This window comes from Acomys minous, assembly GCF_964271855.1.
Source record: "Acomys minous genome assembly, chromosome: 1".
Taxonomy (NCBI): Eukaryota; Metazoa; Chordata; class Mammalia; order Rodentia; family Muridae; genus Acomys; species Acomys minous.
In genome coordinates this window covers 180,187,861-180,259,949 of record NC_140483.1, presented here as the reverse complement: position 1 = coordinate 180,259,949, position 72,089 = coordinate 180,187,861, and the positions used below count along the sequence as shown (strand labels likewise).

Sequence of the window (72,089 nt, the reverse complement as noted above, 5' to 3'; positions counted from 1 at the left end):
CATTTGAAAGAGGAGAGTTTGTCTCATCTTTTCCTCCCCAAATCCCTTCTTTAGCGTCGGTGCTATCACTTGTCTGGTAGCGAGCACCAGCTGATGGCAGAGAAATGAGCAAGCAACAAATGAATATTAATGGAGACTTGGGGAACGGTTGATCATGCTTGGCTTGACAGCTTTGTGGACATGTGGGCTCCACTCCTACATATAGGAATTGCTTCCTGATAAATTGGTCATGTTTCTTGTGATGGATTACTCTAGGTTCTTCTGTTTTGTAAGTTGGGGAATCACAGATTTGTAGTGATCAATTGCGGTCTGTCTTTTTGAAAGTTCCCACGTAAGGTTTTTTGTTTTTTTTTTGTTTTTTTGTTTTTGTCTCTTACCTACTGATATCTTAGTATGAAACTGACTAGTTTTTAAGGCATTGAGTGGAATTTGGCAGGCATGGAAGCTTATGTTGAACACCCCCTCAGAGTACATGACCTCTCTGTGTTGTCCTGTTAGGTGACAGTTGTCAGCTTGAAATCAGCTCCACCCACATATACAGCCTTACAAAGGAAGGGCTGGGAAGGCCATTTTCTAGGAGCTCTCTCCCTACTGGTTCCAGGTTTGAGTCTGCCAATGAAAGCCACTCACAGGATAGGAGGAGGCCTTTCAGCTTCAGAGGCTGTTCAGGCATATGTATGGACAGATGGTAGACGCGAAGCTTGTAGCAGCTTGTGGCAAGCTCCTGCTTTGTGCTCCCGGCAGTAGGCATGCTCAGTGGGCTCTTTTCAGTCTTTGATTGGGTGGTGGCACTAGAGGTGGTTGGGGAAGGGGCTTGAATTTTTAAGCTGCTTTTTGGGAACCATCTTTTGTTTTGCTGGAGGCAGAGCTCAACAGCCTTCCTTATGGTTGTTTTAACATGCACTTCCCACTGTCAAACTCTTTGTACCTTAGTGATGGGGAGTCTAGGAACTGACATGTGAGGTTGGTTCTCTCAGCAACTTTTGACTGCTACCAATACCCACAGTTTTGTAGGCTATCATCAGTTGGGTCAGCTCTGACCTGCATCCAGCCTTCTAATCCTCTTTCACAGCACCATCCTTGTGCTATCACGGAAAGCTCAGGACTTGAGGCAACACTATTCTGCTCTAATTTGACATCTCCAGGCTTACCCAACCCTCCTTGAACCCTTGTGTTCACTTCCAGCATTATCAGTATTTGAGAAATAATTGTGCTTGCCTTTTATTTTTTCCTTCTAACTATCACATTTAATGTAAAACCTGGCTGGGATCACTGTAACAGTTCCTTCAAGACTCCAAGTTACACATGCTAGGCATGCTGAAATCAAACTTTTTCCTAGGAATGTTTCCTTGCCCAATATCTGTGTTAATTATTGTACTTAAAAGTGATTAGGGAAGGGCGCTGAAAGCAGCGATGTAACAGACAACTTCTACTTCCTCCAAGTTCGCTCAACATGCACTTGATTGTATAAAAATATTTTCATCTTAGCTGTTTCACAGAGAAAAAACAGCATGGAAGTTCAAAGAAAATAGAACCTGAAATAGACAAGGAAGGAGTGGGAAGAAGTAATGGAGCTTGAAAGTTAATGAAGACATCCCCAGAACTCCAGGTGGCCTGTCTCCACCATGGCTGGCCACTGCTGGACGGACCCCTGGCTCTCCTGGAGCAGGTTCAACATGGGAACTCCTGTTGGCATTTTCTCTCTGACTCTGTGCACTGTGGTAATAATCTCAACCACTCCTCATCAATGAACTCTTCTTGACAGGTTGGAACACACTTTAGGAAGTGCCCTCAGGGCTGGTGTTTTCCTTTGTGCCACTTCTTTGAACCTCCCAGTTTGTTACACATTGATGGGTTTTTTTTTTTACTCCTATGTACTCACTACTTGGATTCTTCTTGTGGCATCCCAGTATCTGCCCAGGTTTCCTTACATTTTGGCAGTTAAGAGGTTCATAATGCTGACACAGCGAGGATGCTTCTTAGGCTGCTTGTTTGCATTGGTTGATGCCTACTACAGACTAGACACTAAATATTGTTGATATTAGAGCAGATCATATGCACAGGCAAGCTTAATTCTCAGAATCATCTCATTTTCATTTCATTGTCTTCCCTTCCATCAATGAAATAGCTTATGTAGGATATTTATAACTTTAACACAGTCATATCTACCTGTGGCTTAAAACTATCATTGAGTGCTCAGCTGTGACTCCTCACAGCCTGGTGAGGTACACACTATGTGAGAAGGGGAGTACCCTGAATATTTTTATTTGTTGTAGAGGGTGAACCTATTGGGTCAACCTTGTCAGTGACCCAGAGATAGCCTGTGAACCCGTCAAAATTATGTAGGAAAAGAGAAGACCCTGGAAAGCTCGTGCTACACAAAGACGACGGTATTATAGATGCACAGGACATTTAACCATGAGCTAGATTTATAGGAAGTGGTCAAAGAACACTGACTTTGTTAGCGGCAATGTGATCTCAGCTCCAGTTTGGTCATGTTAGTATCTGTGACTATGGGTACTTTAACACAACCTGTTTAGAAATGGGTGTGATTATGAGATCGGTAGACAGAGGAACGGGTGGGAGGAGGCTAACTAATACTAAAGATATTTTTTTTAAAAACATGAAAACCTACTATGTTATAAATTCACCCCCCTTGCACAGGCACATGTGTGTTTAATTGCAGTCATGCTTCATAGAGGATAATGTCCTGCCCAGAAGCCATAGGTTAACAAAGAAAACGCCCAGTGTTCGGTGTAGGATACTTCCCCTTGAGTTGTTGGTCAGGGGTGTCCTGAAGACTCCCAAAGACCTTATTGCTGAAGACGTCACACACTATGGGCAAAGGTCATGGAGAACACAAGTTGATCGTGACTGTAAGCTCCCCCTTCCTGGGTAGCTTTCATTAAGCTCTGGGTGGCAAGATGACATCATCAAGAGTTGTACTCAGCTGTGAAGCCTCTGGGCTACAGTAATGACTGCTGGGGCAAGGTGTGCACATGATTATGTTGTTGGCACAAATGTGTTAGGGCTAACCAATACCTTTCTGATTGGATTTAAGCTCCAGCCCAATGGAAGAAATGCATGCCTGGTACTATAAATTTGGCCAAGATCCCAAGGTTGGAAAGCTCCTGGACCCACGGGGTGAACCTACTGCTCTTATTTTGCTAAATGGACAGCCTACCAAACTGTCCTCTAAGTCAATCTGTCTATCACCATGGGACTAGCACAGCCCTCACACTTCATCTGAGAAAGGGGACAGCAGATCATAGGGAAACTTTCCACTGGTCAAAGTGTAGAGTAAGTGTCAGTAGAGTACTTAGCTACGTTTGGGATAAATGTTTTACACTGTCACCCCATGTCTCTGTGACCATACAAGAAGAGTGGGTGGAAGATTGTAAGAGCCAGAGGTGGAGAATATTGATGTGAAACAGTAACTTCTGAACATGGCAGGACCATGGCACACTTGACTCAAGGCAGTTGTCCTCCACTGAACAAGATCAAGCTTTTCAACATTCCATCATATAGGGAGAGGTGCTCATGAGCCCCAGCCCTAGCTGACACCATAGTGATAGCTGTTGGCTGCTGGGGGAGGAAGGGAGTTTTTTCCAGGCTGTGACCATTGGTAGTAGTTGGCCACATTCCAGTGGATGTCCTCAACACCAGGAGTATGTGGTCAGCACAAATTGGATTCAGTAACACACACACACACACACACACACACACACACACACACACACACAACACACACACACATGTTATACCCTCTGTGTGTATAGGAAAAATTGGAGGGAAGAGGGGGCGCCGTGAATATGATTAAAATACCATTGTATGCATGTAAGGAATGCTGTAAGATTTAATGGAGGTGTTTTATAGGGTCACTTCGGGCATCAAATGATATTACTCACACATGCAAAGCAGGTATTACAAATGGTAACTAAAACCAAAGCCATTAAGCAGGCAAATTGCTCTTGGTTGTGGTAGTATGAAGGAAAGGCTGAGAAGTTGCTAGGTCCTGGATGATGGCATTCTGTTCTGTGGGTAGTTTTTTATTTTTATTTTTTTCTGTTTGTTTTAGGGATTTCTTGGTAGCCATTTTGGGGCGGGGGTTAATATTACTCACTAAGGGACCTGTAGCATTTCTGAAAGACATGCACTAGGAAGACGGACACGAAACCCAGTGATTTCTCTCATCACACTTAGGGAGAAATGTCCAAGAAAATGGCCTTCTTGACTTCAAAAAACCCTCACACTGGAGAACGTTCTACCTTTTGTCAGCACCTCAGTGCAACTAAATGATGCCTACTGTCTCCCTGGACACCCGCTGAAGCGAATGTATTTAATTTATTAAGTTGCTATAGGTTCTTCCTTTTCCTCCTGGGATGCTTCCCACCCCATCCCACAGGCTGTGTCTTATGGGCGACTTTAAAACAAGATGAAGTTTCTGATAGTGACAGGCATGCCCTTTTAATAGTGAAGGTTGCATCTTGGAGTCTTCTCATTACCTTTTGGGTAGCGGAACCCCTTTCCTGTGACTTTATGTTGGAGTATATGTTTATTACCTTCAAAGTCACAGTGACAAATACCAGCAACCAAAAATACCAGCAACCAAAAATACCAGCACAGATTGATTAGTACAGGCTGCTGGTGAGCCAGGAGGAGCAAAGTAGAAGGCTACAATTAAGACCTTGATTGATTAGCAATGTCTGTGATGTGTTTGGGAGGGTAAGGTGGCAGTCTGCCCTGTGCCAGTGTTTGTTAATTCTATTTTAAAGTGGCTTCTTTTATTCTTGTCTAAGTGATATTATTTTTCTTCTTGAAGGTGCATAAATAGTTTTAGAGACCCTTTCTCAGAAAAATTATTAAGCTGCTTTGATGTATTCAGACAAAAGGAGATGACCTATCTTGATAAATATGACCGAATTTGCCACCCAATTTCAGATACCAGTCTCTCTCAGCTGCTGCTGATGTTATCCAGATGACAGGAGCATCATTAGCAAGCACTGGGATGCCCACGTGGTTTAAAAACTAACAAACTTAACAACATCCTGAGCCAGAGGGAACCTGAACTGAGAGCTGCAAGGAATAGCTGCCTTGGCACAAGCTATGTGGAACCTTAAAAGGGAGCGGGTTTTGAGGGCAAGATTTGTGTTCAGCAGCTAATGCTTTAGAGACAAGAGTCTTATGTAGAATGCTGACTCAGTGTTTGTCCCTTACTGATGCAAATAAGAGCTGCATCTGTAACCCAGGCCTTGTGTATTTACTTCTTTACACGTTGCCATTTTATGGAAGTGTAAGGCTAACAAAAGTCTGACTTGTCTGCTCGCCCCACTACAGGACTGCCAAAGAGGAGAAGGGTTAGTTGCCACATGATCTCTTTCTATAGAGCAGAGGCTCTCAAGCCTTCCTAATGCTGGAACAGTTCATGTTAGGGTGACTCCCCCAAACAGGAAATTAGTTTCATTGCTACTTCAAACTGTAATTTTTGCTACTGTTATGAATAGAAACATAAATATACATCTGATATGCAGATTGGTTGTAGGAAACCCCGGTGAAAAGGAGTCACTACCCACAGGTTGAGAACCACTGCTGTAGGGGTTGGTTGATAACACGTTAGTCTATGTCCATAGTCCTAGTGATGACTGTGGAGTGATAGGTTAAGGAACTGAGTGCCGTGCCCTGGATGATAGCTCAGGATTAATTAGAGACAAAGGAAATTCGTTTCTCTTCCTCACTGAGTGGGCCCTTGAAGCTCCCAACTGGTTGACTCAGGATAGACAGAGAAACTGCAGTAAAGACTCTGTGTGTGTGTGTGTGTGTGTGTGTGTGTGTGTGTGTGTGTGTGTGTGTGTGTTTCGTAGACAAACACCTCCTGCCCTCAGAGAGCCCGGGAAGTCTGAGGGGTGATAAAGACAGAGACCCCTTTGCACGCACTGTGCAAACACACATAACCAGGGGTGTGAGAGAAAAGAAAGTCTACCCCGTCAGGGAGCATCTGACAGGCAGACTGAGTGACCAGTCTGACCATCTGCTCCCACCCGGCTCTCCGCAACAATGGGGGCCTCTGCAGCCCCCTCCCCCACCCTTAGCATGAATTTCAATGAGGTCTCGGAACTGGGAGCAGCAGGTCCCCTTGTGATCTCTCGCACCGAGAGAGCCAAGCCGGGGCCCTGAACAGGAGGCCCGAGGGGAGAGGTTAAAATCTCAGCTGCCTGGAGAGATGATTACTGAGCGGCTCCCAAATTAAGCTGCTTCACGGCTGGTACTGGGCATGTGTTGGGATAATTGTGCTTGAATACTTAATGCTTGATTGACTTGGCTGTTTTGTGTTTGACCATATTTTGAAATGCGATCTCACTGTTGGGGTAGGCAATTAGCATAGAGCCCACGGGGTTGGAAAGAGTGAAAGTGAGCGGCTTCTATGGTGATTTCTGCTTCTTTCCTGGATTCAGCACAGAGAGCCAAATGTTCTGCTGGGGCTCATTTGCCTATATTTGGATCATCTGGAATTTTGATCTTAAAGAGGAAACCTCTCAGTCTTGAACTTGAGTGGGGCTGCCAGCTTTTATCTTAGTGCCTTTGGTTGCCACTGAATTTTGCTTCCAATCCAATGTGACCTTTCTTCTGGTTCGGCCTCAGAAGCATAGACCAGGAGAGGAGTTGGGTCACAGGAAAGGAGGGTAACGCTGAGCATCAGAAAAGCTGGAGCAGAGTGCGATGACACAGCAGGACCAGCAATTTCACAGCGCCAGTCAGCCGAGTGAGTGGCTTTGGGGGCCTGTCTTGCCTAGTTCTCTGGGCGTATGTCTTGATCATCTTTGCATGCTCAGCATCTTTTAGTGCTTCCCTGTGAGAAGCACCACTCACATTTGTGGCAGGTGTCCCTAGCACAATTTCTAGGGAAGAAGAGAAGAGGAACTAACAAATTAAAAAGCAAAAAACCAGACCCGCTTAATTTCATTTTAAAATTCCTTCCGTGAATGTAACTTTGTAATAAGGCATTCTAATCAAGAATTACCAAAGTTTTGGCCAATGATGTCACTCAGGGATTAAAGGCCTCAGAGCGCGGGGGCCTGAATTCAGTCACATTATGAAAGGAGATAACTGAGTCTCCCAAGCTGTCCTCTGATTTTCACACATGTGGCATGTCAAATACACACACACACACACACACACACACACACACATACACATGGGGGGGGGGGAGAATTACCAAAGTCCCACAGTAAATCCCACAGATTTGAAATCATTTCAGGGATATTTGAAGCTATAGGACTGTAGGAAGTACAGCAAAGAAGGCTTCTATCCGTTTAATCTCATTGAAAGCAGCACCAGCAGTCAGTAGCAACTTACTAAAAATGAAAAACAAAAAAACAAAACCAAAAAACCCCAAAACAAACCTTAGGGTATGGAATTATTAGGTGACCTAGTATTTATCACTAATTCCATAAGTGAAAGTGTTCATTCTACATCTGAAGATGTCACAACCAATTTGTTGAGCTTTATAAGAAAAATGAGAAGCCTGGTTGTCTATTCACCATTCTATTGCTGTGAAGAGACCCCCACGACCAAAGCAACTCTTACAAAAGAAAGTATTTCACTGGGGCTGGCTTATACTTCCAGGGTTAGTTCATTGTGACCATGGTAGGGAACATGGTAGCATGTGGATGGACAGGTTGCTGGAGAGGAAACTACCAGCATAGTTGGTGACAGAACTATTGAAACAATCCCAGGAGAAGTATAGAGAATTAAGAAATGAAGACAAATATGGCAGATACCTAAGTCTAAAGGTTCATTACAGGGACATGGCAAATATTTGGATCTTGGAGCTTTTGGTACTTGTGGTTAATTTACCAGTAGGGCCTAATAATGTTTATTATCAGGCCTATAATTATTATTACGGTGGTATTTTCTAGCCTGCTAGCAATCAGTCAAAACACAGACACCTGTTATATTTTAAAATAGCCTTAGTTAAGCTGGGGCTGGCAGATGCTAATCCCCTAAACTACATCCCATATTGGGGCAGGCGTCCCATACTCTGCCTCACTCCCATCCATGCTCTCTCTGCCTCTAATGATTTCTATTGAGCTACCTCCCATCCCTAACCCCAGATGCTTGCTAATGTTCTTCATCTGGGCCAAATCTCCATCCACGCCTGCCATGTGCTCTTCCTTTCTCTAACCCATGGCAGCTTTCTTCCTTCCTGCTCTTCTCCTCCTGTCTCTCCTTCCCAAGATTCTCCCTCCCCCAAATCTGGGGAACCTTAGCCATGCCTACGCTATTTGCCCTGCCCAGGTGAGATGGCCCTTTATTGGTCAAACTGGAAGTTCCTCAGGCAAGGTTACATAGCAACCTTGGAGTGTAGAGACGGCAAGGAGTAATTAGCATCAAAACACATCAGACCAACCTCCAACAGGTACTAAACTGGACTGACACAAGTGTCTTGTGAATTTTTCAATAGTGTGCCATTCAACATGACTAGTTAATTCATGTCCAACTTATTTGTAAATCAGTTATGAAACTCTCCTAATCAAGTCACAGCTCCCATGCTGTTATGCCGTTGGCGTTTGGTTCTACATTTATTTCTTGTTATTTGCTTTTTTAAAGGACTTCATCCCATCCTGGGCAGTTCAATCGGATCTTCCTAAAATACTGCATTTCTTGTTCCCTTGTGACCTTCTATAGCATTCACCCCACAGAACTTTTGTAACAACTACATGAAGTGGAATCTGTCGCATGTTGGATATTGTAGTGTAGCTGCAAGGAAAAGAATTGTAATTATTTAATCAGAGCATCTTGTTTGTGAAGACTATATTCTTTTTCCTGTATCTTTTCTGTTTTATATGTGTGACTCTGTTTTTGGGTATGGTAGACTCCTGTGAAGATACTGCACATGAATTTATCATAGTAAATACTTTTGTAAGGTCACATGTTGAAATATAAGAATTCTCAGTTGCTGCCCTAAATTTGAAATTATAATAATATAAATTTGCATACATTCCTAGCACCTGGGGCTTTTGGGTTAAGTATCAACAAGGCTAAGTATTTTAGTGTCTCAAATAAGGCAGAATAAAGTACCAAAATAAGCAAGTGTATATGTATTTTGCCACTTACAATCATTACCCTTTTTGAACCTTGAGACCTTTCTTCATATTTTAATAGGATACTAATACCTCCCACCTAATATTGATGAGATAATTAAATAAGATAATATATGTAAAGTCTTATTACTGTGCTTGGCCTGTATAGAAAGGACCAAATAAATAGTGGACATTATACTGCATTATTATTATTATTTTTATTATTATTATTACTGCTATGATCATTGCCTTTGGTTCTAGATTTTGGAAAGCACACTTCTTTTGCACCGCATGGGGAGGTGACAGTCTCAGCAAAACTCTGCATGAGGGCATTTGACATCTTAAAGGGTAAAGAAGCCAAACTCTGGTGCCCCATATTTGGCCATGTCTCCTTGATGGTGAGGCCCGATGGCACTCGAGGAAGGATAGCAGAATACCAAGAAGAAACTTGATACCGTAGCATCATATTCAAGGGGAGGAGGTCCCCAGCAGTCACAGTCATAGGGAAGGGGAATGGGGTCAAAGCGAGAGGGAGGGAGGAATGGGAGGATGCATGGGATGGGATAGCAATTGAGAAGTAATATGAATGATTTTATTTTTCAATTGAAAAAAAAAAAGGGTAAAGAAGCCAGAGGTCATGGATTTGTTCTTGAAATGAATCCAGGGCTATATTTGTTCTTGAAAGGCTCCATGAAGCTGATTGGACAAGACAAATTTGTTCTTAGTTGGTGAAGATGAATTTCTTCTGTAGGACACTAGAATTCTTTTTAAGTTCTTTCCAAGTAATCACTAGCATCGTCATTCTAAAGTTACCACTTATTGGCTCCCTTACCTGTGCAAGGCTTTTACTTTCATATGTTTAATTGCCACGAGCAATATGATTCAGAAGCTAGATCCTGTCCTAAGTCACCACTCCATGAAGTCAGTAGCCTCATGTGGTAGCAGAGCCAACGGTTCCACTCAGGTCTACTGATTGTTAAACCTGAACTTTTGCCGTTATTCTTTGGTAGAATTTACTATCTTAACATTGTTCAAGATATAACCTTATCAAAGATCTCTAAATCCTGCTGCAAAGAAATATTTTTGAGGGTATTTTTTTCTTAACTTGAGTTGTATTTTTCTTCCTCTCCTACAGAGTACAAAATTATCAGAATCCACACATATACACACTTGTGAAACTGTAGTGCGAGTCACCACTCTAAGTGATGTTAGATATAGTTTGGCTGCAAGAAAATTAAACTCTATTTCAAGAAACAGACCTTAAGACCAGCATTTTTTTTTATAAGAGCAGATGCCAAAAGAGTAAAGCAAATTGGAAAAAAATGTCTACCAGCCACAGATAGTAAATATGTATAATATTTAGTTCAATTATGTGATGAGATAAACTTCTGTGTCACACAATTAATAACAAAATAAGATTAGACCCCAGCATTTAGATGTTATTGCTTTGTGGTTTCCTACAAACTCTTACAGCTTTCAGGTATTGAGATAATAGGACAGATAATGGCTTTTAAACAAAGATAAATGCATGTGGAGGAGAGTGTTACCATACCACGGAGACAGTGCAAATTGTCTAATCTTTGAACACTTTTGGAGGTCATACACATTCTTGGATCTTGATGCCATGTGCACAAAGATAATACATAACTTTAGGGCTCCTTTTGGTCCTGAGCTTGTGCACTGATTGATGAAAGGACAACCCATCCTGAGTAACCATCTCTGTAGGGACAACATGAAGTGAAAGAAGACTTTGCTTACAGGAGTTTCTTTGTCATTCTCTCTGTGTCTGTGTCTGTCTATCTGTCTGTCTGTCTGTCTGTCTCTGTCTCTGTCTCTCTCTGTTTCTGTCTCTGTCTCTGTCTCTCTCTCTCTCTCTCTCTCTCTCTCTCTCTCTGGCATTTTAAATAAAGAGATCAGAGGTTGACATCAGGTATTTTCCTTTGTCAATTTCTACCTATTTTTTTTAAATTAGTTTTTCTTTGTGTGTGTATGGGGTTTTTTCCTGCATGGAACTCTGTATACCATGTTTATGCCTTGTGCTCAAGGAGGTCAGAAGAGGGCTTCAGATTCCTTGAAACTAGAATTACAGATGGCTTTGAGCTGCTATGTAGGCACTGGAAATTGAACCTGCATCCTCTGGAAGAGAAGTCGCTGCTCTCAGAGCCATTACTTTAGCTCCTGTACCTTATTTCTAATACAAGGTCTCTCATGGAACCTGGCACTCCACAGTTCAGCTAGACCATCTGGATAGTGAATCCACATGTAAACTCCAATCTCCTCCCAGTGTTGGAATTACAGGTGACTGCCACTTCTTATCCATATGTTAAGGGTGAAACTCAGGTCTTATGCTTGCGTGGTAAGAATTTTACCAGCATAGTCATTTCCCTAGTCCACTAATCCTTCTTCTAGTTTCATGGAAGGCTCTAAAATCATACTTACATCTTTTACTACTGTGCAGTTTCCTCTGTCATGGGACTGAATTTGTTCAAAACTCTACTACTTTCTATGAATGTTATCTGCTGACAGTAATCTCTTGTATACATGGAACTTGCTATGTTTTACGCACACACATGCTATTCTATTTCACTTTCTTGCTATTCTGTCAAGTGCAGCACATAACTAAATGGGGTATCTACACTTCTCAAAGAACTCATCAGAGCTGAAGAGGTTAAAAGTTGCACAGGACTAGAGATGAGCAGTACCTCCAATACAGCTCAAGCTCCTTCTGTGTTACCTCGGCCTTCATCATTCACATTTACCTCCCTTGGCATCTTTTAGTTAAAGAGAAAAGACATGAAACATGTTTAATGCACAAAAACTGTAATTTAAGGATTTATGGGAGATGTTAGGCAAAGGTACTCTTTGGGGACCATTTGATTCATACTATATAAACCTAAAATTCCACGAGGAAAGATCATAAAAGACATTTCTGGCCCTAAGGTCTTAACCCTCAACAATCATCTGTCAATTGTTTTCATCAGAAAGAGAAAGCACACTTTAATTGCTGACAAGGGTAAGCAAAAGATAGCATCGAGATAAAATTACTTGTTTTTTTCATTTAGCATGTCCCAAATATTATTATTACAGTTTTAAGAGTTTAGAAAGAGATACTAAGCAAAAGAGTACATGTGAAATCTATGGAAAACAGAGGAGTTCAAAGAAATGGTGGTATTAGCCTTATTTGCATTCTGTGTGTTGCAGTGGCTCCAGGTTTTCTAGATGATTTCACTGCATAATATATTCTCTGGTTCTTTGGAAAATAAGGGTTATCAATATGTGCTTACAGGTAAGCAAATTATCCTCCTTATTGTTAAGGAACAAGTGACTTCTGTGTCTTAAGAATGAAAAGATGGACTGTTTAAGCTGCCAGTTCTTTTTTTTTTTTAAACTTAAACAATTATGTTGTAGTTTGTTTATAAAATGAGAGCAAAATAACAATTAACAGTATTACAAAAGCTGAAAAGGACATTAATAGGACAGAGCAGGGCACGGTGGCCTGAAAAAGCCAAACAATAACTAAACACCCAAACAGAAAACCAGGACTAAACACGTGGCCTCTATTTCTTCCAGATCAAAGACTTGGGGTTGAATCATATAGAGATGAAGAAACAAGTTTTGCAACCTAAAATATTTACTTATTAAAACTATATTAAAATTTTACTAAGGTATACAAAAGACATAAGGAGACAAACATGTACATTTTTTAGAACTGTATGTTAGTCCGGCCAGATCCTGCGGAAGGAATTCCCCACTCCTCCGTGAGGACACAGAGCAATCTTGTTTAGACATACACCATCTTATCCTCTTCACCTCTTGCTGGCTTCCTTCTACGCATGCGCATGTCTAGCTGTCTGCTTCTTAGACCAGACGTTCACCTTCCTCATCCACCAGCCATTGGAGGAGGGGTGGGGCCACGAAGATGACTGATTTGACCCTTTCTCCATGGAAGGCTTCCTGGTGGCCCTCTTCCATCATTGTATATGGAATCAGAGGAGCTGCCATACACTCTTCTTTTTACACACCTTTCTGAAGCGGAGTTTTGAAGAAAAAAAAAACCCTACAAATTCTGCTATTCCCCAGAAGAAATCTGTTATAAAAGACAGTCTCCATGGGGACTGATTCCGGCTGTCCAACACTTGTCCGTTTGAGATATAAGCCGTCTTTCCTCCGGTTGCCCGCTTCCAAGCGACTGAGAACAGCAGCCCCCTGGGGTTTCCGTAACTCCAGTTGGCAATTCTTCATCTAAATAGCATAAGGGATAGTTTTGTTGGAGGTCATTTTTATTTATTTCATATAAAGAGAACATAATTTTAAAAAAAGAGAACATAATTACTCAGATAATTCCAGTATATGAATACTCTTGGTGGAGAGGACGATGGACATGTTATTATTTTCCTGAGTTTTGGTATATTATATCCGGGACATTTAAGATACTGTGCTGTGAGATTCCGAAATGCCAATGATCTTCCTTTTGAGATAGGTAGCCTCCATGCTTATGTTTAGCTTGAATGCCAGATGGGTGAATTTGTCCTTGTTAGTAGACTCGATCAAGTTCGAAATGAACTTATGACTGCCCAGTTTCAAGTGGGTGGGTGGAATTTCATTCTTTCAACCTCCAGCCCACCACTGATGCCACGCTAGAAATGCTGAAGTGCCACCTCTCAGAGTTTCTCTGTATCCAGCATAGGTGAAAAGAAAGGAATAGAGATGTTATCCCTTCCTGAAGAGGGGGAGCCACTTGTACCTATAGAGAAAGGCAGAAGTACACCATCCATGTACATCCATGGAGACTATACACCACAGTAGCTTTAACTTTCTGCCATCAGTGTCTTTACACAATGTGAGATGGAGCAGTATAGCACTAGTAATTCATCATAAAACTGCAATGGAAATTATAAGTAATAATTCATATAAATCTAGGATGCTTGCTGGCATGTAGTAAGTAGATAGTACATCTTAGTAAATTCTATTGATGAGTTATTATACAACTGCTGCAATACACGAAGTCCAATATGCATGTACCTCAGTAGGGTGAAGCACATTTAGACCATTTCATTCTTAACATCTCTTTGGACTTTAACTAACGCATTCCCCTTAATTTGCTCCTTCTTAACTGATGGAAGTATGTGTATGTGTGTATTTGCTTTCAGGAATTCCATCAAATGAGAAGATTATTCTACAGTTTGATAGTACAGTATTTTTTTAAATCCCCTGTCCGTTCACATTCACTTGTGGCCATATTAGAACCTTAGTCTCTTCTTCCTTTTTGATATCACTTTCTAGTTTCTTCACATTGCCTTTTGAAAAACAAATCAACCCTTTAAGGGGACCCAATGAAGCTAATAGAATGTGATGTACTTAGTAGCTGTCTGTCCCTAGTTCAGAAGCACTAATGTGCATTTATTATCCCTTAAAATAATTTTACTCACAGGCAGGGCTATCTACTCATATTTAGTCATAGAATAACCAATGGGGGCCACAGAAAATTTCAGTCAATTAATCTCTATATCTAACCAATTCTATCAAGAATATTCTTTTGTTGTCAGTTTCTTTTTTTGTCTTTTGGTTTTTTTTGTTGTTGTTGTTCTGTTTTTTTGTTTTGTTTTGTTTTTTTGTTTTTTGCTTTTTAAGACCAGCCTTTGCATAGTTCAAGCTATTCTGACATTCACTATGTAGCTGAGGCTGTCTTTGAGCTCTTGTGTATCCCGCCAGGATTACAAACATGTGCCACCACACCCAGTGAAGAATTTTCTTGTTTCTATACCAAAGATGGCAGTCAATACAAATGCATGTGTTATTAAAATTAAGCAAATTATTATTTTTAGCATCAGAATGTAAGCCAGATCAAGCTTTCATTAACTGGTATCTGGTGTCTATGCAACCACCTTGATTTTATACAAAAAGAAGTGTCAAGTTCACGCCATGTTGTTCTCCCAGAACAGCTTCCTGCTCTGCACTGTCCCTACCTGTAATTCTTCCAAGTGATTAAGACCACAAGTTGTTCCTTCTGCAGCTGACATTTCCTTCTATAATTATTCATCTCTTTAGTTCTTTTAACAGCCACATTTATTAATGATCACTTACCACGCAGCAATAAACTCCGTGTCATTTAGTCCTTCCGGAATTTTCTAATCTTGATTACAGTGTAACATATTGCCTGATTAATTGCTCATCATTGCTGTTTTCAGATTTCCCATGCACCATTTAAGGGTATTTCTTCTCCTTTTGGTTTTACTTTCCCCTAAAGATTTTACTTCCAACAATCTTATTAATTAAATGTTCCTAACTTCTCCCACTTCACTTTTGCTGTCCCTGACAGTACAGAGAAGTCATAGAGTAATCGGTTCCTTGAAAATGCTACTAATTTTTCTTTTCTATTTGAGATTATAATATAATTATATAATGTCTTCGTTCCATTTCCTCTCCCCAAGCCCTCTCATATACACCCTTCCTTGCTTTCTTTCAGATTCATGGCCCCATTTACTACTTTGTATGTGTGTGTGTGTGTCTGTGTGTGTGTGTGTGTGTGTGTGTGTGTGTGTGTGTGTGTGTGTGTGTGTAGTTTCTTGGAGTATACCTCAAACTTTTGTATGCTTTAGAAGTATCTATGCAGTTTACTGAAACAGATTTCCAACCCCACTTCAAGAGCTCCTGATCCTCTGTTATGACCAGAGAACATTCCATGCTGGAACATTCCCAGAAAAATGCTGCTCCTGTCCAGGGCTAACTAAGCATTGAGAGCCAGAGACAGTAACAGATTAGGAGACTGCTCAACAGCGTGGATCTAGGGTCAGCTGATGTGTGTTCGGATCACAGCCATGCAACCTTAGAAAATGTCTTAGTCATGCTCTATTGCTGGGAAAGAGACACCACGGGCAAGGCAACTTTTATATGGAAAACATTTAATCAGTGTTTGCTTACAGTTTTAGAGGCTTAGTCCATTATCATAATGTGAGGTGCATGGCAGCAGGCATGGCAGGCATAATGCCAGAGAAGTACTTGAGAGCTAATTCTGAGTTTGAGACAGAGACAGCAAGACTGGGTCTGGCATGGGCTTTTGAACCTCAAAGCCTACCGTAGTGACATAATTCTTCCAACAAGGCCACACGCACTCTAACAAGGCCACACCTCCATATCTTTGTAATAATTTCAAATAGTTACAAAATATATGAGCATATGGGCCCATTATCATTCGAAGGATAAACAGAAAATTACTCAATAAGTTAGCTGACTGAAAGGTACTGTAGACCATGCTTTCATCACTTAGAACATGGTAAGACTTATAAGGATTAAATGAGCACTCTATGTCATGTGTGCTTAGTACATGGTCCTCAATGATGCTAACTACCGGCATTTTTATAAGATGTGAAGAATTAGTATTCAAGCTTAATTGCCAACATTCAGAAAGCTTGTCTGTCCCAGAAAAATGGGTCACTTTGTCTAAAACTAGATTTTCTGTATTGCCGAGGTAACTGTTTTCCTTTTAAAGACTGTGGACAAAATGATGTAGGGTAGAAATTCTGAGATCTGGAATAAAGAAGATGTCCAAGTTCCAGGCTAGACTCTGCTTTTGCTAGCTGTGTGACTCATAGCAATTTTCTTCATCTCTCCGATCCAAGGTTCCCGTAAATATCTTCTGAAGAAATGGTATAAATGGTGAGGACGGTTATATGGAACAAATGAGTCAAAACACTTAAAAGTTTTTTAGTTGAATGTTCTAGACAACTATAGTTATTATATCAAGAATAAGTGTTATTTAATTTTATTTATTTATTATTGCCAGGAAGCATCTGGGATTGACAGCTATGGAAAAATCCTTTCCATTAGAATTATTTTTAGGTGGTAACTGACTGAATTGCTTGGATAGTTATCCATGCTCTTTTCTATTTGTAATACACCTGGATTTCTTTCTTACTGGCTAAAATACTGGTTTATACCAGACATTTCAAACCTGGAAGAATGTATGATCTCATGATTATATTTGAAAATAAATCTCATTTTCACACCAACCTACACACACCCACCTGCTCAGCCATATCCACACAAGTACTAGATAGATGATAGACAGACAGCTAGACAAATAGACAGACAGCTAGACAGATAAATAGACAGATAGAGGGGGTAATGCATAAAGCTAGATTATATTTCTGATGATAACTGGATAGCATTTTCATTGTGTGGATTGTTCAGATCCAACGACAATAGATTTTAAACAAAACAATGGCTTTGCTTACAGTTGATATTCCAGAACTCTTCAGAAGAAATAAAGTAGTTTTATTTGATGAAAATTTTAAAATATTCAGCTATGTTAGGCACCACCATCAGTGTTCTAGATAGTCTGCTCTAAAAGAAGGCAGAATAACATGGAAAAATCAGTACGTGTATCACCATGAAAGTTGAGTTAGAGGGCTGAGTTAAAGGAAGAAGGGATTACTTCCAGTGGGGGAGGGATCAGCACCCTGTTATTTTCAGGCCGTGTACTGAGCCATATTAAGCCCATGTATGAAAGTATCATAGAGAGCTTGGGAAGGATTTGGTAAACCCAATTTATTGGCCTTACAAAGGATTATATTTAAACCATTTTTAGACAGATGAGGGTGTGTCTGTCCTCCATTGGGGTTGGAAAAAACCTTCCCTTGAAGGAGATTCTGAAACTTTCCTTATTAACTCATTTCAGTGTTTAACTGTTTATGCTCACTGCCAAAACGGCTGCTTCAACTCATACACAAATATCAGGATTTACGTTTCCTGCATTTGGTGACTCCTCGCTTGCCACTCTCTGATAGAGACCCATTGCTATGTATTTGTGTGTCCCATATCACTGCTTTACCAGTCAAACACGTTATGTGTTCTGAGAGTTGCAGCACAGGCCTGTTGAAGTATGTGAGGAGGTGGGCTCTATATTACCACGTTGACTCCTCCCCGTTTATCACCAGGGGGGAAATCACTTCAAACTCAGAGCTTCACTTTTCTTATTCCATATTAAGGATATTAACATGGCTACCTTTTAGGATTATGGTGATTATCAGATAAAACGAGGCACGACTTAGGCTAAACTATATGTAATTACCAATGTATGGGCATTTACATCAGTATGAGCCCCAGTTATATTCATTTATGTTAATAAATGGCTTAGCAAATGCCTGTCAGGCAGTAGCTACCATTGTCAACAGAGGGACAAGGTCTATTATTACCATTGTAATTATTTAATTGTCATTATCATGGTCTGTAATATTAGATCATCACTGAAGGATATTCTTGTGAGCAAGGCATTAGAAAAGGATGAGACTGCTTTGCTAAGGTCTATGTATAATGCTGCAAGCCTGTGGAAATAAAGCTTCATCTAGCTTGGCAAGCTGAAGACTCCAGGAATGCTCCAAAGAGGTAGCAGCATCTGTGCTGGGTTTTATATAACGAGTTAGGCGAGCTATGGGTGGGTAGCTAAGTGTGCATTGCCTCAATAGAACATGTGTCTAGAACACAAAAGGTGGAAGAGATTGTGGGTTACGGGAGGCTCGGGAACCTGCAGTGATTCTGTGTGGCCAGAGCATAAAAGAGGATTGTGGGAAAGGAAGCATGTGCTTGAAATGGTGCAATACCATGCTTGTTTTTCCTACCTGAAAGGATCCTCATGAGGTTTTGTAGGGCATTACTGGCCTGAAGCAAGTGTAGAAGCAGTTGTGCTTAGATGGAGCCTATTCCAAGAGTCTAGCTGAGCAACTGTTGACTGAACACAGAGGAGCAGCAGTGATCTTGGAGCAGCGGATGTACATTATTTGTGTCCTGGTGGGTAGCCTAAGGCAGGAGGATAAAATGTCATTTGACCCCTGAATATCTGGGGTTCAGCTCTTGGGGTACAAAAATAGCAAAAGCAGAAAAGTGTAAGGAAGAGAATGGGTTAAGTGTGAGGCATGTTGCATTCAAGGTACATGTGGGATTTCCTTTTCCTTTGACTTCCTCTGAATCTCATGACTCTGATCTGACTGTAACAGAAGGTGCCAGGCTCTACCAAGCATCCCGGGGATGCACAAGATTCTTGCCTGGGTGTCTGACAGGATGGACTAGGCTGTATTTTGCTTTACTAATTTTATTAGGATCTTGCCTTCTCATGCACTGGTCACACGACCTCTGTGTGCCAAGGACTTGGTTTCAGTGGAATAAAGGGGGTACATTTTAGTACATTTTAGACCTATTTCAGGTGTTTTCTGTGAAAATCTTCTTTGATTTCATTGATAACTCGAAGCAGTGGGTGGTAGTATCCAACCCATTTCATAAACAAGGTGATCAAAGCTCAGAGAGTTTAACCAGCCTGTTCAAGGGCACATAAGGAGTGAATTGTAGAGCCAGGGTAAAAATGGAGCACGGAGCCTCCAGGCCTCTGCTTCTAAGCATCACGCTGGTGTAAAAGGTATAACCTTGACTGCAGACTTCGGCTATCAAGGTGCTGATTGTGGTGCTTTATTATTTTAAAAGCAAAAACAGTGCATTATGTCCCACACATATATTTATTCACATTTTACAGCATTCCAAACATTGGAGATTAAAAAAGACAATTTATGGTTTAATATTTTTTGTATCTAATCCACATTCTGCAGTGGCACACACTCTAGACCTTTGTTCTAGTTAATCCTATTAGATTTAACACAGTGTTTTATTTGGATTTCTGATTTCAGTATGCTCATTTAGAAGTCAGAGGTGAGTTATAATTACAGGCAGGATTTACTTGCTTGAAATTTTTAAATTTATAATTTATTTTATATTTCCATTGAAGTATAGGTTATTTTCCAGATTAATACATTTATTTGATTTTTGCCAAATCACCGGTATAAGTCATTAGCATCTAGCATTCTCTTACAATTGTCCCATTCAGTCCTGGGATGAGCTTTTCATGCCTCTGGTGTGATCTTCAGGGGTGTGCTTGGTTCTTTATGTAAATGAATCTTTTCTCTTAGTGACAGCCTGAATGATGAGACTATCAGGCTAAAATATTCTTCATGTACTTATGCATTTATGAATCACCTGGGTCTTATCTTTCCCTTTACTTAACTGCACTCACGGAAAGAAACTATGGTAGTTGGCAATAAGAACCCTTTAGAAGACAAAGCAGTTGATTATTACCATCATTAAAGTAGATGACTATGTTGGTACAGTGAAGAAAACACTACACAGCAATAGTTCATTGGCAGAATTGTGCTTTCAAGGGAAGATCTCTTCAAACCATCCTGGACTCTTCAAGTGCAGAAAGGCAACCAAGTGTGATGCAAAGGACTGGGGGATATGTTGAACTGCAAACAGAATTGTGAGTGGCCTTCAATGACACTCATCAAATGAAAGCCTCACAACGTTGCAATTCGCTTTTCAGTAATAGTACCTACTCTCCTTAGGAAAACAGGGTGCCCTTCTTAGGTTGTTGTGATGGTTTGTATACATAATGACTTCCAGCTGAAAGAGTTATTTTGAAATGTTGTAGAAACTTTAAAATGTGGAGCATTGCTGGAGGAAATGGATCATTGGAAGTGGGCCCAATAGTTTATAGTTGGACCCCGCTTCCTGTTTAGTCTCTGTTTCCTGCTCTGTTAAGAATGAGGAAGCAACCTCCTATTTCCACCGTCATGAGGATCTCTCTCTGGACTTTCCTCTGCCCTCAGGTTATGTTATTTCCCCTAAAAGTAGTTCAGAGGAGTCACACAGAGCATAGTATAGAAAATAGGTAGTGTTTATTATTAAATAAAGTGGAGTGAAAGAGGACAATGCCAAAACAGATCCAGATCTCATTTTAGGCAGTCTTTAGACTACCTCTAAAGTCTCTAGAACAAGCAGATTTTCTTAAAACGATTTTTTCCTGCCCAGCTAATTGCTTAGCCCAGTTTGGGTTGACTCAAAGAATAAGCAATAAGTCCTAGTTCTTTATCAGAATGCCTCCTCTTAGTAATTTTACAAAGCCAAGATTAGTTATATATTAATGACTACCTGGATTATTTACCATGTCAAATTACAACTTAGACCTCATTCTTCTGCTTGGTAGTCCAAGTTGTGATGTTTTAGTCCTTGGTTTTATAGACTGCTGAGTATGAGAGAGTGATCCATCCTCGGTGTCCTTCAGGTCTGCTAATATCCAATTAGTTATACAACAGGGTGTCCACAAACACAAGCTACAAGTTGCTCCTATTCCCATGCCTCCTTCTTCTTCAGGACAGAAAAGAGCTCTCCAATTACGAGCCACGATAAGTCCTTTTTTCTTAAGTTTCTGCTTTTGTGGCATTTTGTCATAGCAAGGAGAAAAGTAACTAGCACAGAAATTTGGTACTAGGCGTATGATCAGTTAAGCAATAAGACTGACTGTGTGGCTTCTAGGATTTTGAAATTGGTTTATGAGCATGTTGTGGAAGATTTTGAAGATGTAGACTACATAAGTCTTACGATTCTTTAACCAGAGTCTGGTGGTCACGTGGAAGATCAGAATGGTAAGAGGAAGGCAGATAGTAAAGATGATCTTTATGAGGCTTCAGAGAGAAAAGAAGACTCTGCTGAGGATTGGACTAGAGGCCTTCCGCATCGTAATCTGGGAAAGCAGCTAGCTACTTTCTGCTTGTATCCCCAATCTTGACTAAGGTACATTCATAGAGACTTCCTATGTATTTGCATACATCTGCTTCCATAGCATGGAGTGATTGTGTTAAGTTATGTTCATTAATAGGTAAATGATAAGGTCAGAGTTTCACTCTGGGTAGTATTTTACAAGATTATACACCTAACTATGGAATATAGGACTCTTGGATTATCTAATATATACATATATATTAGATATATCTAATGTATATCATACATATATCATATATATACCTTATGAAGACATCTCTGGTCTACTCAGGATAAACACCTTCTTGTATGTGTTTATAAAGTACCATGCTAATACTCCTATGCCACTACTCACTGGGCTGCAGGATGGTAGAATGAAGCTCCCTAGATATTCTATTATAGATGTCAAATAACTAAATAAAGCCACTGACATCAGAAATAGCATTGAATAAATTATTTCAGGCTGGTGGAATAGTCTGGATATTAGATTAGAAGCCAAGAATAGTCTTCATTTGTGAATCTGTGATTAGGCATCAGCAAGACTTAGAACCAGTCTTTGTTTCCTAGTCTGTATTTTAGGCAAGACCATAACATACTAATGTGTGTTATTTCTTTAGATGAAACTTAGCACATTTCTTATTTCCTTCTATTGTCAAGTATTATTATAAACAAAACCTTTTAAAATATATTATTACAGATGAACACAAATAAAAACTTGTGATTTAATGTTATTACAAAGTAACCATTTGCATGTCATATCATCTACATTAAAGAATAAAAGAGGGGACTGGAAAATGGCTAAGTAGTTAAGAGTGCTTGTTTTTCTAATGATCCAAGTTCAGTTCTTATTAGGTGGTTTACAAGCACGTATAACTCCAGCCTTGGAATATGACCATCTTTTCTGACCCCCAATGAACATCTGTACATATGTGGCATACCCTTACAGAGACACATAAACATATACATAAATAAATAAAATCATAAAGAGAAATAAAACATCACTGGTCTTTTGGTGCCTTGTCTCCTTGCCAAAATATAAAGTTTTAATAATTTCTAACGTTACGAACTACTTTTTAATAAACAGAATATTTTAGGTCATGCCAACTTGCGTAAGCCTTCTTTTTCATTCAACATTGTACTGGTGAGATACATCCCTGTATAACTGTACGTTCATCCATTTCTGTTGATATTATGCATTCCACTGGGAAGACAACTGTAATTTAATCCATCCATCCTACTACTTATAAACATTTTGGACTAATACAAAGATTACAATAACAAGATCACAATAAAATTGCCCAAAAGATCAATGACATTATTAAAATTATTTTATGTACTTATCTGAAAATTAGTTATTCTTCCCTCCTTTTTGATTACCGTGATTTCTCCTTTATTCTCGATATCCACATTTTAAATAGCTGGAAGTCTATTTTTAATAACATGTATTGTTTGTTCAGGTGTGAGCACCTGACCACTTTAGGCCAACTATAGTTCCTACATGGTATGTACAATTCCTAAATCCAGGAACAATCACATCAGAGCATTCCTCTAAGATTTTGTTTTTGATTTTTTACCTTGAGGTAAAAGCATAGAGGGCAATCATGAGTCTGTGGAACTTATTTGGTCCACAACCAAATTAGGAGTCATTCTGCAGTTGGAGAAAATGAAAATTATGGATTAGTTGAAACAGCATGGAGAGATCGAGCCATGCCTGTATCTCCAGCTTTACTCATATCTTAGGGTCCTGTCTCATCTTCTTCCTATTGTTAGCACATTGATTTATTTGATTCTTGCTTGGCTTATGTCAGGTTAAATTGATATTCTCTTACAACCAACAGAACTGTCTCTACTATAAACCTGTTATCCAAACCGAAGTATTTAAAATGAATTCATGTGGAGCTGCTGTCCATCACCAGAACTCACAGCAACACTATTTAAAACAAATTGCATTGGATAACATCTAAGATCAAGGCACATGTTTTGAGGAGTCTTGAATGTAATAAATTTTGTCTGTATAAAACAAGAAAAAATATTAGAATCTGGAGACAGGATTTTCTAAGCAGCACAAGACTCTGAATTTAGTCCCAGCATGCTCTTCAGGGTTCCTCTTCCTTTGACTCTAAATGAGATGGTTTTTTTTTTCTCTTAAATCTTGTCTGTCTGTCTGAACCCAGAACACAGTGTCAATAATGAAAAATGGAAATCCTGTATTTTTGAATTCAAATACATGTGCATATAACATAATGGAATTCAGAAAATATTAATTTTGTGACTGGTACCCAATTAAGCATTAACTACAACCCAACTGTGTGTTTTCTTTTGTACATAGTCACTTCACAAGTAACTCACAGCATCTTTTGTCAAAGTTTATTAATTCTTTTGATCCACATTCTTCATCATAAATGACTTTCTATCCATGTTTATTCATATTTTAAGAAGGTCTTCTATTTAGTCTAGTACATTTCCACCTCATGTTTATGTCTCTTGTCTGGTGGAACTTGAAGTAGTCTCTGTTCTTATTTTTCTTTGAAGTTACATTTGATATTAAATGCTGTTGCTAGATTTATTTATTCTCTCGGGTATTTTCAAACCTGCCATCTACATATATTTCTAAGTTATCTTTGTCCTTAAACCTGTGGGAGAATTGTTATCAATATCGTGAAGCCCCCACTTCTTATCTTTTTTTTTCATTTAGTGATATCTCTGGATAAAGTTAAGAATATTTTGATTACCTGCCATAAAACACTCTCTTTCCAAAGTAAGTCTTATGCCTGGTGTATTTCAAACCTTTCCTTTTTTCATGTCGTCCAACTCTGAGCAATGAGTATCTATGAAAGTTAGTACACGATATAGACATTGTCTCTTGCTAAAGATGATCTCTAGACAGTATTTTTAGAAATGGCACCCATATCTTTACCTTCAACCCATTCTCTTAATACTGGTTTTTGTTTTGAGTGCCTCCTGTAGGTTGTTCATTTTCTCTACACCATGAAACATTTGCCAAACAAAACCCCTCCTTTCCCACTATGGATACTTTCTCAGAATGCCTCAGTCCCTTTCCATCATTCTTGATATTCTCAAGCTTTTAAAAATTTTGTTTTTTAGTTTTATTTTTGATATTCCCTGTCTTTTATTGCATACAGTGATCTGTCACTGTGACCTGTGGTGATGTTTCTTTAAAAAGACTTTAGCATCTATGCCCATTTATTTGCCCTGTTCCTTTACACCAATCACAATTTGTATTAGTTGATGCTTTTACAGAGCTTGGAGAAAAATGTGGCATCTTCCTTTGTTCATATTTTCCTCTTGATGGACCTGTGTCTTCTCTCCAAAAGATATTTTTAGCTGTACTCTGTTTTCAGTACCAAGATAACCAACTGATCAACATGAGTTCCAGGAACCAACAAGTCTTCCTGTGGCTCAACTCTGCCAGCTTTTTTTTCATGTCCCACAGCTCTTTATAACTTCTCACTTAGATGAGTCTCCCAAGGGGATTGGATATTCTAAAATCAGACTTTTACAAAATTGAAATGCCTCAAATACATTGATCACCCATCATTCTTAGCTAGAAAAGTAGAGATGGTTCCTGTACATCATATTTTGGTGCTCAGAGAACTTGGTTCTTACAATTTCTCTATTATGACAAGCCATGATTCCAGTTTACTATTCTGCTGAACTCTGTTCTGCCTAGCCCAGGGCTTTGCATATGTAAGAATTAAAACATAATCTTTAGGAAACTGGAGAGATGACTCAGTGGCTAAAATGCTGGCCATGCAAGCCTGAAAACATCAGTTTGTATCTCCAACACTCTCATAAATGGTAAGTGAGAGTAAAGGTGAGAGATGCTGGAGTAGTTAGGTTTAAAAGGGGAACAAGGTATGGAGATGAGGGAAGAGAGAAAGTTGGTGAGGTCAGTTAATAAAATTAAGGATATTGGAAGATGGCATATAAAGAATACCATTCCATGAGCTAATCCAGAAAATATTTGCACAATGTTGGGTAGGCATGGAGGTCCACCTGTAATCTCAGCCTATGAGGCACAGACAGAATCTCCGGAAGGTGCTGACTACAAGGCAAGCCCAGTTGGTGAGCTTTGGGTTCAAGAAACATTCTGCCTCAGGACACCCAGTGTCAAACTCAAGCCTCTACACACATGCATATGCATCTGCACAATACATGTGTATACATATGTGCACTCTCATACATTGCATTCCTTCCTATGTGAAGACACATGCATGCACCCATATGTACACATGCATATACACAGGTATACATAACACACATGTGCAAATACCTTGCATGAAAAGATGTGTAATAGCATTATATTGGTTAGCTTTTGGTAAAAGAAGAGCCTGCTGTTTCTTTTATATTTCTGCTAAAGAATCTGAGGTAAGAGAGATTTGTCAGTTATGCAGAACAACACAGCTGTTAGGCAATATAACTAGGCTCAGAAACAGAGCTGTCTTCTGGAGCCCAGTGTGTGTATCATTGCATCAAACTGGGCTTTCTAACACAGGTCAGTAGATGAAGGGTTGTTAACAAATACTTAGAATCAAACACTGTAATTGTAAATTTTCTTCCTAAGACTGTTTAGTGAGTTTGTAAATATCAGCAACTCCCTTTTTGTATTTTCAAGTAATACCAGTCAATCAGTTATTTCTACATGAAATTTAATTACTTCTCTGTGACAGCAAAACAATTTACCTAAATTTAGATATTTCAGTTGCTGTTGCACTATAATATTAACTAGTGTGGAAATTGTAGGGCCCAAAGGGATGCTAGAGCCAGGCTAGAACAGTTTCTCTTTATGATTCCTTTTTAAGACCGAGAGATGGAAACGGCTTTTGTGTGTAAAATGAGTCATGTCTTCAGAAGCACTTACAACAGTGCTTCTCAAGCTATAGGCCACAACCTGTTTGGGGGTTGAACCACTCATTCATGGGGATTGCACAGCAGATATCCCGCATATTGGCTATTTACATTTGGACTCATAATAGTAGCAAAATTACAGTTATCAAGTAGCTATAAAAATAATTTTATGGTTGATAGGTCACCTCATGAGGAACTGTATCAAAGAGCTACAACATTAGGAAGGCTGAGAACCACTGACTTACAAGGAAGGGCACCAGGATGAGCTGAGGTGGCCTAGGAGTCGGTACTCCATTGCCTGTTGTTATCTCTACAATTAACCTTTGCTTTGCCTTTTACCTTGGTCCTCTAGCCCACATTCTCTCACTATTGATGGTTGTTGGCTGGGAAATCCAACTCAGTCTTCTACTCCAGGCATTCCTTAAAATTCCTGGCCCATAGATGTTCCCTTTGCTATTAGGGACTTGGCTTCTGTCCCTGGGATGGGACGTGGTCATCTCTACCCTAGTCTTCTCCTTCGCCACTGCCTTACTGGGGGTATTATAACTTATATTAGCTCCTTTTCTTGTTGTTGTGACCAAATATCACCAGGAGGCAACTTAAGAGAATAAGAGTTTGGTTTTGCTCACACTAACAGAGGACACAGTCCACTGTGACAGGGACAGCATGGCAGTAGAGCATGAGGTGACTAGTTATTGCTTCTGCATCCAGGAAGTAAAGAGTAACAGGAAGTGGAGATAAGCTCAGAAGGCCATCAAAACCCATCCCCAGTGACCTATTTCCTCCAGTGACCTTCAGCTTTAAAGCTTTTATAACCTGAAGTATGCTGCTGGCTGGGGACCACGTGTTCATACACATGAACTTATGAAAGACTTTACAGCCACAACATACAGGTGCCCTCTTTACCTTACCCAACTTTCTTATGTCTGGATCTCTCTAGTCTCGGCCTGCACATTACCTACAGAAAAGGATTTTGCTAACTAGTACATATGAAATGGCCCAACTCCCCAACCCTTCCTACAGTTGCTCTCAACCATATTATTCTGTCAAATCACTTTTGTAGCACATGTCTCTGTACACAGTGGTCTTGTCTGCTTCCATTTGTTTATATTTTGTGCTCCTTTCTCTGGCCTTCTTCATCCTGACCTGAATGCATACTAAGCTCCATGAGAACAGGGACCTTGCTCCTCCTGCTTTCCACAGCAGTATAACAAGCAGTGCGAAGTATTGAAAGCTAAAACTGCATACTTGTTCTATGATAATGCATCAATTTCTAGCCTGTTTAACAGAAGATTTGGATACTATTTTAGGTACTTTGACATACCTATAACAATTCTCCAAGAAACACTAGTCTTCCAAATTATTATTACAAAGCATACAATCCTACTTTAGCCAAATATCAACATCTAAAGGGCTATGCTTTATGAGAAGATGCTTAAGCCATAAAAACAAAAGTCAGACACTCTGGAAAGGACATAAAGTCCTATTACCATAACATATTCATGTCCCTTCTTAAAAGTGCCCCTGTTTTTCAGTCATGGGATGTAGGGTTATTATATTCAGGCTACTGTCAAGAGAATATCATGGAAATGCTGCAGGTGAGAGTCTTGTGAATGCTGTTTCAAAGTGCTTTTCTCTGAGCTGGTCTTTGGCTATTGTCTTTTTGGCTTCTCTGATACTCGCTGTGACATTGGCTGGCATTATCATGACCTTATCTTCTCTTAAGGCTTTTTGAAGTCCAACAGGTTTCCATTTCCTTGGACTCTGGGAGGCCAATGTAGCTCTTTTGTTGGGTTGCGAGGGCAGCAGGGAGAGAGTCTTATTCTGTTTAGTCTTTAGTGAGTCCTGGTCTGAGAGGTATTAAGAATAATTTTCACATTAGGGGAAAAACTCAGAGAGACCTCACAACTCACCAAAGTCTTATAAGAAGTGACAGAGCTGGGATTAGAACTTGAATCTATCAGATGTAAGAGCTTATGTCTGCTTTTATACAGCACTGTTCAGCAGCATACCTATTTAGGGAGATGAGGCATTCACAATTTCTAACCTTTTATTGATTAGCTTAAAGTGTTGGGAAGCAATTCTATCTACTGAAATAATGTTGCTTTTGATCTCTATTAAGCTGCCCCATGGGAACTGTATAGCATGTCAACCTTTTCTTTTTCCTGACAGTCATCTCCAAATATTTGCACGAAATTCTCAAAAACTGAGTTGGGGATGGATTCACAAAGAGGTGGTATGTAAAGATGAACCACAGCATTTTGATGGGTGACATGAGGGACTCATATTTTGGGTAATCAAGTGGGATAAACATGTAGTGATGTGCTGAACACTTATGTGTCCAAAATTGTGTCTTGTCACCTTGCATGCTTTATCCCAAGTAGGGAGGGGTGATATGTTTACTTAATAACGTGAAAACAGGCCCAAGAGATTTGAAGAGGTGCTTTTTAGCTAGGTATTAAGTTGTACAGCTTCAAAACCAAATTGATAAGAAGCCCAAAGGATAGATTTTCTGAACCAGCCTAGGCTAATATTTTGGTTAAATTCATATAGTCTGTCTATTCATCTGAATTCAGTACAAGCCTGGCTTGAAAAAGGCTTCATTGCATCTCAGTTACTATCTTGAACATGCACTGTTGAATACCTCTATTATTATTCTCCATTAACATTTTAAAAGGGCCACAGTGCTTTGGGGGGCCTTTTTACTTATGATAAAAGCCAGACCATGAAACCTTAAATTCTAGACTCAATTCTTCTCCTTTCTGAGGATCAGATGCAACAACCTCAGCCCAAAGTGACCTGAAACGAAGAAAAGAGTGTCCTGGTCCTTTACTCTTTTCTTTCTACCTGTTTTCTTTCTTTCTTTCTTTTTTTTTTTTACAGGCTTTTGAAGCAGGGAACAGGGGAATGATGAAGGTCAAGTGACTGTTAACTTCTAATCCTCTTGACTGTTACTACTTCTCCAGGCGACTCCAATCAGATGCTGATGCAAGCTCTTAGGCTAGGTCTATTCCTGTGCTAGACTTTGGAAGGGAAGGAGACTGGAGCTGCAAACCTGAAGGTAAAGTTTGAATGCCAGGAAAGGTGATATTGAAGGAAAAGGGCAAGATGGAAGAAAGCAATCTCCAGATAGATGCCCAGTGGGCATAATAGAAACTCTTATGTGGAAACTCATATGGCAATAGTTAGCTTTGGAGTTATGGAAATAATATGTTCCATCTATTGGCTCTAAAATGAACCCTTGTGAACTACTATAAAATCAAGGGTCTATCCCCCTAAGGTGGGAAAAAAAAAAGAAAATTCTCAATAGACTCAATTAAAAACTTCTGGTGAAGATGTAGTTGAAATGATGGCCAGCTTTGCAGGCCCCATGGGATTTGTTGGCCCACTTAGTGGCTCAGTTCTCCTTTGCTGTGGTTTTCTAGCTCTTTGGTCTCCCTAGGCTGTCAGATCTACGTCTCTTCCCTGTGGGATAGAATGTTACTGCAGGGTCTATTATTGGAGAAATGACGGCCCAGCTCCTAACACACAGGGGTTTCCTAGTTGGCTATAGAAGGTATTACATTTGCTTTCAGGCTCTACACTCTTACTCTACTACCAACTTTCACTCTGAGAACCTTTCTGTATAAGACAACTTACTCAGAGCATCCATAAGGACTAGCTATGGCCTATATTTCTTTTCTTTTTAGAACAAAAAAAAATCCTCCAAGAAAGTTATCTACTTATACAGCAGGTCATATTTCATTTGCACTGCAAATTTGACATTCTCCATGTCTGTATAATATCTGTTTGTCTGTTTATTGTCAGAGAAGTCGATTTGATCTAGTTATCAGAAAACCTGCTTGGACAAATGGCGAGAAAGGCTCCTAATTCTACCCCCTGAGTGATTTGATCTTGGGCACTGTGGGAGGTTGTTGAAGTGGGGGAGGGGGGTCATGCACAGAAGCCACCAGAAAGATCGAAGAACTTGGAACACCTTCGGAGAGTGAAGACGTATAAAGAGGGAGGGCAGGGCTACTGGCGAAGAAGAAATTGCTTTAGAAATGTTTTTGCACTGGTTTCCATGCGGGAAACTATAATACCAATCCTGTCCAAAAGACCAGGTCAATAGAATCACCTCCTGAACTCTGAATTTATAGTACCATCACTTTCTCTAACTTTGTTACAGCTGCAGGAAGGAGTCATGTTGATACAAAGCATGATTATAGCTCCTCCTGAAAAGAAGAGAAAGGATTCCACAAATGTTTCCTTCCCATTTATTGCCTCCGCCATTTCCCCCAGCTCATGCTCATTCGCAGCACATGAAGGAAATCAGAGGATGATTTAAATCTAAGCAACAGTTGATCAGAACCTAAGACACGAGAGGAAAGCATAGCTTTGGGCATTGATGGTGCACATCTGGGTGCTGGCCTAGGGGGCCTACACAGCTGCTAGAAAGGGTGTTTTTGGTATTTTGTGTGACTTCAGAGGACCCTATGGGATAATGTTTCAGGTCATTAGCACACAGAGGAGAGTGAAGAAAGAATGGAGAGTGGTAGAGATAGAGTTAGGAAGTTAGGAAAACCAGTGAGGTGAATTAGGAAAACCAGGGTCCACCCTTGATTTATCAGTTATGGACTTGCAATTCTTGGAAACATTTCTGTCGTTACCACTGCTGAAGATTTTAAAAGTAAAACGATCAGGAAGAAAATAAGCCAAAAATGTATTAACATGTAATATATAACATATGTATACATATGAATGAATTTATACCACATAAACAGTATTGTTAAATATATATATGAAATACTGCAAACATAATTCTTAACCAGCAGAGGGCTTGCTATAAAAGTTTTTTTTTTCAGATAAATAACAAGAGTTTAAATGACTCCTTGTAATATATAAAGCCGACTCTTCACCTTACATAAGATTTGATTCCACTTGACATGTAACGAAGTACAAACCACTAAAAGCTTCTTTCCATTTGTCATCATCTAGTTCTCTTCAAGGTTATATGAATGTAAGAAGTAGAAAGAGAATAGGATTCAGAGCCTGACAAATCAAAATTCAAATTTGTGCTGTGCTTCTTATGAGCCATGGAACCTGGAACAAGAGCCTTACTGGGTCTGAGAATCTAAAACTAATTAACGGAGCTGTGCCTCCCTTCACGGGGTAGCTGTGAGATGTAATGGGACACAAAGCGTATAAGAGTTCCACTAACCAGGGACTGATGAACTCTTTCTGTCAAGTGCCATACAGTGAATATTTTGAGCTTTGCAGGACTGATATTCAGGTTGATGACCAGAGTGAGTGAGCAGAGAGGGAGTACATAAACAGAGAAGCATGGCTGCATACAGTTTCAATACAACTTTATAAAAATAAAGGAGAGTGGGCCAGGTTCAGTTCATGACCAACAGTTTGAAAATCCAAATACGTACTTCATATCACTGTCATCTTTGTTTCCCTGATTTGTCTTTTCAGAGATTCAGGTTTTCCTACATTTAATGAAGAAAACTGCCTGCCTCGGTTTATTTCTTGACCATCTATTGCATACCTAACACCCTCAAAAAATATGAACAACAAAGCAAATATGATACCTTTTGCCCCTTGGGGGTCTTTGAAGATCCCAGAAAGTGGCTAATCTTTTTAGCTGCAAAGCAGCTTGGCGATATTTATCTCATGGAGTTGTGAGGAGATGGAAATAAAGTGCTATGTTCTGGTGCAGGTGCAGATCCAGCTACAGGGAGAAATGGTTATTAGTCTTCCCTTTTGCTATGAAAAACTATAAAATCAGGCAAATTCTACAAAGAAACTGTTTTCAGACATTGGAAAACAGCTAGCACAGAGCTCTGAATCTTGGGATTGGGAAAGGCCTTATTTAACGTTGGCATTTTGCCCAGGACCAGTATCTATGCATAATAACCAAGAACAAGTGCATTAAAGACTTGAACATGAGCTCTGAAGTAATGAGAATGAACCACCAGAAGAGACCAGAGTAAAAGCTTCTTGACATTAGCCTGGGCAATGTGTTTTTTGTTTTGTTTTGTTTTTGAAGAGGAAAACAAGAACATAGAAACAAGACCAGAAAGATGTGTTGCTTAACTCAAACTAAGATCAAGTGAAGAAAACAATAGTTATAAGACAACCATGGAGCAAGAGGAGATATCTAGGATTCCCAAGTTATACACCTAATTTGGTGTGTGTGTGTGTGTGTGTGTGTGTGTGTGTGTGTGTGTGTGTGCCTGCATGTGTGTTATTTCAGTAGTTTTATATTTTAGGCCTCACATTTTAGTTTTTTTTTTAAAGTAGATTTTGTGTTGGTTTTCATGACCAGTAATAATAATAAAAAAAAAGAGGCTGTAAATTTGAAGAAGAATGGAGAGTGTGTATGGGAAGGTTTGAAGAAAAGAAAGGGAAGGGAGGAATGTAATTAAATTATAATATGAAAATAAACAACAACAAATAAAATAGGAATATAGTTTATTCTTTTTCATGTGGCTACCCAGTTTTTCTAGCAGTAGATGCTGAAGAGCCTCTGTTTGCCAACATGTACTTTCCACAATCAGTGTGATTCTAGTTATCCATGCTGCACATGGAATTACAGAGATTGCTTGAAAATAGCTTAATATATCATAATAAGCACAAACTATCAAATTATGTATGACATACACAAAATATTTAGATAGAAACTTATAATGGAAAATGAGCATTTAAAGAAAGAAGTATGGGTTAAAACTAGCTATGTATGCTTATGCTTTAGAGAGAGAACAGAATCAGAGAGAATAATATTCAAGGCAAGTAGAATAAACAGGATAACACAGAAAATTGGTGAAACACAAAATAATATATAGAATATAAATAGCAAAATAAGGGAGTGTTAAGAAAAATTAATAAAACAAATAAGTGATGGTCTGGGATGACCATTAAAATTGAGAATTGCCTTTTTTTCAAATATTATTTGTAGAGGAATCTTAATCCACCAACATGGCTGTTATTGCAAGGATCACATCCAAAGACCTATGTCTGTGTGATCTGGCTCTTATATAGATACACCCTTAGTACACATCTTTAATCCTCTGGCTGTAATATATACCTTTAATCCCTCTGGCTGGAATTTAGCCCACAATGTTAATTGAGAGGCCAACAAAGTGACAAACCAGAGAGATATTTGACCGAATGAGTCACAGGATATGTCCAGACAGAAAAGAGAAGCTACTTAAGAGCAGCATAGAGAGAGGAGGGAGGAGTAGTGTACAATACAGGAATGCTGTAGAGTTTGTGGAGACAGTACAGTGGAGTTCTGGAGTACTGTACAATTTGGTTCAGTTTAGTGCTGTTTAGTTGAGTGCAATTGAGTTTGTGTAGCTGAGTTTGTGGAGTTCAGAGACAGTTTTCCCAAGCAGAGCACTTCAGTGAGAAACAGAGAGAAGCCAGTTTGAATCAGTCAGCTTGGAGAGGAGTTTTGAGCTAGAACAACTGAGTTGAACCAGCCAGCCAGAGTTTACAAAGAACTAGAAATGATTTATTCATCAGTAAGTCTTGGTGGGTGAAAACATTCTAGGCCTAGATTAGCAGATGGACCCCGGAAGCTGAAGCCTTCAAGGTCGAGGCCTGCAGAAGATTAGATTGTATAGAGGCTAAAACCTTCCTGGCCTAGGGCTATGGATATTTAGATAAAAATGATCTGGGCTTAGCCCAAGCCATGTATTAGTAAAGCTTGGATACACTTCTTATCTCATCTTTCATATAAAGAAATAAAAACAATTATTTCATTTTATCTAAGCAACTTTCATAGGAAGTTACTTAGGTAAAACAGTGCTATTTTAAATTAATAGGAATTTATTTAATTTTGTGTAAGTGATAGATAACTTTCAGCATTAAGTATTAATTCTTTCATGGTACCCCTGTTGAAAGTTTTGTTCTAACTATACAAGTAAAGACTTTAAAAGGAAATATAGAGTATACAAATGGCCAATACAATAAATGTAAATGTAACTATCAATAGAGATGCTGGGAGCATTAAAATTCATAAGAAAAGTACTGTAGATAACTTTATGTCAAGAACTACAGCAATTAATCATGAATACTACTGATAAGTGACAAAGTAATGGAAATTTTAATTTGAAAAATTCCCATGATAGAATTGTATGCTCAAGTTATTTAACTAGGAAATTTATTTTATATTTAAGAAAGAATTATTTCTATTTTATCCAACATTTTTCAGAAAAAGTTGAAAATGCTTTTCAACTTTTTGAACTTAATGCAACTTTGATATCACAGCTTCCTATCATTCAAATACTGAAATGGTGTGGAATCTTAACACACTATAGATATCGACTCTAGAAATATATAATTGGATAGCACATTATGATGAAGTTGGGCTTTTATTATAAATAAATAACATCGTTTCATCATTCAAAGGTTAAAGGTGTATCATAGAAGTGATAAAGGAGAAAAATGACAAATTTTCACCTAAACATGAAAGATTATAACCTTCTTCTCAGCTCCTCATGGAACCTTCTCCAAAACTGATCATATAGTAGGTCACAAAGAAAGCTTCAGCAGATACAAGAAGATTGAAATAATACCCATATCCTATCAGATCACCATGAAATAAAGCTGGACTTCAACAACAACAGAAATAACAAAAAGCCCACACACATGGAAACTAAACAACTCTTTACTTAATGACAACTGGGTCATGGAAGAAATAAAGAAAATAAAGACTTCCTAAAATTCAATAAAAATGAAGGTACAACATACCCAATTTATGGGACACATTGAAAGCAGTGCTAAGAGGAAAATTCATAGCACTAAGTGCCTTCATAAAGAAACTGGAAACATCTCATATAGGGAACTTAACTACACATCTGGAAGCCCTAGAAAAAAAGAGGCAGAAACACCCAAGAGGAGTAGATGGCTGGAAATAATTAAAATCAAGGCTGAAATCAATAAATTAGAAACAAAGAGAACAATTCAAAGAATCAACAAAACCAGGAGCTGGTTTTTTTGAGAAAATCAACATGATAGACAAACTGTTAGCCAAAAACTAACTAAAAGTCAAAAAGACACTATCCAAATCAACAAAATCAGAAATGAGAAGGGAGACATAACAACAGACACTGAAGAAATACAAAGAATCATTAGGTCCTACTTCAAAGGCTTATATGCCACAAAATTTGGAAATCTAAGGGAAATGGATAATTTTCTTGACCAATTCCACTTGCCAACATTGAATCAAGATCAGATAAACAAACTAAAAGTCCTATTTCTCCTACAGAAATATAAGCAATCATTGATAGTCTCCCAACCAAAAAAAGCCCAGGGCCAGATAGTTTCAGCAAGGAATTCTACCAGACCTTCAAAGAAGAGCTAATACTTATACTCTTCAAGCTACTCAACAAAATAGAAATGGACGGAACATTACCGAACTCATTCTATGAGGCCACAGTCACTTTGATACATAAACCTCATAAAGACTCAACACAGAAAGAGAATTTCAGACCAATTTCTCTTATGAACATTGATGCAAAAATACTCAATAAAATACTTGCAAACTGAATACAAGAACACATCAAAGATATTCACCATGACCAAGTAGGCTTCATTGCAGGCATGCAGGGATGGTTCAATATACGGAAATTCATCAGTGTAATCCACCCTATAAAAAAAAAACTGAAAAAAACCTCCACATGATCATCTCCTTAGATGCCCAAAAAGCCTTTGATAAAATCCAACACCCATTCATGTTTAAAGTTTTGAAGAGATCAGGGATCCAAGGCACATGCCTAAACATAATAAAGACTATATATAGCAAGCCAATAGCCAACATCAAATTAAATGGAGAGAAACTCAAGAAAATTCCTTTAAAATCAGGGACCAGACATGGTTGCCCACTTTCTCCATATCTCTTCAATATAGTTCTTGAAGTTCTAGCTAGAGCAATAGGACAACAAATGGAGATCAAGGGGTTGCAAATGGGAAAGGAGGAAATCAAATTATCCCTATTCACAGACAATATAATAGTGTATATAAGTGACCCCCAAAATTCCACCAGAGAACTCCTATAGCTGATAAATACCTTCAGCAAAGTGTCTGGATACAGAATTATCTAAAAAAAAAAAAGTCAGGAGCCTTACTGTATACAAATGGCAATCCTGCTGAGAAAGAAATCAGGGAAATTATACCCTTCATGATAGCCACAAGCAATATAAAGTAGCTAGGAGTAACTCTAACCAAGCAAGTAAAAGACTTGTTTGAAAAAAAGTTCAAATCTCTGAAGAAGGAGATTGAAGATGACATCAGGAGATGGAAAGATTTCCCTTGTTCATGGGTCGGGAGAATTAATGTAGTAAAAATGACCATCTTACCAAAAGCAATTTGCAGATTCAGTACAATCCCTATCAAAATACCTACACAAATTTTGAGAACATTGAAAGATCAATTCTCAATTTCATATGGAAACACAAAAACCTAGAATAGCTAAAACAATCCTGTACAATAAAAGATCCTTCAGAGGAAACTCCATACCAGTACTACAGAGCAACAGTAATTAAAACAGCATGGTACTGGTGCAACAATAGGCTGGTTGATCAATGGAATTGAATTGAAGACCCAGAAATGAATTCACACACATATGAACACTTGATTTTTGACAAAGAAGTCAAATCTATTCAATGGAAAAAGGAGAGCATCTTCAACAAATGGTGCTGGACTAACTGGATGTCTGCATGTAGAAAAATGCAAGAAGATCCATATTTCTCACCATGCACAAAACTCAAGTCCAAGTGGATTAAAGACCTCAACGTAAAACCAGAGACACTAAGTCTGTTAGAAGAAAAATTGGGGAAGAGCCTGGAACTCACTGGCACAGGAGACAACTTCCTGAACAGAACTCCAACAGCCCAGGCTCTAAGGCCAACATTTAATAAATGAAACCTCATGAGGCTGAGAAGCTTCTGTAAGGCAGGAGACACTGCCAAGAGAACAAAGCGACAGCCTACAGACTGGGAAAAGATCTTCACCAACCCTACATCTGAAAAGGAACTAATACTCACAATAAATAAAGAGCTCAAGAAATTAAATACCACCAAACCAAATAACCCAATTAAGAAATGGGGCTCAAAACTAAACAGAATTCTCAACACAGAAATATTGAATGGCTGAGAAACACTTAAAGAAATGTTCTACATCCCTAGTTATCAAAGAAATGCAAATCAAAATGACATCTTACACCCATCAGAATGGCTAAGATAAAAAATTCAAGTGACACCACATTCTGGTGAGGATGTGGAGAAACAGGAACACTCCTTCATTGCTGGTGGCAGTGCAAACTTGTACAACCACTTTGGAAATCAATTTGGCTCTTTCTCAGAAAACTGGGAATAGAGCTACCTCAAGGCTCAGCTATTACACTCCTTGGAATATACCTAAAAGATGCTTCATCATACAACAAGGACATATGCTCAACCATGTTCATAGCAGCCTTATTCGTAATAGCCAGAATTTGGAAACAACCTAGATGTCCCTCAGTTGAAGAAAGGATAAAGAAACTGTGGTACATTTACACTATAGAATACTACTCAGCTATTAAGAACAAAGAAATCTTGAAATTTGAAGGCAAATGGATGGAACTAGAAATGATCATCCTGAGTCAGTTAACGCAGACCCAGAAAGATACACATGGTATATACTCACTTATAATTGGACACTAGCCCAACATGGATGCCTTCAGAGAGTTTTCACTTAGCAGGAGATTGGGCTAGATACTGGAACTTCCTATTGGGACTCCAGGGAGAGTGGTATGGGAAAATGGGGAAATAGAAGGATCCTGTGGGTCCTAGAAATCTACAAGAAGATCATTAAGGCTGGTGGATCTGCACCCAGGGCTGTCTGCTCAATCTACTCTAAGAACAAAAACAATGCAGGTAGTAAAACTAGAAGTCCTATGCAGATCTAGTCAATGGACAGCGCATCCTCCACAGTTGTTTGGAGAACAGGGACTGACTTTGACATGAACTCTGGTTCCCCCCTATTTGACCAATTCCTCTTGGTAGGGAGGTCTGTGTCACTCAGAGGATGGGTAAGCAGGATACCAGGATTAGACCTGAGAGGCTGTGATCGTATGGTGAGGGAGGAGGTTGCTTTTTGTCACAAACCTAGGAGAAAGGAATAGAGTGAAAGAGGGAGGGAGGGTGGAATAGGAAGGTACAAGAGAGGGGATAACAACTGAGATGTAATGTGAATAAATTACTTAAATTAAAAAAAAAAGAAAAAGGAGAAAAATGTCATAAATGTCTTGTAGAAACACAGAAGTATAAATCTAATGCCCAGTTATGATTTTAGAAGCTTCTTAGAAAAGTAGCAGTGACACAAAGCTTTATTAATCTGCCAAACCCACTGTTAATGAAAAGGGAGGAATATTTTTATTTATAATTATGAGGAAAGAATAAGGATGCCCATTTCAATAATTTCTATTCAATATTGCACAGGCATGGTTTTCAAGGGAAAGCAAAAATGAACAAACAAATGGTAATGTACATATAGAAATTCTTCACACCCTTCCCACAGTAACTCAGAGACCAATACATGAATTTACAAAACCCCAAAATAGGCACCAACATACAAATATCAATTGCATTTTTATGCAACAAAATATGTAGTAGAAAATATAACCTTACCCCAAACATTTTCTATAGTAATATGTAAACATTAGATACTTATAAATAAAAAGTGCCATCAAGGGGGCTGAAGGATGCCTCATCTACTAGATGAGTTCATCTACTGAAAGATGGAGCAGTAGTAGTTGCTCTTCGAGAGGACCTAGGTTTGATATCCAGTACCATGTGGTGGTTCACATTCATCATTTTAATTCCAGGGGATCTAGCACCCTCTTCTGGCCTCTGGGGTACTAGGTATACATGTGGGGCACATGATGGAGGCAAAGCCCACATACATATAAAATACATCTTTTAAAAAGTGGTAGAAAATTTGACTACTTGTGTGTAGAGGAATAAAAATAGTTCCTTAAATGTAGTTACACAATTATCTTTAAATAGATCCAAAACTTAAAGACATAAAACTGTTGAAATATAAGACTCTTAAAACATTATTTTTGCTGAGTTAGACTATAGGATATCCATATAAATGAAGGAATACAGTACATTTAGCATTAATTATAACATAATACCAATTTCTCTTTACTTATCTCTAGGTTTTTCAATGAGCTATAAATATCTGAATAGGCTTCTTTTTCCCTAAAATTGTTTTGAAATGAAAAAGACCTTGAATAGTTGAATAGTTCTTGAGAAAGCTCAACATACATACATTGATAAATGTAAACTACCATATAAGCAAAATGAAAGGCAAAACTACACGACCATCTCATTAGATGTAGAAAAGGCATTTGACAGAATCCAATACCCATTTATGATAAAAAGCCCCTGAGCGATTGGAGATACAGAGGGCATACCTCAAAATATAAAAGGAAGTTTACAGCAAGCATATAGACAACATCAACTTAAATGGAGAGAAACTCAAGGCAATTCCATTAAAAGCAGGAACAAGGCAATGTTTTTTACTCTCTCCAAGCCTATTCAATATAGTACTTGAAGTCTTTTTTGTTTGTTTGTTTGTTTTTTGTTTTTACAGAATGTATAATTTAATGTAATATTTCTAGTTTTAAAACTGTGTCTAAGAAAAAACATATGCACACAGTGAACACTGACACATTTGGGTGGCAGTAACAGAAATGATCAGAACTGATGTTCATCTGTAGAAGAGCCATTACACCTATAGGTTGATATACATTGCCACTGCTAATGAGATTTTGTTTTAAGTAGCAGGATACTAAATTTAGTAACTTTGTACACTTCTGTAAAATTGCAGCACAGTGACATCTGTATTCTTGTTTGATTGAGTGGACAGGGAAAAGGATGAATATGTTATAAAAATTGCCACAGCTTCTTTCTTTTAACCAATTTTTCATTCAGAAATTTAGACCCAACAAAGTAGAAAAGATGTTTACTTCAAGCTTGACAAATACAAACTGCCAAATCACTATAAAAGTACTTGAAGTCTTAGATGAAGCAATAAGGCAACTGAAGGAGATCAAGGGGATACAAATTATAAAGGTAAAAGTAAACTTATTTTTCATATGATATGACAGTATATATACATAAGTGACCATAAAAGTTCCATCAGGACACTCCTGTGGCTGAATAACACTTTCAGCAAAGGAGCTGAATACAAAATTAACTCACAAAAAATCTGTAGTCCTCCTTTTTACAAATAATGAATGGACTGAGACAGAAATCAGGAAAGCAACACATTTCACACTATCCTCAAATGATATAAAATATTTTGGGGTAACTGTAACCAAGTAGGAGAAATACTTGCATGATATAAACTTTAAGACATTAAAGAAATAAACTGAAGGAGCTGTCAGAAGATGTAAGGATCTCCCATGATCATAGATCTGTAAGACTACTATAGTAAAAATGGCTATCCTACCAAAAAACAATCTGCTGACTCAGTGCGGTCTCCATCAAAATTCTAATACAATCCTTCATAGATCTTGAAAAGGTAATAATTCTCATATAAAAAAAAACCAGGATAGCTAAAACAATCCTGAATAATCAAAGAACTGAGAGACATATTACCACTGTAATTTTAAATTATATTGCAAAGCTATAGTAATAAAAATAGTATTGCTATTTTTTAGAAAGATATACATGTTGATCAGTGGAATAGTAATGAAGACCCAGACATAAATCCACACAACTATGGACACCTGATTTATGATAAAGAAGACAGAGATACACAGTGGAAAAGGGTCAACAACAAATGGTGCTGATCAAATTGAATAGCTGCATGTAGAAGAATCCAAATAGATCCATACTTATCATCCTGCACTAAATTCAACTACATCAAAGTCCTCAGCAGAAAACCATATAGTAAGGAAGAGCTCCCCTTGGTCATAGACCTAGGGGAAGGCAATAGGGTGAAAGCAGGAAGGGAGGGAGGAATGGAAGTATACAAGTGATGGGATAACAATTGAAATGTAATCTGAATAAATTAATTAAAAAAAAACCAGACATGCCAAACCTAATAGAAGAGAAAGTACGGAATAGCTTTGAACTCGTTGCTACAGGAAAAGACTTTCTGAACAGAACATTGTTAGCATAGGCTCTAAGATTGATAACTAATGATCTCATTAAACTTAATAGCTTCTGCGAGGTAAAGGACTATGTAATTCAGGCAAATCAACAGCCTATAGAATGATAAAAGATGTTTACCGACTCCACATCTGATAAAGAACTAATATCCAAAATATATAAGAAACTCAAGAAAATATATATGAAGAAAACAAAAACCTAGTTAAAAGGAGGTACAGATATAAACAGAGAATTCTAAAAAAAGAAGAAACTCAAATGTCTGAGAAGTACTTAAATAAATGTTCAGAGTCTATAGTCATTAGGGAAGTGCAAATGAAAATGACTGTGGAGTTTCATCTTATACCCACCAGATTGGCTAAGTTGAAAAAACATGTGACAGTTCACACTGGTGAGAATATGTAGTAACTGGAATACTCCTTGTTGGTGGAAGTGCAAACTCCTACAACCAGGATGCAAGTCAATGTGGTCATTTCACGGGAAGAAGAGAATCTGTAGGCATTAGGTTATTGTGTAATTCAAATGCTTGCTTCTGTATCCTCCCCTCCCCCACATCTGTTTGCAAGCCTTTTTCTGAGAATATCTTGTCTCATTATAGTATAAACTCTGTTCACCAATTGTCCCCTTGTATGTCAATAAAGCAGCTTATAGCCAATCACTGAACAGGGGAGAGAATAGGGCTTGACTTCCTGCCATCCCAGGAAGAAGGAGCTAGAGGAGGAAGTAGAGAATTCTGCCAGGGGAATCAGCCCTGAGAGAGGTCCAAGAAAACATCAGGAGAGAGGAGCTGGAGCAGGAAAGCCGCAAAGTGCAAGTATCACTGAGATGCTTGCTGAGAGGAAGCCAAATTAGCTTAGAGGGTTAAGAATAGATTAATAACTGCTCAGTTTTTGTGCTATGAAGGTTATTATTAAACAAAAATGAAAGAGTCTCAGTTATTTGTGTGATAGCCACAGTAAGAGAAACTAAGAGAAACAAATACTGTATAATAAAAACAACTACAACAGGAATAAATCTACCTCAATATTCAGCTATACAATTCTTGAGCATATAGCCAAAGGACACTTCATCGTAATACAGAGATACTTGGTCAACTATGTTCATTGCTGCTCTATTCATAGTAACCAGAAAGTAGAACAATGTAGATGTCCCTTAACATAATAGTTGATAAAGAAAATATGGTATATTTACACCATGGAGAATTACTCAGATGTTAAATTAAACCATGACATTTGCAGGTAAATGAATGGAAGTAAAAAAAAAAAAAAAAGATCATCTGAGGTAACGCAGACCAGAATGAAAGATTTAGTATATATCTACCTATATGTTGATATTAGCTGTTAAGTCAATGAAAAGCAAGTTATGATCCATAGAACCACAGATGTTAGGTAGAGTAAGGAACTAGAGGGGACCTTCAGGTACTGGGATTGGCTTCCATCTAATTGAGCTGTTGGCCAAAGGGTTCTTGTAGAAATTCCCAAACAACTCAGGCTGTTCTTAAAACGATAAAGACTTGCTGTCCACAACTGACTGCAAAACCCCATTTGAAGACAACATCTGTACTACTCATTGATCGTGGAGGAGCTGAGCTGGTGCCTCCATGGGGACTTTACCCCCACAATCTAATGTCCTTGGTATGGGAAGTATACTCTTTGAGATATCAAAAGAGAAATGTAAACAGCAATCCAACCACAAACCCTTTTATCTACAATGGTGTTCTGCCTGCAAGATATGCTAGGGAAATGGTCTCATAAAGGTCATGGGGTAACCAATGAATATCTGATTTTACCTAAGGTCGACTCTGTGAGATGGTACCCATACCCACTACTGCATGGGTTATCAATACCCTGAGACTAGATAGCATAGGGACTTAGGGTAAAGCGAAATACTTCTTCTAATAAACAAACAAACAAAAACAAACCATGGCAATAAAATGACTCTTAATGCAATTCTGCTATTGTAGTTCAAGGCCTTGCTCTGCTGTCATCAGAGAAGCTTCTTCCTGCAGCAGATTGGAACAAATACAGAGACGCACAGCCAGACATTATGCAGAGCACTAATAACACTTCTAGCCTAGTGTTTTTAAGGGATTCCTGAATATGCTCTCTGTTTCTTTTGCCTTCTTTTGGGCCCTTTTCTTGTTTGTTCATTTGTTTTATCCAAATCTGATGTGTTAGTATTTGCTCTATCATATTGTATTTTACTTCACTATTATCTCTTAAAAATAAATATACAATAAGGAAATGAATTGGCTAGCATAGGAGCAAATACTCAAAGTATATTAATTATGAAAAAGGACTTGTATATAAAAGCATATAAATCCAATAAAAAATAATAAGATGCCTCGATTACAATAGATAATGTTTTATTTACTGAAGGGAGATTCATAAACAGAGGTTTATTGAAATATTGAAATATTCTGCCTTGTTGATGATCAGTGACTTCCTTAATGGTAATCACATCTTCAAGGAGAGATAGGGAAACTTTCTCTATTAAAGTTTCTGGGTAGCTTGAATCCACCTGGTTCCACTTAAGCCTCCCTCTCCTGGTGGAGTTTTTAGTGTTGTTAAAGAGTACAGAGGATGGTCTGTAGAGGTTACCTACCATGCTATGCAGTAGCATTCCTTGTTCTCCTTGCCCTGGGACACTTGCCATGCAGGGATTTGTGGTTTGCTGGTTGGATGGATGCCCTCACATTTCTCTTCCTCTGAGTTGAATGATAGATGAAGAATTTAGGCCAAGGCAGCCTGAGACCAAAAGAATCCTACAGTGCTATCAACCAGGGCCTCCAGGTAAGTGTTAGCACATTTATATGTTTTCTAGAATACGGTTTTTATTCTTACTTACTGGCTGGTGAATTCTTATAGGATAAGGACCATCCTTTTATACTTCTACCCTTAAGTTATAATGAAGTAAAGCATCAATCATGAATAGATGCTGAAGGAAGTGAATTTATTTGTCTCTTTGGAGATTTTTATCATGACTTTAACTGAGATAAACTTTTTTTTATTAAAAAGAACAACAAAACCAGTTATATCAATATGAATTTCAAAGAACTTTTCCCTCTCAACACAAAAAGGAAACAATACAAATCCAGGATAAAAATGGAAAGACTGTTGACTAAATCTGACATTTAAAGAACAGATTAGAAGGAGGAGAGAGAAAAAGGAGAGAAAAAAAATCAGATATTCAAGCTGTCTGAACTCAGAAAGGAAAAAGCAGGAGAGATACATCAAAGAACCAGAACTCCGTGAAGAGGAAGGAGTGGGAAGGAAAGGGACAGAGGGATCCCTGCAAGAGACAGAAGCATTTTGATTCAGCTGTAGAAACATGAAGGTCACACAAAAACAGAGGGAGGCTACAGGAACACTGCCCACTGTTTCTCAGAAGGCAAGCTGGGACTGACACACTGTTTGATCTCACTCAGTGATCTTCTCTCGAGATTATGCACCTCTTGATATTTGCCCACAAACCTGATAACCAGCTTTGGTTATCAGGATCTCACACAGTCCCAGGAAGGATCCCTGCTTAATGCAGTTTAATCTTTTTTTTCTTCTTCTGCTGCTATCTTGTTCATACATTTACATTTCTTTAATCTTGACCGTGACATCACAGTGGCTTCACAAAACATGTCAACAGTTCTGGTATTGTCCGGTTTCAACTACGAGGGCTAGCACGAGATACGTTATTTTACATTAATAAGAATAATTGATAGGAAGTTGGAATAATTATTACATTAAGGTTATCTTCCTTGACTAATACTTTGTGTTCAATTTGAAATCTTCAAAGTCAATATTGTGGCCTGAGAACCAAGCTCACTAGGTTCAAGTTTACCTTCTAAAAATTCAAAGGATGTTACCATTAATATTTAATCATAAAATTCAAAAAAGTTGGTATTTGAAAAGGAAGAGCACTACACTGGCAAAAAATGTTTCCATATTTGGTCATGCATTGTACATAAAACATGCAAATACTTCAATATAAAGCAAAAATCTATGTGTGGGTAATTCACTGGATGTTTGTATCCTTGATGTAATAAATTTTATGCGAAGGAAATATGGAACAAAAGAAGCAGTGGTTTTGAACTTGGAGAGTTTAGGTGGTTTTTGCAATTCCCCATCATATATATTTACAATAATTTAAGAGCCTTTCAAAGACCACAGGTCATTGTCTTCAACATAGTCAGCATGGCTTCTCTCACAGAGCTACAATCAAGGTGCCGATGGGCTGCTCCTTTCTGAAGCTCTAGAAGCAAACTTTTCTTTCCTCCTCCAGCCTCTGGAGGCTACACAAACCTCTTGGGTCATGGTCGCCACCAGAAAAAGGCAGATTAAGTCCTTCCATCCTATAACTCTGAGTTCCTTTTATGTTTTCCTTTTTTTTTTTTTAATGAGACCTTGTAGAGATGGCTCAGCCATTGAGAGCACTCACTGCTCTGGCACAGGTTCTAGATTTGGTTCCCCACACCCACATGAAAGCTTACAACTGCCTATAACTCCAGTGCTAGGTGATCCAATGCCCTCTTCTCACTTCTGCCGGCTTCTCTGAATATATGATGCACATACATAAACTCAGGTGCACATGCACTTGTATATTATATATGTATACACACATACACACACACGCACACACACACACACACACACACCCCTTCTGATTATGCTGGAGTTAATTGAATAGTTTCTCATTGGAATGTTAACAGTTTTGTATGCTTAGTCCTTTTGTAAACATAATTCCTTTCCTTTTCTTTTTTACCTTATAATCACAAGTTCTATAGATCATGGTAAAGACAATGTATGGGAGGCTGTTAGTGTGCCTACCACCAATGGTTTTGAATTCCCACTATGTTGGAGTCCCCACTTAAGTTGGGCAATGATGACATGTTTTGAATTGATCCTAATGCCTAATGGAAAATACTTGTGGCTGATCAAAATATAAAGTGGTGTTGCCTTTATTGGCCTTTCGTTTGCTAAAATTAAGCTATTAGAATGTGATTATCACAGTGCAATCTATTTAATAAAGTATGTTATAGTTATGTTCTCAAGTTTGTACAGATTAACTCTGATGAAACATGCCCAGCCATACCTTATTAACATTTTAGTTGCTTGGAAAGTATTCATAATGGTTTCTTGCATCTCAACCAAACTACCCCATTATTTGGGAAGGTATTACAGAACTGTTTACAAGATGCTGTTATGGTCCAGTTCTGAGACTCTAGCTCCTTAAGTAAACCTCCCTGTATCATGATCTTAGGTTCTGGCATTAGCTTGAACTGGCATTACCTAACCTAGGGTTAGTTTCTAGACAACCAATCCTTATGTTTAGCAGCCCAGAGAAATATTCAAATAAGCCAGTTGACCAATTGACATGGATTCCATTGAACCTAGCTGATCCCATCCCCTTTAACACATATGGATATCCTCTCAGCTCCAGCTTTCTTAGCATAAAGATCTATGTCCGTAAATCCAGCCTCATGTAATGCTGGTTGGGGTCTTCCTCATTTGGAGCCATAAAGAGTTCTACCCTTTAGCTGAGTGCAGTGCATTCCACCATCAAAAATTTGAAGTCTTATAAAACAGTGGACTTCTTCAACAGTTTTTCTGCTTTCCCTTACCATCCATATTTACAGCACGGTTACTATTTGAAAGAGCTGGAAGTGAATACTGTGTTTCCTGCATCTGAAAACTACTTAGGATGAAGACTTCTTACCTTGGCTCTAGCTATTTCTTCCATCACCCCACTGTGGAGAGCCATAGATAGCAGCGCCCCCTACTGCTTCACCGGCGCAATGTGCCCCCTTCTGCGCATGCGCAGTGAGAAAACCCTTTGCGCATGCGCAGTGAAAAAAACCCTTTGCTCATGCGCAGTGAGCAAGCCCCTTATGTGCATGACGTAAGGTGGTGTGATTCTGACAAGGCGTGGCATGAGGTGGTGTGATCCGAATGCACCAACCAGGAGTGGCGACGTGGTAGTTTCTGATAGGACAGGCACACTATAAAAGGTTCTGTGGGAACTTTTCCCAGGGTCACTCCGATAGTCAAGGATCCTGAATAAAAACTGCTACAAGAAGAGTTCCCGGTGTTGGTGTCTTTCCTGCTGGACGGGAGCGGCATCGGCACCCCACTTTCTTGTTTTAGTATTTTCTGCAGTGCTATTGCACCATCCAACACAGGTAGCTAGAATTCTGATAGAACACAAGCTTCAGAGCTGAGCTATTTCATTTGAGTTTGTGCGAGTTTAGCACGCTACAATACCGACTGGTTATGTTATGGTTTAAATTGGAAACATCCCTACAAGCTCATGTTTTGAATACTTGGTCCCCAGGTAGTGGCATTGTTTTGGGATTTTGAGGAAATTGGAAGTCAAGGCTGAGATTTGGAAGTGGGTTACTTGGAGTGTGCCTTTAAGAATATACCATGTCCCCAGTACTTACCCAATCCCCATCAGCCTCCAGTTCCTGTCCATTAGGAGGTGAAAAAGTCTTCTGTCATTTGTACCCATTGTCATGGTGCAAAACACAGGGCATGTCATTATAGGATGAATGCCCTGAAACCAGGCTTGAAAATCAATAATTCCTCTCTTAGTTGTCTCTTTTAGGTACTGTGTCAGGATCACAGAAATCTAATTAACACTCATATTCTTCTGGAATACATTATGGCCACTTGAAGATACATACTGAATCCTTGCTGCCAGTTTTCTCCAAGATGGCTTTGCTGCATAAACTACAAAGAAGAAGGACCAAAAGCCCAATTGTAATTGACCTTGGGAAAATTGGTAACAACATTTCACCAAAAGGTGCTATCAGTAAGAACAAAACACCACACCCTGTATTTTTTCTTCTTGGAGACAGCAATGCAGCATCTGTTTGAATGGCTAAGTGCTTACTGTGCTTCTGCAGGGCAGTCAAAGCCATTTTAGGATGGGGAGAGTCATGGCACAAGCTCATCTGAAAGGTGTCTCTCGTGGACAGGGAGCTGTACACTTCCCACTTGAAGCTTTCTGATGTTATGGGGATATGAGACCACTTTGACTCGAGGAGTACTGGAGGTGTAAGGAGCTGCCTGGCATTCTGACTGGGTTTTCTAAGTCAAAAATGTATGTGTGATTGCCTAGGGAAAAAACCACATACAACAGAAACTGAAGTGAATAACACTGGGTGATATATTGCCCCTTCCCATCAGTCATATCATATGCAATGTAAACAGAGTGAAGTAATTTGCTACTTTCCTGGGTTCCATTATGTATATATGTTTATTTAATCAGAACTAAATGATATTACATGAAGTTCCCCTTGCCCTCCTGAGGAATCCAGATTCAACACTTTCAGCACTGCTCAGCACTGGAGAGCGAAGAAAGTGTAACCATAGTGATGGGATGGAAATGATTTTCTTTGTTCAGAGGCTTCAATATCCAACAGACATTACAGTTTTCAAGGTCAAAAATATATTAGGATGAGATAAAAATTAAAGAAAAATGTGCTGGCTTAGCTACAAAAGCTAATTTAGTTTATGCATTATAAATTATGTTAAAATGACTAAAATGAGATTTCTCAGCAAGAACTAAATGTGTGGTTTCACAAAACTAATTTCCAAAGATGAACATGATTACAGAATTTAGCTTTAAAAGCTTTTCAGGCCATCAGAGAAAACAGCAAAGCTATCAATTATCAGGCTTTAGTGGTGCCTCTGTCAGAAATATAATGGTATTTTTAGCATTCTTCTCAGCGTTTACTAAATTAAGAATGTCTACAAACAAATCAATTAATTGGGACATTATTTAATTAAGTAAAACATGTGATCTGCCAAAGAACCTTAAGCAGACGATTATAGCAAACAGCCCAGTAGCCTCTTCTTTTGCGGCAAAGAGCACACCAAGCAATAAAGCAAAGATAGAAGCTACGAGGGATGTTGTTCAAACAACCTCAGCCACGTAGTTTTTTTAAACGCACATTGCATATTTATGTAGTTTTTTTAACTGCTTGTTTTGAAAATCTATGATTTCCTCAGAGAAGGCCAATGTTATCTGTCAGTCACTCCTTCCTGTTGAGTGGCTATGTGGCATTTATCTTCCTGCAAGTATGCTTTGTAAACATGAAGAGTCTATACTCTCCTGCATGGGATACATACGTGTCTAGACATAAAAAAAAGTTACTGGGTTGCTGGTACTTGTTTCCACATCACCGGTAAATTAAACAGTTTAAATTCCATGAAGTTTATTTGGACTCACTCCAAACCAGTCATCTACAAACCCCTCCATTCAGATTAGGTGTCACCAACCCGTTTTTGTGAAAGCGACATGGATGCAAAGAGGCTAAATGTGTTCTCTGGGTTCGCTTGCCTGGCTAATTGCAAAAACTCGGATTAAACCTAGAGTGTGATAGTAAGTCAGGGGCATTTCCAAAATTTTGGACAGCCAGTACAGATTAGTGGGACAGCACCACTGAGATGAATGCCATGCTGATCAAAGGAACCATGGGAAAGAGCTGGTCGTCAAAGATAATATTGATTTGGTTAGGAAGGAGGAGAGACTATCATCAAACATTCCTTGGGTGGGTCTAAGCATTTAATCCATATTCAAGACTGTTTATCTACAAGCAGCCCAGAAGAGAGGCTCATCCTTTTCTGAAGTAACAGGTGGTATGGGGGGTCGGGGTAGGGGGATGTTCAAAAGCAAAGTTGTAAGTTCTTTAGAAATATCAGTATCCAATTACTTCCTTATTGTTAATAAAGAATATATTTTCAATTATGTCAGAATGTATGTATATGGAAGAACATATAAATAGAGCATTTTCGGAATTCATTTGATCTCAGTAATTCATATTGGTCCTACTCACGTGACTCTGGGCATGCCCACCAAGGAAATCTTCAAGTCCCTTTTGTTCTTTCTTTGTTGTTTTGGCTCCTCTCAGATCTAGGTGTATTCCTGATGTGAGTACACTTTATGAGTTCTTTCCTTTGCTGACTTTGTGTTTCTGAACAATTTTCACACAAGACATAGCTATGCCTGCTGATCATTGGCACCTGATTATCTGAGAATACAAAGACCCTTCAAAATCCTGCATTGATAATAATTATTTTTTTAAGTCAGAGTTTTCTTACTTGTTATTCTTCACATTTTTTTTTTGTTACAAAGTGTTAGGTTCAACTATTAATGAAATGCCATGTGGGAAAAGGGCAATGTTTCTACTCAGTTTAATTTAATTTAATTTATTTATTTATTTTTGTTTTTTCAAGACAGGGTTTCTCTGTGCAGCCTAGGCTGTCCTGGACTCACTTTGTAGACCTGGCTGGCCTTGAACTCACAGCGATCCGCCTGCCTCTGCCTGCCGAGTGTTGGGATTAAAGGCATGCGCCAGCACGCCCGGCTTCTACTCAGTTTTAAAAATTAGAAGATTGCACTATGTTGATCATCAAAGTGGAGCAAAGCGCCTTCTTGCTGCAAGGTGCCCAATGCCTGGAGTTGGACAGACGGATTGGAGCCATAGGAGGAACTCAGCTGTGCTCCACTCTGCCTGCCTGGGAGTGACAGCATGTGATCCAAAGACGTTACTATAATTAGGGTAATTTTTTTATGCAATAGGGAAAAACAGTCCTTTAAATATCAGTGTGGGATTCAACAGCAAAATATGTCTAGACATGTGAAACCTTCTACGCTGAAAGAAGTGATTGAAAATGATTCATTTTTACATCCTCCACCTGCTGCCTGATTCTTCGTGATATTGATTTGTGAGAGAAAGAACTCTTCCAAGTGATAATAGTGAGGAGTGTAGCTGATAAGATGTGAACTTTCCAGCACTTGGTGTCTGTCTATTGAGGGCACCAACCCTATGCTCGCTGTTATTTAGAAAAATCAGTGTCTTTATCTTAATAATTCAATTTCCAAGAAAATTCTCTTGTTATTCATAATGATTGTCACCTAGGGTCAACTGCATGTGGATGATAAATGTTCTTTGTTTAGAGCTAGGAAGTATGACTTTGAAAAAAATAAAGACATATGTTTACTGGAATAAAATGCATTGTATTATTCCTGTTTTTTATTTTTTAAAAGATTTATTTATTACGTATACAGTATGCATCAGATCACATTATAGATGGTTGTGAGCCACCATGTGGTTGCTGGGAATTGAACTCAGGACCTCTGGAAGAGCAATCAGTGCTCTTAACCTCTGAGCCATCTCTCCAGCCCCCGGTTTTTGGTTTTTTTGAGACAGGGTTTCTCTGTGTAGTCTTGGTTGTCCTGGACTTGCTTTGTAGAATAGGCTGGCCTCGAACTCACAGTATGTCTGTCTTAGTAATATGTGAATATGTTAGAAAGACCATTACCCATGTTCTCCAGGAGTAGTTGCTGTTTCATCTGCACTCAGCAGAATGCCTGGTCATGCCTCTACACCTATTTCTGATGGTGACAAGATGACTTGTTCTCACCAAGGATTGCATACATACATAGGCACGGTAGATGCTGGCAGGTGTAGTATTACAGAAATATACTGATTTTATTAGCAAGAAGAAGTTTTCACAGTGTCCAACATTTCCATCCACAAAACACTACCCTGAACTCAAGCTTTTGGTCTTTCCCACCCTCAGAAGAAGATGAGATGGTGACTGTTGGAGTGTTCATTCCTTAATGTTTGTCAGGCTAACAGTCCCCAGTCTTGCTACTAAACTTGTATTTTAATGACTGGGATTGATTGAGTGAATAAAATCATCATTATTATAAAGGAAAAGAAAGTATACTTAAAATTAAATTATCTGGAATCAAATCTCAACTCTCTAGTTCCTGTGATTCAGAAAAATAAATAAATAAATAAATATAAAAAGCCTTATTTGCTTAAGCTCTAGTTTTCTTATTTAATAAGTAGAGATGAGAATTCTTCATAGTATGGTTGCAATGAGAATTAATTTAGGCAAGGTAGCTTAGAGTTCATAATACAAACTTGAATATACAGAAATATCTTACTCACTTGCTAATATATGCAGTTGACTAGTGTGAATTTTGTTTAGCAGAAGCAGCAGAGCAGCTTTTACCAGTGAAGTTTTCAATCATAAGACTTAAGGGTGGTACCCTTGCTTATCTTAGCAACTTGCTTCCGAGGGGGATTGTTCCAGCCTCCAGAAGTCCAAGAAAGGATGAAGAGTAGTTTTGGTTGTTCAGCTCTTACGTACCCATTTGATTCTCTCACCATTTTCATCTGGTAAAGTAAACATGTCCTTCCAGCCTCTGATGTTAAACCAGAGCAGTAAGCTAAAACCAGACAACTTGGATCTCATTTCCTGAATTACATATGTACAGTACGTAGTTGTCCATTCTTTTTTACTTCCATCACAAGTCTCTGGATGGTCGGAACAAGGGCAGTTTTCTTAACTCTTTGAGGCCACACACTATATCTTTTCTTTTTTAAAAAATTTATTTATTTATTTATTTATTCATATTACATCTCAATTGTTATCCCATCCCTTCTATCTTCCCATTCCTCCCTCCCTCCCACTTTCACCCTATTCCCTTCCCCTATGACTGTGACTGAGGGGGACCTCCTCCCCCTGTATCTGCTCATAGGGTATCAAGTCTCTTCTTGGTAGCCTGCTATCCTTCCTCTGAGTGCCAGCAGGCCTCCCCATCCAGGGGACGTGGTCAAATATGGGGAACCAGAGTTCATGTGAAAGTCAGTCCCCACTCTTCACTCTTCTGTAGAGAATGTCCTGTCCCTTGGCTAGATCTGGGTAGGGGTTCGATGTTTACTGCACATAGTGTCCTTGGTTGGTGCCATAGTTTGTGCAGAACCCTTGGGCCCAGATCTGCCCATCATAATGTTCTACTTGTAGGTTTCTAGGGCCCTCTGGATTCTCCATCCTCCAACTCACATTCTAGAAACAAATGGGTACTCAATTATCCTTTCCTGAGTGTCCATTTCTTTCCCTATCAAGAAGTTTACCGAACTAAAAGGTAGCCTAACGTACTACAGGTTCGGAGTTTGAGCCTATTGTCAAGGGCCTCTTCTCTGAAGCCCGTTATATCATCTTTGCTGGGCTGTGTCTAAGACCAGTACGGCCAACACACTTAATGACTGGATTGATTGTATATCTGATTTTGCTGCGGACTATCTTCTCAGCTCTTTGATCTGCGAGCCTTGCTACATGCTACATGCACTGTATCTTAACTATGAGCACAGGAAAAGCTGTGTATCTATATATTATAACAGGTAATTATTTTCTCCCAGTGGCTTGCCTCGTTTTTTTCTTCCTTGTCTGACTCTGTTGCTCTCTTTTTTTCTCAGGTAGAATATCTAGACTTTAATTTGCACCATTTGGGGGCAAAGATCATCTGAGAGAGATAGTGGCGTGGGCATAATATATTCATGAGTTATGGATTGAGAACTCAGTACTCCTGAAGGGAGAGATCAAATCACCATAGTTTAGTCCCTGTTAATTGTCACTGTTAATTTAGAAGTATGGCCTAATACATGCTTATTATTAGCCGTATAATTATTATGGTGGTATTTTCTAATGTGCTATCAATAAAAACACAGACACCTGTTATATTTTAAAAGAGCCTTTGTTCACTTGAGGCAGGGCAGACAGTAATCCCTTAAACTACCTTCCATAGCCCCCCTGCCCAAATCCCATGCCATCTGCTTCTAATAATGCCTATCCATCTACCTCCCATCCATAATCCCAAATACTCACGAATGTTCTTCATCTGGGCCGAATCCATGGCTGCCATGGAGGCCTCCACCTCCCATGGAGGCTTCATCTTTCCTTTTCCTCTTCCTCTCATCTCTTTCCCAAGATCCTTCACTTTCCCATGAACCTTAGTCACACTTACCGTCTTATGTCCCTGCCCAGGTATCAGCTTTTTATTGGTCAAACAGGGAGGCAAAGTTACAAACATCATTTTGGGGTATGTGAGTGTCTGGTCATTTGGGCAGCAAGCAGATCTTGGGGGCCAATAATTAACATCAGGAAACATAGCACCAGACCAACCCCCAACAGTTAATAGAGAAAGTGGGCCTGGTGTGGGGGAGTAGAGCTGCATATTAAGGCTGGATATTTCTCTAGAGCACTGGTCCTAATGCTGTGACCCTTTAATACAGTTCCTCATGTTGTGGTGACCCCCAGCTATAAAAGCATTTCCCTGCTACTTCATAACTGTAAGTTTGCTACTGTTAAGAGTTGTAAGGTAAATATCCGACATGCAGGTCACAACCCACAGGTTAAGACCTGATAATCAGACCATGAGAAACCACAGTGAGCCTGGTCAAAACTAGTCAGGGAGCTTTAGATGTGGGCAGTGTTACAAGAGTGTCTGGACTGTGCAGTTATTCTTGAGACTGTGGACTTTGAAGACATAAGAAAATCTTATGAATTATAACAAAAGAATAAAAAGAAAAAGAAAGTCATGGTATAGTGTACTAGAGGAGCAAATCTATCTACTCCATCTTAATGCTGTTTGCTCATGCTACAAAAAAAATGTTGTAGTCCTAGCACTTTGATTTTAGCCTTAGAAAATAATGAAAATATTTAAGAATTTGCAGTCACCCACTCATACATCAATCAATTTCCATTAAGTGGTTGCTAGGCTTATATTATATGCCTACTGTCAAGCAAAGTATCAGGGATGCAGAATTAAAATACAATTGTTTCAACTTTAAGGGGTTTAAGTCTAAAAGAAAAAAATTAAATTCAGGAACAGCTAGCTACAATTTGGTACTAAAGTGCCAATTTGAATGTCCATTCACATATGGTAACCTGAAACAAATAATTTGAAAAGTTAGCTTGAGGTATTGGGATGTGTGTGTAGTCAAACTACCAAAGCCTCCTCAGGAAAAGGGAGCACAACGACCAGTCAGGAAAGAGCACCATCATGAAAACGAACCAGGGGCTATTGTTATTTATAATTCAAGATTTTTTTTAGTAGATAATAGACATAGTGTGTTTGTTGTCAGACATATCATGTTAAAGAATGTAGGACATACTTAAGACAAAAAAACATGGTGTAATGCTACATAATTCATACACCATAGAGATGCATTTTAAACAAATGTTGGAAATAATAAAGAGAAAAGTTTATATTCTATAAAAGTGTCCTATTTTATTCAGGAGTGTAGAACTTTTAGAAAAAAAAAAAACAGTCTTGCAAATACTTCAAGTTCTTTCCCTTAGATGGAAGGTGTGTCCCTTCTCCACTGTGGATTCTCAGCTTCAACTGGTAGCTTGCACAACCTGTTTTTTTATTTTTATTTTTATTTTATTTTCATTTCACTGTATGTACTAACCCCTACTTCCATTAATTACCTGTATTCCATTCTTTACCCCTATGCCAATCTGAAAATGTTATTACTTAACTATGTGTTTGAATAAATTACTTGTAAAATGGACCATTTCTCTTCTCCCTTTGTTGTTTAATATTGTCCTTTAGTCTACCATTTGCTTTCCTCAATAACAAGTGGCATCTACCATGCCGCTCTTTTGTAGCAGTTTTCACTGGAAACACAACCTTTTATCTTGAAGGTATAGTCATCAAAACAACATGATGTTCTAAGTAGAAGCCAAACATTTCATTCTGCGGTAGAGCTCTTTAAACTACAGTAGTGAACAACTTAACACAGCTTTGGGAAGTCCCTGAAACTGACAGGATTCTCTAAGCCTCTCCCTCCCAAAACATACATAAGCCGTAAGGACTGCTGGGAGATACTTTCAGACCAGCAGAGGTGCATGGAAGCTTCCTGAAAGAAGCAAGGACCGGCTGCACTGCCTGAAAGAATCAGAGCACAGTTCAACAGCCTGGAAGTGTCTCAAAACACAGGAATTACCTGAAAAGTACACTCTCCAACTTCCTGAGTTGTCTACAGGTTGTGTGGTGCACTCCAGCACTGCAACTCTCTTGAGCTGTCCTCGGATGCTATGCTGGCTTTGGTGATGCCAAACTTAAATTCAGTTTTTAAGGAACCCCCTTGACAATGTATAAGTAATCATAATACAACTCCTTGCTTCTCCAGGGTTGGTGGTATCCCTACTTTGATCTATTATCCACTCACTATATGTGGTGAGTAGACATCTGGTCAGATTTCCACAGAAATAGTACTCCACAACAACTCAGTAATTTTATCCAAAAATATGTCCTTCCACTCCATCTCTAGGTGATCCAAATTCTCTTTGGATGCAATTCAGATTGTCTCCTAAGACAAGCTTGGGGTATGGGATTTAAAAAATCATTGACAGGTATAGGCAAACCAAGACAAAATATCAACCAAGATTCACATACTTTGTTTGATGTTAAAAACAAAAGCAAACAGTGGATATTTAGTGTCTTCATTTGTATGTAGACTTCTTTCTCTTACAAAAATGGGTTTCTACTATCTTGCCAAACATTTAACCTGTTGATCACTGCCTGTTTCTACAGGTAAATTTTAAGGTACAGTTGTATGAGCAAAAAGTTTCATTGCTTAGTAAAATTAGGTTGAAAGATACTGATTGCCATACTCAGACCAGCTGATTTTCAAATGGAATGGCCCCACTGCTTCTTAATTACAAGATGAGTCCTACATTCTTATATCTACGAATTTCTCTGAAACAAATTTAAGGAAAATAAAATCATACAGAGTTACCTTCTTTAAATTTTTTCACTATAAGAATAGAATCATTCACAATAAAAATACCTCATCAAGATAGAAGAGATCAACATCTTTTTCTTGGGGTGTGGACTTAGATTGTAACAGGTAGTTTATTATCTCTGTGCCAAGTGGTGTTGAAGAGGCTTGATTCAATTATGTGGTCACTGGCTGGAACCCCTGCTCACGCAGGGAAACTCCATCTGCCTTCCTCTCCCCTAGGCTGCTGCACTGGGAAGCTTCCAGACGAAGGGAAGGTACCAAGATCCCAGTCCATCACTCTTGGCAGCTGTTGCAGCCTTGCCCCCTGATGTTATTAGCCACCCAAATCCCCACCTAAGTGTTTAGGTCTTGACAGTACTTAGGCACAAAGGCAACTTATGGTTGACACGTGATTACCCTTTGCCTACAGTCTGTAAAACTTCCCCACTTAGGGCGGGACTTCCTCAGTCCCATGCTTCGGCACTGAGGAACCCATGTGGAAGTAATGCCTAGTAAACTTTGATTTATCTGCTTTTAATCTGGTCTAATCTGACCTATATCTGTGTCACCAGTAGAGAGAAAGCCTATTAGGCATGAATGAATGAATTTCTGGGGCATGGAAGGAAGAATATATAATATGATTTACAGGCACAGGAAACTTCACTGTGTAGCTTTCATTGCTATAAAAGCCCAAGGGATGGTGGACGATGAGGAGGTCATAGAAGAGAGCTAGGATTTGAGTCTTTTACTTGATAGGTAAGCAGTGAAAAAATTTTCATGCCTATCACATATTTTGATCTAATATCATCCTGAACAGACTTTAGTATCTTTTTATAAGTCAAAAAGTTTTTTAGACTTTAATATCTTAAAAAAGAACATGAATCACTGTATCTATACATTATTTATTCAAAACCTTTCTGTGTGTATGTACATATGTATGTGGTGTATTAACATATATGTATTTGTATACATTAGTGTACATGTATGTTTATGTATGTGCATGCCAGAGGTTGATGTTAGGTATCATTCTCAGTTACTCTAGACCTTATTTTATGACACAGGATCCCTCATTCAACCTAGACCTCATCAACTCAGCTAGATTGGCCAGTGACATCCAGGAAACTGCCTTTTCCTGCCTTTGCACACCCAATGCTAGGGTGACAGACATGTGCCACAGTGCCTGGCTTTTATTTGGGTGCTGGGGATTCAAACTCATGTCCTTTACTGCCTGAACCATCACCACTGCCCAAAATACTGCTTTCAGTCACCTGCAATATAAAAATAAGATATCCTCGCACTCAGGTAATTCATTGTTATGGAAAAGATACTTGCACATAAATGTAGTAACGCATGCAATGAATGATAGAGCCATACAGTATTAGAGAGGGCCAGCAAGTGTCCCTGACATTCTCAATCTTGAGCTGAGCAATGTAAGAACCAGTCAGTACAGTTCACCTTTAAGAGAAACTTCATACACATGGAAAGTTGGAGTACAGGTGTTGGGAATCAGGACACATTTCAGCCTTCTGAATCATTTGAAAGTATCAATTAATTCTACAAAATCTACTGTATTTATTTTTGAAGCAATGTAACAGTTTTTGCTTCACAAGAAAATGGTGTATTGTAAAGCCAATTACATTATAGGAAATATTCTGGAAAACATCCTACCTACTTCCTGTGCTCCAGTGACTCCTGGTCCTTCTGTACCAACTTATGAAGCACTTGATGAGGTGTAGCTTCTGGCTGAAGCATAAACTGCATGAGGACTTGTCTTGGTTACAAAGCGTTTGTGGGAGTCAGTAATAGCATTTTCAGAGTTGAGAACAAACCAACAAGCCCTTTAGTCTGCGACTGTGACATGCCTGGCATTTCCTATTCCATAGTTCTAAAAAAAAGTTTGGCTTCTCTTTGATTTTTTGAACATGTCAATCTTTTTCCTGCCCTGGGCTTTACAAATACCTCCTGTCTTCTAGGAAATCTCTGTTTCCTTCTTCTCTAACAGGACTCCTCTTACTGCTACTGTGTCCTCACAGAAGACTCCTCTGACCACCCCATCAGAAGCTAGTCTCCTCGGCTCACAACTGAGCTGCTTGATTCTTTTCTATGTTATAGCATGTCAGGTTAGTCACTGTTTATCCCCTTCCCAACTGTATCATAATCTTCATGATGGCAGACATATTTTTTATTAACCATGTCCATAACTACAGCATCTACTTTGCATAGCATACTCATTGGTGATATATATACTCTTGGGTTGTAAGGAATTTATGTTTATGTGTATTATGTATACAAATTCTTATATGTGTGCATGGCATTTTATAGTTTATAAAAATACTTTACACCATTTTTTTGGTCAGTGGAGTGTCAGATTGGAATGTTAACATAGCATGATAGAAATGCACTTGCGTATTTATGAGTTGTGGAGGAAAGAACATGCTTCTTCAGAATGGACTATCCCATTTGGAAAAGTGATGTATGAAGAAGTTCCAGAAAGTACCCATCCTGATGACTTTCCACACTTATCATTTTGGTTTCCTTGGCCATGTGATTTCATTGAGAATTCTTTTTCTTTTTTATCTGTCTTCTCATCTCCCTCCTATCAAATGTTTCTTCATGTGAAAATATTAAAAATCTCACACTAGACTAATTCCTCTGGGAATCCTACATGCTAGACATTTGCAAATGATTTATGGAAAATTAAGTTGTTTTACTTATTCATGACCATTACATAATAAAAATTATGACTCACTTTGGGTTTTTGCTTCACCCAAAGCAAATACCAAGAAAATACATTTGAGAGTTGATATGCTTGTGGACGCTATATTGCAATGACTATCTCAGAAATGTTATCCTTTTGAAATGAAATCTATTCAGGCATGGTGGCACACACTTGTAATCTCAACATTCAGAGAGGCAGAGGCAGGCAAATCTTTGTGAGTTCAAGCCCAGCCTGGTCCTCAAAATGTGTCCAGGGCAATGAAGGCTATACAGAGAAATCCTGTCTCAAAAGAAAGAAAAAAAAACCCATAATTCCAGCCCTTCTTGTTCCTGTGATATGGCAGAAAGTGACACTTGTGCGCTCAGTATTAACATGTTACAGAATGCAGACCCAAATTGTCCTCCAGTTTCTGAAAAGGACTCAAGTGTTTCTTCTAGTCTTTAAGTTTATCCTTGGAGACCTAACACAAACTTTCTTGGAGACTTGTATAGAACTTTGCCATTCAAAATCTGGTCTGAATATCTTTCATATGATTTTAGGGATCTATAATATGCTGCTGCGTTTGCTATGCTATGCTATGCTATGCTATGCTATGCTATGCTATGCTATGCTATGCTAATACTGTGATGTGGGACTCTGCTGTTAAGGTCAAAGTCTAGCACTTCTGGATAGTCTCTGAGCTTGGTATAAGATGACAGACTCTCTTTCTCAGCTGGGCTCCCTCTTCTCCTGATCTGGGGAACCCCAGATCTTCTAAGGAACATCACATAGGCCTCAGGGAGACTAGAAGCCCAACCTTTTCTTGATAAGAAACCTGTTCATCAGCGCCTGGAGATTCCTGGAAACACCCACCCTAATGACCCTTAAATGTACCTGGAGTTCTTTCCTCACCCATAGGATAATTAAGTACTGCTTTCTGCCTTTTATGATAAGACTGTGTTGTTACACGTAGAGGATGTAGTATCCCTGGTATCCATAGCCCCAGAAAATCTAATACATTCACCCTCAAAACTACTCCCACTGGCCAAGGTTTATTAAGTCCCTGTTTCAGAAGAAATAAAAGAGCTGGCATAATCTGTTTCATCAAAGACTGTGTAATTATCATAATTTATTCTGGGGAAGGAAGGGCTCCCCTTCTTCCTAAGAGTTCATCACTGGACTCCAGGGGCTTGGCTGTAAGTCAGTCAGCCATATGCTGCCATTCACTGGAGGGTCAGCCCAGATCTCTGCTACCATCTTTATAGCTCTGCTCTGCCCTCCACAGTGCCAGTCTGTGGGAGCAGGCTCCTGCCTCTTCCCAAAGCAGTCATTTTGTGCACCTGGACAAAACCAGGCTCCTGCCTCTGCCTCTCTCAGTTTCAGAGCTCAGAGAGAGTCTCTATTACCTGTATTGTAATGAGATTCCTAGGCGAGAAATAATATAGACATCTGTAAAGCACCAAGAAATGATCAGACCAGCTTTTCTTATCTCTCTCTGATTGTTACAGAAGAGCTTGTCCATCATTTCTCTGACCTCCAAGACTATGAGATGAAGAGTTTCTTAGTACTTACAGGATTTTTTTCCCTAGACACTCAAAGCTTCATGAGGGGCTTTCCTCACAGACTTTGTTAGCATAGAGAAACTTGCTTGATTATGTAAAGGGCCTTTAAATTTTTTGTTTTGCAATTAAAACCTTAAAATATAATTACATCAATTCCTTGATTCTCTTCAATCCAATCCCTCTTGTAGGTCTTTTCTCTCCCTTAAATTCATGTCCTCCTTTTCCTTAATTATTTTTGTTGCACACGTACATACACACATAAAACATGCTGAGTCAGTTTAATGTTGTTTGTATATATGTGATTTCAGGGATTTACCTCATGGAATTGGGAGACTAATTAAAGGACAGCTCCCTGGGGAAGGCTCCTCCTCCCTTTCTAAGCCACTGTCAAGGGGTAGGACTCCATGAGATTTTCCTATTCCATGTCAGCATGTCCATTGGTGCCACGTGGTTCAGGTTTTATTTGGGTGGCATTATTGTTGAAGTGTGGTGGGTGGGTGTCTTTGTCATTTATCAGAGACAGTCTCACAGAAGATTTCTTGGTCCTTGGCTCTTAAAATATTTCCATCCCCATGTCTTTGATGCTCCCTGAGCTCTATGTATGGTGGTTGTGTTGCAACTGTGTCAACTGTAGTTGGACACCATAGGATCAGTTGTTCTCTGCACTGTGTTTAGTTGTGTCTTTCTGTAATGGTCTGCCTGCTAGCAAGAGAAGCTTCTGTAATGAGAGGTGAGAGCAAAACTTATTTCTGGGCATAAGTATAAGTAGTCAGAATGCAGTTAGGATTATACTAGAGTAGTAGAATGGCAATAGCATGCTCTCCTCTGAGTTCCACAGTCTCACAAGGTAAAGGCAGTTGGTAATATTTCCATTACCAGGCTTGACTTCTTTCCTGTTGAACAGGCGTTAAGTTCAATTCGATAGCTGAGAGTTACCAGCAAGATATGAGTGTCATTATTGAACTTTTAGAGATATTGATCCCTGGTCACATATTATAAAAAGAGAAATTATAGTGACACCCATAATAATTCATGCACTCAATGTCTATCGTGCTCTCTGCTGGAAGCCTCTCACATTTCTGGTTTGTCCATGAGAGCCCTTGGTGAGGCTGTGCCCATTTTCTAGATGAGCCCAGGCTTTTAGGGCTGAAGTTCCAGAGAAGAAGCATTGAGTCCTGTACTGACATCAGTGTTTCTTTCACACCACAGACCAAAACAAGTAAAAGCATCACCACAGACAAGTAGGAATGCGATTATGGCACACATGGCTGCTGTTTTGAGATTTTGCCCTTTAATCATCAGAGAGGCTTGATATATGCTTTATGGCCCCAAGAATATGTCTTTATGTCTTGAGGATGTTTTAACCTAAACTATTTTATTAAACAGAAAAAAAATTAAACTTCAAATGATCTCTGCTTCTAGGAAACAGCTAAAAGCAATCTGCCAACATTTTGACAGGCTTCCTTGGGTTAAGGCAGTCAGTATACATTTCCATTATCTTTGAAAATCTTAAAGCTATGCCAATTTTATGTTTGCATCTTTTCAGTTTATGAGCTGAAATGAATTTATAGTTCCAATGATATTGGTTTGGAATGAAATGTTCTATGCCAGCTTTGGAGTTAGTGTTCAGGTATATTCCTAAGGCTGCTACTCTTTAGTCACAATGCAAAGTGATGATTGGAAAAAAGAGGCAGTTTTCCACATCTTACCTGAAATAAAACACAAAATGAACTGCTTTATTTAAAATTTTTTTTACCATGTTTATATTTTCTCAAGAAGAAGTTGATTTAGCATCTTTGAAAAAGTTTCTGTGGAACTTTTTTTTTTTAAAGGGGGTGTCAAATGCTCAGAAAGTTTCCCGTGGAAAAATAGGCAGAAGACAAACTAGGTACTGGTGTGCAGGGAGATGTCCTGTGCTGCCTCTTCTCTGCTCTGGGTGCTCCAGCATGACTGCTCACACTTCTATCCCCAGGCCACCTCTAAGAGCCCTGCACTCCAATCAGCCTGGGTGTCCTGCCACGTTTCTGGTGTCCTCAGCTTTTATTTATGCCCTTTGCCCTAGTCGTCTCAGCAGCATCATTATTTTGGTACATACACCTCCCAGAAATATCGAAACTTTTCATTTCATTTATTTAGCTTGTTGGATTGTTGAAATGTCCTTTTTTATAATATCTCCCAACTTTCTTTTCCACTGTTCGTTCCTTCTCCTCCTCCTCCTCATTTCTTCCACCTCACTCTTTTTGACTTTATGATAAGCCAATATATTTACTTTCAGTTTCTCTTGAATCAAATTGTTTTTCTACATAAAGACTAATCTTTTTTGGTGAAATCATAATTAAGAATGTGAACTAATTATTATACAAATCCCAGTTATACTAAAGGGTGGCACAGTCATTTTTAATGACATCCCAAGCACGTCCACCTCCTGCATGAAATCTACATAGTTAGCCTGGGTCAGCTTTTGTACTTAGCTGGATCTGGTGCCTCCCACCCAACGATAGAGAAGCTTAGGTGTCCAGCTCTGTTATAGTAAGAATCATGCACCTCATAATTTCCCTCTACTTTTATTCCTTGCCATGCTGAGTCTGTTAGTAGATTTTGCACCTGTGATTTTGACTAATCTGAGTGTCATATGTTTTTATTATATATATATATATATATATATATATATATATATATATATATAATTTAAGTGTTGGCCTGCCGACAGGGTCTGTGTCCATGCATCCTTCCAACTAGCTTCAAGAAATTCTTAGCTGACTAACTCTACACTTAGACTTCTACTTAAAAATTATGGTGTCAATAATCATGTGCAATAAACCTTTGACTGATTCAATGAAGGGCAGAATTATCCTATGTATAATGAATTTTTTTCATATAACATTTCTACATACATACTTGAGATTTATTGAAACATAAATGTGAGAAAGTAGCAGGCCTTCGGCAATAAAAGTATCCCTGGAAGTGTGTTTCACAAACAAAAGGCATGTTATTAAAATTTAGGGGACCCCTTATTTAAATAAATCCCAGGATGAAGCTTTACAAAATAAAAAAAAAATAAAATAATTGTATTGGTAGCTTACTTGGCAGGAATGAATGATTACCCTGTTACAACAAAGTACATTTATTCCTCATATAATTTGTACAATATTGGTTGAGAAGGAAGCTCTGGAAGGATTTTGGGATGCTTCAGACATACATCTAAGATCACTTCAGCAAGAAGATATCCCACATCTTTTGCTATTAGGTGCTAACTAAGAATAAAGGACTTAATTAAGAATTAGAATTAAGTAATTAAGGAGCACTTTCCCTATTAGGAATTAAGTGTTCTGACCTGGAAATGATGGTGCAAGGGTCATAACTTCTTCCTTGTCCCACCCAACCAAAACATATTAAGAGGCACTGTCTTCTCTGTGGGTAGAAAACAGACCTGGCTATTAGACAGTAGCACTAACGACTATTACAGTCTGTCCTTGTTGTTAGCAGTCATTTGTTCCTCTCTGTTTCTCCCAGGTAGAATGCTCCCGTGTTCTTACTTTTACAAAAGAGACTCAAGCACACTGTCACACACAGTGCTGGATCTATGCCCATCACACAGCAGTGGATAAGATCATGATGACCCAGGGAAAAATGATCAACTTTTTTTTTTTATCATCCCCTTATGTCAGTGGGGAAAGCAAGCTTGGGGAAATCTCATGAAAACTTTATTTTTGAAAAGTGTATGGGTTGAAGAAAGAATAGTGCAGTCACTGGGCTGAAGTGTATGAACTTTAAAGCTTTACAGGGAAAATATCATTATGGACTTCTATCCTGAGATGAAACTTTTAGCATAAGGGCTCCTGAATTCAAGGAATCATGGCCTTTGGGATGTGGAGTCTTACACAGTTCACTTTGTCTCCACTTGAAATGAATGTCAAGGAATGCACCTTTGGTGGGCGTGGGCAGGGTTCACAGTTAGTAGACATTCCAGGGACGGTTGAAGCATGGAGCTGTTTTAATTTCTGACCTGTCACATTTTCCTAGTTCAGGCTTACTTCATTTGATAATACAAAAAACCACCACTACATTCCTGTCTTTGATTTTGGTCAGCTTCATGTACAAAATTTTTGACAGCCTTTTGAAAAATAAGATGTAATACTCTTATTCGTGAAGTGCCTTTGTTGCTTCCTCACTGCCATGTCTCCGTGGCACTTCTCTCCTTTCCTCCCAGGATTTCACTGTTGATATTCCAGGCCTAGCAGGTACCTCTTCATAGAGTTCCCTCACTGCTTCCTCAAAACGAATCCATTATACATAGGATAATTCTGCCCTTTGTTGAATCAGGCAAAGGTTTATTGCACGTGGTTATTGACAGGACCTAGTTTTTAAGCCGAAGCCTAAGCTTTTCTTTGGCTATCACTGTACGTGTGATAGGCAGAAAAACATTCCTTAGTATGCTCACATCCTAATCTAGAGAGCTAGGAATATGTTATGTTCTGTGATCAAGAGGAGTGACAACATTGCAAATGGAATTAGCCTTGCCAGTCGGCTGGTCTTCAAACAGACTATCCTGCGTGATGCAGGTGATGACTAATGTAATCACAAGGGCCCCTCAATGCAGAAGCAGGAAACAGAAGGAGAATTAGTGTCAGAGTGAAGCAATAGAAGAAAAAATTAGATCACCGGTGTCTCGTTTTGGAAAGGGACCAAAATATGTAGTAGAAGATTACCAGCCAACAGCATACATATTCTTAGAAACTCGAGAAAGTGAAGAAGGTGAGTATTCTCTAAAGCTTTCACATACTAATGCATGCTACAACCAAACATGCTGTTCAGACCCGAGGATGCTAGTCTAAGTGCTTCCATTTAGTGCTTCCAACCATTATGAGACTAAGTTTTCATTAACCAAGCTTGTAGTTATTTCTTATGGAAACAACGGGAGACATCTTCCAGCTTCTCACAGCTTTTAGTACTAGAGGTACTTGGCATCATCTTAGTTTAATATTAGCTGCATGGCTAAATTTTAATCAGCTCTGTTTAAATACATTTCTCAATTATGGATTTTATTGTGGAAATATAAGAGCAGTCATTAATGCTAACAGTAATGAGCCCTGTAATTTGTGGACATTCTAGTTTCTTTTTATTCCAGTTTGCAAACCAACAAGGTCTTTCTTCAGCTCATCTTTACTCTAATACTTGATCAAATAAAGCCAGTTACAGCCAAAGCATGCTATTAAGTTTTTCCAACTTATTTCCCCTATTCTCCAATTTTTCTACACATATGGAATTCCTTCCAACATATTGCATACAATAATTTAGCCAGACACTCTGCCATTACATAATATATTTCATACCACAGTCTCTGATCAATGTTACATTTTGCTACGGTTATAGCTCAGGACATCCATGTAACAAACAATCTTGCCTAAAATCTTGTTGGATGAAAGGAAGGTTTAATTTTTCACTGTTAATAATTTAACACACTTTGTCTTAAATCGAGGAAAGCAACCATAGTTTGCTGCATTTCTAGTATCGATATCAGAGAAAGAGGGCGTATGGTATGGTCAGTGGCATATTGGCTCTTCACGTGAGTGACATGCCCACTTGTGTTTCCTTGGCCAAACCAAATATCAGGGACCCATCAAATCACAGGGCAACAGTATTGTGTATACAATATACAACATACTTATAAGGAGAATAAGAAATATTTCATGTGCAATACCCTCTAGTGAAGTGTTGTTTGCTATAATAGGCTATAAATGTGTTGAGAGAGAGAGAGAGAGAGAGAGAGAGAGAGAGAGAGAGAGAGAGAGAGAGAGAGAGAGAGAGGAGGACTCTGAAGAAATAGCTCACATATTTGCAATAGGCTCATGAATGATACACAGATATCATCAGAATCAACCACTTACATTTTAAAAGCCTAGTAGTTGGCCAGAATGTTTTGAAAATGTGAAAATCATTTTAGTGTCTGAGGAGATGACTCAGGAAAGAGAAAGCCTAAACCCATGCATTTGTATCCTGGAACCCATGCAACTCCCCTCCCCCCCCACTGTGAATTCACGTACCTATAAATCCAGCAGGATAAGCAGATCCTGGAGTTCACCAGGCAGCCAGCCTATCTGAAATGATGAGCCTCTAGTTCAGTGAGAGCCCATTTTTAAAGGCAACAAAATAGAAAGTAATAGTAGGGAAGACACTGCTGTCCTGCTCTGTCCTCTGCATGAATGTGCATATAGCCATATACTAACATACGTGCACCAAATACATATACCATACATAGAAAATACAAGCTACTAGATTTGAGTTTGATTTCTGACATATAGAAGCCATAGGACAGTAAATTTACGTTGCTTTAAGATGGTAAATATGTGGTAATTTGTTATAGGAGCAATGAAAAACTAATAGAACACACTATGACTATGGATGAAAGTGTATTAATTCATACAATTTTGTGATTGAGGATGAAATAGAACATTGAATTTTTTGGCAATCATGTAGAAAGGAAAAACAGGATTAGTGGCATAAGCCTGAACTTCAAGATATTCTGGTGTATATGTACATGTGTCTCACACACACACACACACACACACACACACACACACACACACACACACAATTTTAAAATCTGGTCATTTCCTGAAAACATATATTAAGTGCTCATGATAAAATATAATTTCAGTAAAATAAATGAAACAAAAGAAAAATGTTATAATAAAGCTATATAACCCAGAGTACCCGTGAGAACACCCAACCCTTTTCAGAGTCAGCATGAATTAGCAACCTGTAGAAGTATTCCATCTAACATGGCGTACAGCTTTAATTCTAGTGCTCTGGAGGCAGACAAGTGGGTCTTTGTGAGTTCAACACCAGCTTGTCCTACATAATATAGAGTGAGTTTCAGAGAGAAAGAGATATGTAGAAAGATGCTGTCTATGAATAAATAAGTATATAAGTAAGAAAAAACATATACACTTTTTACAAACAAATATTTCAAATTTTAATGATCATATAAGTGCCTTATTTAAAAAGAACTATTTAGACCTAGATTCACTGTCTGATTGTTTTTTATCACTAATAATTCAACTTTGTAAAGTTACATTCTTTCTGTAGAAACATACTGAACTATACATAATCTCCTTTATAAATGAAACAACATGAAAAACCTAGCTATAGGGATGTATATTAAAATAGTAATAAACTATGGTATCATATTTATTATAAAAATTAATGAGGTATTGTACTTGTGTAAGAACAATGTCCCCAAACAATATCTTAAAAATAAATAAAAACATTTAAAAATGTATATAATAAAGATAAAAAAGGAAATCACTGAGGAGGGTATAAGAATAATTCAAGGAATAGTTCATGGTGTTGACTATTTGTCAAAATAACAGTTTAAAAATCATATATATCTGCATGTGTGCATGTGTGTGCATGTGTGTATGCGTATGTGTATGTATGTGTGTATGTGTGTGTCCGTGTGTATATGTGTATGTGCATGTGTGTGTATGTGTGTGCCTGTATGTATATGTGTATGTGCATGTGTGTGTGTGTGTGTGTGTTTGTATGATTGTGGGTGCACACATGCTGTGGGGTACTTGTGGAGGTCAGAAGATAAACTCATTTGTGTGTCCTTACCTTAAACCTTATTTGAGAAAATGACTTCCGTTATTTACTACTGTGTATGCTGTACCTTCTGCCCATCTTATAGTAGGAGTATAGAAATGGTGTACCACATAGGATTGCAGATGTGTGGTACCAGGGCTTTTGTATGAGTTCTAGGGATCGAATAAAGTGCTTGTCATACAAGCATGAGGACCTGTGTTTGAATCCCTAGTATCTATGTAAAAATCCATGTTAATGAGTGCCTGTAATCTCAGAACTGAGGACATGGAGACAGGCCAGTGACTGGAGATAGCCATCAAGCCTAGCCAAACCAATAAATTCCAGGTTCAGTGAGAGACCCCATCCTGATAATAAGGTGTAGAGCAAGAGAAAATAAACACCAATACTAACCTGTGGCCTCCACATCTGCTCACACACCTACACACATACCGTGTATACATACACATAAGTGTGTACGTGAACACATACACACATAAGAGAAAGACAGAGAGTGAGAAACAGAAACAGAGCCAGACACACACAGAGAGAAACAGAGAGAAGGAGAGAACATGTGATCACAGGAATAGTAAGACATGAAGACATGATGGATGTGTGGTGGATCAATAGAATAGCTGCAGAGAGAAATTAGAGCGAGGAGGGAGGAGGAAGGAAGAAAACACGGAGAGAGCATGCAAAAATGCTAGTGTGTATGAATGCTTATTGAGGAGTAGAAAAGGATTTTCCAACTATTTAAAAGCAACTGTGAAATGCAGAAAAGAAAAATGTCAATTCCCTTAAGCCCATAAACACTAAATATTGTATTCATACAAATTTATTAATAGCAAAGCTCAGTGTAAGATATCACTATAGTTTTCAAAGGTGCTGCTGATTTGAAACAAGGTTGATGGCCTTCGTGTACAAAGATATATTAAAGTTGAACAAAAAGCAGGCAAATCAAAGAAGAAACACAATTGATAAAAGTACCACAAAAGTTCCCTTGACAGCTTTGAACTTAGCAGAGAAAAGTCTAGTGTAGGCAGAGATTTTGAGAATTAAATATCAAACTCAGCAATAAAGTATCAGGATAAAAAGCTTTACTTAAGTTTTAAAACAAAGCAAAATGACCTATTAAAATGTGTTTAGTGTGAAATACTATTTAATATTTATTTTTAGTTAAAGAATTCTCAGGTGAAAATCCCTAGTGAAAGCCTGAAATGAAAAGGAACTTGGCTGAGCTCATCATTTTTTAAGTGATAAAGCCTGGTTTAGATATTTTTCTAAATGATTACATATCCTCCTGTCTGATGTGCCGAGAGTGGGAAAACTCCATATCGCACTCAGGCATGACCCCAGGCTTGGGCAGAAGCAAGAAGCATCCATGACACCTGAGTGCAGGAGAAGCCCAGACTAGAAGCAGAGGCATCACATGCCTGACCTTTGTCTTCTTGCTGTAGCTGAATTCCAAGCTAGTGGGTTAATATCTGCAGGACCTAGAATTCTATTCACCTGAAAAAAAAAAGGCAGATATGTTTGGCAAAGCTAAAGTATATTGAGCAGGCAAATGCTTAGTATTGTTCTTCCTGCTGATGAAGCGCCCAGCAAATGCTGTCATTACTATTTCACATACATTGAGGATAGCGCATCAGAGAAAGCAGCATTGCTCTAGTTTAAGAACAATTATTAAAATGATCACGTGGAACCGACTAGCAGAGTTTGGGATTTGGTTCTTCCTGTAAGTTGTGCTCGGCCGTGTCATGTCTATGGTAAATCTATTGCTTCCTTTTCTTTTAAATGACAACATCACCCAAGTGAAAGTGTTGCGTGAATAGTAAAATGCACATCACTGAAGTTGGCTGTTACCTACTTGCCACTGCCATTAGGATGTTTTAAAATTGCTCCTGTTGTTTCAGCTTTCCTGGCACTAAACCTTCTATTAGCAAGGAAGCTCAGCAGTGACCTGGAAAGACATTCATCTAGCATTGACAGTGTTTGTTCTAGCATGAGCACTTGCAGACCTTAAGGAGGTACATAAGATGAGGCCCTAGCTTGAAGCAGGGAAGGTAATCTGCTAATGCCTCAATGATGGAAGATACTGGACTAGTCTGAAAAATTTGCTCTAGCAAAGGGAAGAAGCAGTAAGGGCCTGGGGTAAAATAGAGCCAAGGAAAAGCAAGTGAGGTGAGTTGCTGAGGCTACTGTGGTACCATGTTATGAACAAGGGGCTTCTTTGCCAGCCTTTTACTGCTGCTTCTTGGCCTCATGCCTCATGCACCAATTTCACCATAGAATCCTGGGGCAGAGGGATAGTAACTATAATCACACTGGTACTCTGTAATGTTTATGGAGGAGTACATATTATATGCCAGGTAAGATTATTGCTACATCCCTATTATTTCCTCAGAAAATAATCTGATTAAGTTTTAAATTTATGGTTATTCTTACAGACAACTAATTTAGAGGAAGAAAAAAATGTTTAAGTCATTTAAGAATAAATACATAGCTAGGAAGTAACAAAGTTGAGATATAAACCCCAGGCTATCCGGCTATACAGGTCACATTTTACTCACTGTTCCATGGCTATGGTTCCCGTGATGGTGTTAGGGATGAATACATTGGGCTTCCTCTGCCTCACTGTCAAAGGCTGCTCATGAAGTTCCTGTTTGTGTGGTCACATGACAGCAGTTCAGTCACAGGGGCTTTCATTAAGGCCTCCATGCCTATATTAAAACACTAAACCAGGTCAATGCTCCTGACTGTGGTTGCAATTCCTAGGGGTGTATGGTCCACATCCAGGGCATGGAGCATTCAGGGGTGGAAATGGGTCTTGCAGAAAAGCACATTCCTATTTTCTGAAGCCCCGAATGCTGCCAAGAGCCCTTCAGGCCTCATTCATTTGCTACTCACAAAGAAACTTGCTAAAGCCCTGAATTATAGTGTGGCATTCTCAAGACAAAGAACATTAGGCCAGGACGCCCAGGC

The 72,089-nt window shown here is 38.8% G+C and overlaps 1 pseudogene across 1 annotated transcript; it reads right to left on the bottom strand.

The window, feature by feature from the left end:
- Positions 1 to 12,888: 12,888 nt before the first annotated feature.
- On the bottom strand, positions 12,889 to 48,187 carry LOC311607127 (selenoprotein K-like; annotated as a pseudogene). Its single transcript has 2 exons — positions 48,114 to 48,187; positions 12,889 to 13,301 (listed from the first exon to the last, which is right to left on the bottom strand). The product of its transcript is annotated as a selenoprotein K-like (transcript).
- Positions 48,188 to 72,089: the final 23,902 nt, after the last annotated feature.